This window comes from Euprymna scolopes, chromosome 24 (assembly GCF_053919585.1).
Source record: "Euprymna scolopes isolate OS-2025 chromosome 24, ASM5391958v1, whole genome shotgun sequence".
NCBI lineage: Eukaryota > Metazoa > Mollusca > Cephalopoda > Sepiida > Sepiolidae > Euprymna > Euprymna scolopes.
Window position 1 is genome coordinate 29,718,933 of NC_136505.1, and position 72,089 is coordinate 29,791,021.

Below are 72,089 nucleotides of genomic sequence, written 5' to 3' on the forward strand. Positions count from 1 at the left end.
CCTGATGTTTTTCTAGTCAGAAGTTTTTTTCTAGAAAGTAATAAGGTACTTACGGGAACCTATGAAAATGAGAATGAAAAATAAATTAAAAAATGTTACCTACTTTTAATATTTCCTAATTTCTAATGCATTCCAATTTCCAGTCTAAATGGTATTAAGCCAGTTTCTATCTATATTGAAATGTTGCGTTATTCTTCTTTTGATGACAAGCATGTAGATTCGGAATGTCATGTCCAGAAGAGGTTTCTTTTTTTCTTCTTTGTATGATTTTTCTTTATTACTCTGATGTTATAATAAAGTTATATGTAACTTTTATTATGAATTATATTATATATATATATATACATATATATATATATTATTAACATATTACTAAAACACACACATATATATATAACATATATATATACTAAAACATATATATACATATATATATATATATATATATATATATATACTATTGTAAGACGCTGTTAGCATTCCCACTGCGATTCTAAAACAATATTTCTTGTTATCTTCAACCGCAATTTATTTATTCATTTACTTAATGCTTCGCTCCGCTAAGAACGCAGAATGCATGTTAAGTGTCGTCTACTATGAAAAGAGTGTTTGCTCAAGTGGAGTGGCTTCTTTCGAAGTGGCATCCATTCATTTTTTTTCTCTTCTTGCTTGTCTTTCTTGTTATGTTTTTACACTTCTTACGTGTTTTTTTTTATTTACGCAGACCAGAAGTTGATAATAATCCAACAAACTCCTGTAGTTTTAACGAAGACAAGACCTCCTTAATCTCGCCAACAAGCACAACCCACTTGAAGCCTCTTAGTCTCACTCGTATGAATGCCGAGTTCTTTTTATCTATGTCTTCTTATTTATTTAACGTTATCATTTTCATATTTCCTTATTATAAGAATAACGTAGGTACCTCCACGAATTTCGTTTACCGCCGGAAAGTGAGGCTTCATCGGACGGACTTATTCATAAAGTAAAACAGAAAAAAACTAATTGCGAAAACCCATTTCTAAAAATATGTAAAACACTAGCTGCAGCCCGGCGTTATCCGTCCACACAATACGCTTAAACATGATATTATAATTTATGCAGATTGTGTACGTATGTGTTATAGAATCAATCCGCTACTGATTATTATATATTACGAGGAATATGGCCGGTTGCCTACTTCGCAAAAAATAAAATAAAATAAAATAAAATAAATAAATAAAAAATAAATAAATCTATATATATATATATATATATATAAAAGTGAAAGTGTCTGTGTGTGTGTCTGTGTACATTTCCCTACGCAATAACTCTGGCAATTTTAAGCCTAGATTCGAAATTTGATATACAGGGTACTGAGATTTGAGAAAATCGATGTGATTGGTTTTCGGACAGAAATTTGGTGATTAAGGGGTCAAAGTTCAACGATTTGACTTTTGAAAACCCTAGCAAACTCCTCCTACAATTTTGGGTCTAAACACGTGAAATTTTAGATATAGATTCCTTGGACATGGATCCAACTTAATAACTTTATATGGGCCCTAAACAATACATTTTAAGGGGTCATAATAAAGGTCAAAGTTTAAAAAAATTGACCTTTTTTTTTTGTTTTGCTAAGCATACACCTCCAAACACCCTGACAACGCCGAGTACCCATGCTAGTATCTATAAAAGTGAACGTATCTATCTGTTTGTGGATGTGCGTCTGTGTGTCTGTGTACATTTCCCTACGAAATAATTCTGTCAATTTTAAGTCTACAGACTCGAAATTTGATGTACAGGGTACTGAGATTTGGGAAAATCTTTGTAACCCGTTTTCAGTCAGAAATTTGGCTGTTAAGGGGTCAAAGTTCAACGATTTGATCTTTGTGAACTCTACCAAACTCCTCCGACAATTTTGGGTCTAAAAAATTGAAATTTTAGATGTTTTCCTTGGACATGGATCTAACTTAATAACTTATTTGAGCCCAAAACAATAAATGTTAAGGGGTCATAATAGGAGTCAAAGTAAAAAAAAATTGACCTCTGCGGTCTCTACCAAATTTCTCAGACAATTTCTGGTTTAAATCTTTGAAATTTTACATAAAGAGTATTCAGAGATAGGGCAAGTATTTTTAATCGGTTTGGATCGAAAAGTTTTTGTTACGAATATATAAATGTATGTATGTATGTATGTATGTTTGCATGCCTGCCTAAAACTTTCTACAGAGGTGACGGATTTTTACAATATCAGTATCGTTTAAGTTCGACCTTTCTGACGACAAATATCGAAACAGTAGCTAAAAACATTAATATCTTCACCTTCAACTGGGCACTTTTCTAGAGAGAGGGTCGCTTTTTTCACATATATTTTCGAACGTTATCCTTTCCTTTTGATTGTCTAGCCTTAATTTAAACCTGCGTCACTTCCGGTATGTCGGTGGTCGTAACAGCAAAGAAGTCGGGGTTTTCCCGCTCTTTTCCTCCTTTGCGGTACAGGTTCGAGCCTGCCTACCTACTACTACTTTTTTTTTTTTTTTTTGCTCAACACACACCTCAAAACACCCGGGCAACGCCGGGCTCAAATGCTAGTAAATAAATAAAATGAAAAAATAATAATGATTATGTTAATTCATTTTATTGCGGACTATTATCGCCATCTTTTTAATTTTTTTTTTAATTGTTGTTTCACGACGTTTCGGCCAACTATTCCTCTGGATTTCGTCAGGTGGTAATCGCGACGGGATAGGAACTCCGAATGTCCAAACTGCACCATCAGTGATTACTGCATAAGAAAAAATTAGATTAGGATAATAATCCACAATAAAATGAATAAAATAAATAATACTCATCTCAATAATGAATTCCAATTAAATAATATAAATTATGTCGTTTTTCAAATTCCATCTCTGTTTGTTTAAAGTATCAGGTCAGCTGATATTTCGACTTGACGTTGAATGCCCTGTTTAGTTCTTAAATATGCAAACGAAGAAATGATTTGCAGCAATTTTAATGGTTACACTTCTTTCATCGTGAATTGAACTCATTAATAAGAATGTAAAAACAAAAAAAAAACACCAGGGCTTCAACAGGGATTATTCGATTAGTAATCGAATGTTCTACTACCATGCTATATCTCTAGATTATAATAAATCTGTTTGTTTTTTTAAGAAGAAATGATTTGCTAAAATTTTATTATTTCTCCTGCCGGTGTAAGGTAAAATATTCCCCGATAAAAATTATCCCTTTTTATCTATAAAAATAGAAAAAAGCTATTTTTAAGATATGATTCTTTCGATTTTCGACATTTATTGGATGAATGCCTGTTCAGAACATTTCTAAGAACACTACCAGACATATGAATTAGCTTTTTGTGAAATTTGCAAAGGATAGATTCATACGTTTCGGAACCTATGAGGAATGAACTTACCCGCACGAAGTGACTTTTATATAATAGTAAAGATAGAGATAGAACATAACAACAAAGCATAAATGTTGGTAACATGGTTTATGTTTAGTTTAATTTTGTGTCATACAAAGCGAAGCGAAATGGAGTGAAAGTCTTTGTGTAATATCGGAAATTGTCCATTCTTGTGACGTCATTTCGTGCTGGTGACTTGGTCATTTGCATATGCTTCTGTTGCTTCCAGTGTCAGCGGCTCTGTTGCAATTTCTCTATGTGTTACATTCTATGTTGACACTATCATCTTCCATGAAAATGGTGTTAACAGTATCGGGGTTTGTATTACTGTACACATAGATTCGAAAAAGTTGTCAAAAAACAAATATATAACAAATAAATGTTATAAAAGGTAAGATAAGTTACTTTTCTTCCAAATTGGATATATGTTTTGTGTTTTTATTCAATGTAACACGTTTATTTAGCTCAGTGTTTACCGATGTATTGGAAAATTTAAAATGGCGCCCGACTCTCTTTTTAACACGGTAAGTTTGAGAAAACGTGTTATAAATAATGAACTAGACAAAATACTATTTAAATAACACCGAATATATGTCAACTTATGTCACGGTAACATATATTGAGCGAATTTCTAACAGATTTTTTTCTAGTTTATTATTTATAATACCTTTTCCCGAACTTACTGTGTTAAAGAGAGAGTCGAGCGCCATTTTGAATTTTTCAATACATAGGTAAACACTGTATGCTTTTCGAGATGAATAAACATGTTACATTGAATGAAAACACAAAAAATATATCCAGTTAGGTAGAAAAGTAACTTATCTTGCCTTTGATAACATTTATTTGTTATATATTTGTTTTTTGGCAACTTTTTCGAATCTATGTGTACAGTAATACAAACCCCAGTTTCGTCTTCGGTGCGAATCATTAAAACCATGGATTACATTAAAACCAATACATGACCTTGTGTTTAACCCCTTGAAGGGGAAGAAAACAGAATCTACATTAACATATGATTTGTATTATTTGTATTGTTTGGACTACTGTTCTCATTTCGAATGGTAGGTTCACAATGTTTCGATCGGTGTAACCTACCAGTTTTTCCAGTTATATTTCTACCCGGACATGGCTGAACGAAACGGAAGCTTTCTACCCCCGTAGATCAAATAAAGAATTCCGTTCAAGATCCCGTGTGAGTTCCAGAGTTCGACAGAGATATCCGCATGTTCGACAATATATACCTGAAAAGGGTCGGAGATTACATCGAAACTCTGTGAAAATTACACTCAAGATATGAACAGTAGTTCGAATAATACAGATATTATCAGCCCAAATATGAAGATATTCAGAAACATTAACACATGAACACATTTTTGAAATTCCGTAACAGATATACTGCATCTGTATATCTAGCTCCACTATTATATAAAACAGAAATTGCCTGCGAGTGTGCGTGTGTCTGTGTGTTCGTCTATCTGTTTCTGAGTTCGTTCCCTATGGACTAGAAAATTGTTGGGCTAATTTTTATAAAATTTCACGCGAAGGTACGTTTTAAGCCTGGAATTGTTCATAGAAAGGTTTTGTATGGAATGTCTCCGATGAGTATCGATAATTAATAATCGAAATAATCCGATGAAAGATGGAAGAGGCGATTTTGACTAAAGCTTACACTTTACAATGTCTAATATCACAAATGCGTCTAAGAAGTTTTATTACCACTCAAGTCGAGAGGCTCGACATGTGACATTAACAGTAGGTTCTTTGATCTAACAGGAGCGCGCTCGAAATAAATGTTTCTGTTTGAAACACAATTGCGCCATGATAATTGACTTTTTCGTTATACTTAAATCAAGCCATCATCATCGCACAAGAGTAAGAGGAGTTATAGAAAATCAATAGTAGGTTCTTTGATATAAAAAGAGCGTGTTCGAAATGAATGTTTCTTTTTAGAGCACAATTAAACAATAATACTTGACTTGGTCCTGGATATGACCGAAAACTATATCCAGTGGTGAGGCTGCAACTTGCGGGCCTTGTGGGAGTGTGGAGCCACCCTTTAATTGTCATTGCTCCCAGGTCCACTCTGACCCGGAGTGGTAGTACCTGTTACGGTCCCAACTATGGGTTAAATAGAATCCGACTTAAAAAACAAATATACTCCATTAAAAAATCGTTCCTTAAAATCACTAAATTCAGCATTAAATAACCTGAAAAAAGGTTGATATGCCGTAAAACAAAAACAACCAACAAACCAATACTTGATTTGTGTATTTTAAACATTAGTTCAAACCATTTTATATTAAAAAAGCATAAAATACACAGCATGTTTTGTACAGTGCCATGTAGATTTCAATGTATTTTAGACTAAGTCACTGCGCATGTGAAGCTTCTTCCTGGTACACCGCGATCTTAATTTCTAACTAAAATACATACAATTATTTTTAAAAAGAGTATTGTGTTAAATATCATTGGTCATTATATAGATGCGTATGTATAGTTTAATATAATTATCAGTTTTATGTAATACCATTCACTTTTTAAAGTAAACAGTTTTAATTTGAAGCATACAGCCACGAAATTCCTGTTGGAGCAATACTTATGCTTTGTAATTTTTCACAGCAGTGGAGGTAGTTCGCAGGATATATATAAGAATTCAGTTACACTTACCGTTTTGTGTGTATTACTGTGTTATCCACATATTGTCCACTTTTTAAAACAGTTTCTCTTGGTTCGCTTTTTTTATCGCTTATCTATAATATAAAATAGCAATAATCTGTTTAAATGTATGTATGGATGTATGGATGTATGTGTGTATGTATGTGTGTGTGTCTCGCAAATCTTTCGACATAAGCGACGGATTATTACAGAATCGGTATCATTTTGAAGCACAACCCTTCCGACGACAAATATTGAAAAATTAGCCAAAAACGTTTATTCTTTACCCTCAAGTGTGCACTTTCCTAGAGGGAGGGATAGCAAGAAATCGCTCCTTTATGACAGTTTAGCCAAACACGCATGCGCAAAAAAACGTTCTTTTTTTAATTAGTTTAAATATTAAAAAAACGGCCTAATTTCGCTCTCGCGGTCATAGATCAGTCGGTATTGTAGCAGCGACATTATCTTAAGATTGAACGTCGGGTTAGCCGACATATCAAATATATATATTTTTCGATTTTTAAAGTTTTAATATTGAAACAGAATTATTTATGTCTTTTTTTGTTCGTTCGTTTTTTTCCATCACGTTCGCTGTTTTATTTTGTTTGTGTTTTTTTTTTTCGATTTTTTAAAGAACGTTTAACATCGTTCGTTTATTCTTTATTTTGCATTTTGTTTTTATCCCCCCCCCACACACACCTCAAAACACCCAGGAAACGCCGGGTATCCCCGCTAGTTACATATATAATTTCTTAGTCTATCTGTCTTTGGGTCTGTCTATGCGTTCCAGTTTTCCTCGGTTGGCCGGTCTGGTTGAATTTCGTATTAATATTTGTTATGATAAGGTGCAACGAAATAAGTATTATGGCATCCGTTAGATGATTAATGGCGATTAATAGTCATTAAGCATCACAGTGTTACATTTGCTTTCACTTTTTCATAGAAACTACTTGACAAATCTAGCTAAAATTTTGTATCTTTTAGTTTTATTTTACTTCAGTCGAAGTTCTCAGAAATCAAGGAGCCCACAGCCTGGGGCTAACACTTGAAGTCTATATGAGATACATAGATATTCGAATGTTCCATTTAAGTTCTTTATTTCTCAAACACTAAGTTAATAAAGAAGTGGAGAACATAATTTTCCTTTCCCCGATTAACTATTTTCATATATTGTATTATATCATTTATTTTGGTCTCTTGGTCTTACTGGATTCCAGGACAAGAATTTATCTAGTCTGGTGGAGTATCCAGTTTTGTGCTGTTACTTGAGGCAACATCACTTGGAGAAGGTGAACCATTCCTCGGAAAAGCTGTGGGTTAGTCATAGCGAGGAGATCTTATTTGGGCAGCGAATACTATGTGATTTTGAATATTTGGTCAGGGTTTATTTCTATGGAAAAAGTATCCTCATGACAGATTGTTCTGACAAACCCCTGTACAGAGAGACTTTAGACACTTGAGAACAGTGTCTAGTAGGTATTCAAGTTCTCCCCTTTAGGCATTCAAGTTTTAGGTGTGTGTGGGTGTGTGTGTGTGTGTGTGGGTGTGTGTTATGGCAAAGTGCAGTGAAATAAAAATTATTAGTTTTTACGATAGACGTTCCAAATTAAAATCTATTTTTATTTCGCCCGAATATATCAGAGGGGATTGTAAATTGTATTGTACATATGACTGAATTTATGAATTTATTACCTGAAAGTTTTATCTCTCCGTTGCATATATTGACAGTGTGAGGCGCTAAAAATGAATCCCTGCCACTGACTGCATCAGAAACAGAGATACAGAATATATAAGATAGAGAATTACTCCATACAGAAATAAATACACCGATCAGCATTGAATAGTTCTTTACAATACCGATACAGTTGGTTTCAGAATGACAAAAGAAATGTGAGTGATAAAATTTACGACCGAGACATAAGAAAAAGGCAAAAGTGAATTGAGAATAGCGGTGACTAGGTAGAAAAATAAATTCTGGAGCACAAAAGTTCGCCTGTTTTAATGGTACTACTCCCATTTCTATCTGTTTTAAACGTTTTATTTAAATTAATATGAGGACTTACTTTTGGAACGGTTCTCGTAAATTCCACTCATCAATGGTCTATAAATTTTCTCGTTTTTTATCAAACTAAAATCTCTATTATTATTATTATTATTATTATTATTATTATTATTATTATTATTATTATTATTATCATCATCATCATCTACACTGAGTATATACAGAATGACAATATCAATATATTACATATGAAAGAGTCCGCTGTGGAATTTCCACAGGTCCGCTAGTTGTTGTTGTTGTTGTTGTTTTTTGTTGTTGTTGTTGTTTTGTTGTTATTATTATTATTATTATTATTATCATTATTATTATTATTATTATTATTATTATTATTATTATTAATGTTTTTGTTATTGTTCTAGTCGCAATGCAAACAGATGGAATCTATGGTATCTAGCAGAGCATGAATCATAAGAAGTTTTATCACGCCTTAGCAAACACTCCTTCAGACAAATGCATGCGTGTGAGTGCGTGAATTGGAGTCATTTCAGCATCTTAAGGTGTCTTATTTTACAGGGTTTCCCACTAACATAGAACTGTCTAATAGCACATACCAGAACGCAATAAACTTTTAGCAAACCCACAAAACACTTATGCATATATGAGTATTTCCCTATGAGAGTTCTGCCTTTGTCGTTTCTTTTTTAGATCGTTCTTATATCTGAATTATTATTATTATTATTATTATTATTATTATTATTATTATTATTATTATTATTATTATTGGCTCACATGAAGCTTTCACACAAGTCAACAAATGATCTGATTGGAAACCTGTGGTGTTCTCTGGAAGCTGAGTGACAACAAATCTCCCAAGACGTCCAGCTCTCTCTACCTCCTTCGATTATTATTAGTATTATTTTTATTATGACTATGATTATTATTATTATTATTGTTATTATTATTACTGTTATTATTATTATTATTGTTATTATTATTATTGCTATTGTTATTATTATTAATGCATTTTTATTATTATTGTTATCATTATTAGTGTTATTATTGTTGTTATTATTATTGCTGTTGTTATTATTGTTATTGTTATTGTTATTGCTATTATTATTATTATTATTACTATTGTTATTATTATTATTTTAATGTTATTTTTATTGTTATTTTTATCATTATTATTATTATTTTATTATTATTAGTATTGTAATTATTATTATTGTTGTTGTTATTATTGTTATTGTTGTTATTCCTCTTATTATTATTGTTATTGTTATTATTGTTGTTGTTGTTATTATTATTGTTATTATTATTATTGTTGTTAGTATTGTTGCTGTTGTTATTATTGTTGTTATTATTATTGTTATTATTATTATTGTTGTTGCTTTTATTATTATTTATATTATTATTATTATTATTATTATTGTTTTTATTATTATTATTATTATTATTATTATTATTATTATTATTATTATTATTATTGTGTGCTGGAAAATGATCTGAGGATCCTGATGAAGTGAGAACAAGTGAGGATGGAAATGTAAAGGTATGGTGGGACAAAAGTGTCATAACGACCAAGCAATTGGAACATAATCGTCCGGATTTGGTCGTCATTGACAAGGTCTCAAAAAAAACTGGCAGATTGTAGACTGCTCAGTACCCTGGGAGAGGAATGTGAGAGAGAAGGCGAATGAGAAGTGGAGCAATTATGATCCATTGGCCTTGGAGATAATGCGTATACACGGGGTTAAAACAAATAATCCCGGTCGTAGTTGGTACACTAGGAGTAGTATCAAGTCGCCTGGAAGGACAATTGAAAAAACTACAAATCCCCGATGTTTTAGGCGGCCTTCAACCCTCTCCAATTATAGGTACCACCAACATCCTTAGGAAAACACTTGATCTTTGAAGCTCCTGCTTTGAAGCCGGGATTAAGGGAACTCCTCTGGAAATTAATCCCATCCCTTCCCAGAGAGACGTTCATAAGCGAAATCAGAATTATTGTTGTTATTATTATTTTGTTATTATTATTGTAATTATTATTATTATTATTATTGTTATTATTGTTATTATTGTTGTTTTTGTTGTTATTATTATTGTTGTTGTTATTATTATTACTATTGTTGCTGTTATTATTATTATTGTTATTATTATTGTTATTGTTTTGTTGTTATTATTATTGTTGGTGTTGTTATTATTATTGTTGTTATTATTGTTGTTATTATAATTATTATTATTGTTGTTATTATGATTATTGTTATTATTGTTGTTATTATTATTGTTATTGTTGTTGTTGTTATTATTATTGTTATTATTATTGTTGTTATTATAATTATTATTATGATTGTTATTATTATTGTTGTTATTAGTATTGTTATTATTGTTGTTGTTGTTATTATTATTGTTATTATTATTGTTATTATTGTTGTTATTGTTATTATCATTGTTGTTGCTGTTATTATTAATATTGTAATTATTATTGTTATTTTTAATATTATTGTTATTATTATTGTTGTTGTTTTATTATTGTTATTGTTGTTATTATTAATATTGTTGTTATTATTATTGTTATTTTTAATATTATTGTTATTACTATTGTTGTTATTATTTTTGTTATTGTTATTATTATTATTGTTATTTTTATTTTTATTATTATTATTATTATTATTATTATTATTACTACTACTATTATCATTATTATTATTATAGCCTGCATTGACTGCATTTTTTGTCCGTACGTTACGCTTTGGAAAAGGCAAAATAAACTTTTGAGGTGAAAACTGCTTAAAGATGTACGATTTCACAAAATTCGGCTTAAAAAGCCCAATTCGACAACCTTCAACAAAATTACGAAAGGTGCCTCTGTTTGATTCGTCTTTTATTTTTATTTCTAATAATTGTTGTAATGATGTGAGAAAAGAACTTGTGTTACTTTCTACGAGCAGCACTTCTTTAGCGAAGGAAAGTGTCAGCGAAATCTTACGTAAACGAAGAGTCATTTTAAAGAAACAGGACAAAAAAACGAACATTGTCTGCCGAGAATTGCTAGACTAAAAAACTAAATGAAATCTTAAGGCTGGGCCGATATTTTTTTTGATTTTACGAAGGTACTTCATGTGTCTAGAAGTGTTCTTACGTTGGGTTTGTATCGCAATGAGTTTGATAAATATCAATCATCAAAAAAACCCGATAAAAATATTTGACCAAAGTCAGAACCTTTATACAACTGAACATCACAAACGAATTTGAGAATTTTTTTACCGCACAAACAGAAAGGGCAAGCCTATAAAATCAACTTTAAATATTTTTATAAGACAGGGGCACATTCGAAATACATATTTCTTGTTAGAGTACAGATGCTGTATCATACTTGACGTTTGCAATTTAAAGTTTAAGTTAAGCCATTATTTATATATAAGTTTTATAAAATATACGGTAGATTCTCTATAATGTATACTGCAATGTATTGTGGATTAAGTCACTGCGGGAAAGCATGTAAGGCTGTCACCTGGTGCTCTGCAGAGGGGGCCCCTAATTAGAGCAGACAATTACGAGATTTGATTTAAAAATGGGCGATTTCACCGATTTAAATAACAAATTAGGTATATATATATATATATATATATATATATTTATTTATTTATTTATATACATATAAATATGCGTGTGTGTGTGTGTATTAGGTATTATATCTGGCTTCATTAAAATTGCTGAAACAGTTGTGATCTTCTAGTTTCAAAGGTTACGCAACACAACCCGCCGTGTTTTCTCTAAAATCATACGAATCTTCTCTCGATTATGAAACAATATTAATCTGATTTGTCTATTTTAATATATATATATATATATATATGTGTGTTTATGGGATGCAAATATATAACAATTTATTTTGTAACCGACTGCTTGTAGTTGTATACGAATAATTGTACACAATTTGTTATTGGACAGGCAGCCTGTTGAAATGCTCGTTATAACTTTAATCCCTATTAAACCCTAACTGTGCATCACACGGATACCATAATACTTAATTTGCTGCACTGTATCAGAACAATGGTCAATACAAGAATGTAGCGAAATCGGTTTTGTAATTTCGGTAAAAAAAAATTTTAATTTACAAACCAATCCGTGTTAATCCCTATTAATCTCTAATTGTGTTTTGAACAAATACTATAATCATTAGTTCTCTGCACCTTATCATAGAAAAGTCCATACAAAATTTCATCCAGTTTCTGTAGTGGTTTCCGAGAAAACATCTAGTGTAAATGTGGTATTATGGTAACTTATTCCTATTAATTCCTAATTTTGTATCAAACAAATACTATAATACGCAGTTCGCTGCACTGTATCACTACGAAGGTTCAAACATAATTTCAGCTAGATATGTGTCGTCTTTTCTGGGGAAAGTAGACATTTGCTAATTGGTTCCGATTCACCTTTATTTTGCATCTTAGTGATTCTATAATACCTAGATCGCTGCACCTTATCATTATTATTATTATTATTATTATTATTATTATTATTATCATTATTATTATTGTGTGCTGGAAAATGGTCTGAGGGTCCTGATGAAGTGAGAACAATGAGGATTGAAATGTAAAGGTATGGTGGGACAAAAGTGTCATAACGACCAAGCAATTGGAACATAATCGTCCGGATTTGGTCGTCATTGACAAGGTCTCAAAAAAACTGGCGGATTGTAGACTTCTCAGTACCCTGGGAGAGGAATGTGAGAGAGAAGGCGAATGAGAAGTGGAGCAATTATGATCCATTGGCCTTGGAGATAAGGCGTATACACGGGGTTAAAACACAAATAATCCCGGTCGTAGTTGGTACACTAGGAGTAGTATCAAGTCGCCTGGAAGCACAATTGAAAAAACTACAAATCCCCGATGTTTTAGGCGGCCTTCAACCCTATCCAATTATAGGTACCACCAACATCCTTAGGAAAACACTTGGTCTTTGAAGCTCCTGGTTTGAAGCCGGGATTAAGGGAAATCCTCTGGAAATTAATCCCATCCCTTCCCAGAGAGACGTTCATAAGCGAAATCAGAATTATTGTTGTTATTATTATTTTGTTATTATTATTGTAATTATTATTATTATTATTATTATTATTATTATTATTATTATTATTGTTGTTTTTGTTGTTATTATTATTGTTGTTGTTATTATTATTACTATTGTTGCTGTTATTATTATTGTTAATGTTATTGTTATTATTATTTTGTTGTTATCATTATTATTATTGTTGTTACTATTATTGTTATTGTTGTTTTATTATTATTATAGTTGTTGTTGTTATTATTATTATTATGGTTGTTGTTATTATTATTATTGTTATTATTATTGTTATTGTTTTGTTGTTATTATTATTATTGTTGGTGTTGTTATTATTATTGTTGTTATTATTGTTGTTATTATAATTATTATTGTTGTTATTATGATTATTGTTATTATTGTTGTTATTATTATTGTTGTTGTTGTTATTATTATTGTTATTATTATTGTTGTTATTATAATTATTATTATTATTATTATTATGATTGTTATTATTATTGTTGTTATTATTATTGTTATTATTGTTGTTGTTATTATTATTGTTATTATTATTGTTATTATTGTTGTTATTATTATAGTCATTGTTGTTGCTGTTATTATTAATATTGTTATTATTATTGTTTTTTTAATATTATTGTTATTATTATTATTGTTGTTATTATTATTGTTATTGTTGTTATTATTAATATTGTTGTTATTATTATTGTTATTTTTAATATTATTGTTATTATTATTGTTGTTATTATTATTGTTATTGTTATTATTATTATTGTTATTGTTATTTTTATTATTATTATTATTATTACTACTACTACTATTATCATTATTATTATAGCCTGCTGTTGACTGCCTTTTTTGTCCCTACGTTACCCTTGTGAAAAGGCAAAATAAACTTTTGAGGTGAAAACTGCTTAAAAATGTACGATTTCACAAAATTCGGCTTAAAAAGCCCAATTCGACAACCTGAACAAAATTACGAAAGTTGCCTCTCTTTGATTCGTCTTTTATTTTTATTTCTAACAATTGTTGTAATGATGTGAGAAAAGAACTTGTGTTACTTTCTACGAGCAGCACTTCTTTAGCGAAGGAAAGTGTCAGCGAAATCTTACGTAAACGAAGAGTCATTTTAAAGAAACAGGACAAAAAAACGAACATTGTCTGCCGAGAATTGCTAGACTAAAAAACTAAATGAAATCTTAAGGCTGGGCCGATATTTTTTTTGATTTTACGAAGGTACTTCATGTGTCTAGAAGTGTTCTTACGTTGGGTTTGTATCGCAATGAGTTTGATAAATATCAATAATCAAAAAAATCCGATAAAAATATTTGACCAAAGTCAGAACCTTTATACAACTGAACATCACAAACGAATTTGAGAATTTTTTTTACCGCACAAACAGAAAGGGCAAGCCTATAAAATCAACTTTAAATATTTTTATAAGACAGGGGCGCATTCGAAATACATATTTCTTGTTAGAGTACAGATGCTGTATCATACTTGACGTTTGCAATTTAAAGTTTAAGTTAAGCCATTATTTATATATAAGTTTTATAAAATATACGGTAGATTCTCTATAATGTATACTGCAATGTATTGTGGATTAAGTCACTGCGGGAAAGCATGTAAGGCTGTCACCTGGTGCTCTGCAGAGGGGGCCCCTAATTAGAGCAGACAATTACGAGATTTGATTTAAAAATGGGCGATTTCACCGATTTAAATAACAAATTAGGTATATATATTTATTTATTTATTTATTTATATACATATAAATATGTGTGTGTGTGTGTGTGTATTAGGTATTATATTGCTTCATTAAAATTGCTGAAACAGTTGTGATCTTCTAGTTTCAAAGGTTACGCAACACAACCCGCCGTGTTTTCTCTAAAATCATACGAATCTTCTCTCGATTATGAAACAATATTAATCTGATTTGTCTATTTTAATATATATATATATATATATATATATATATATATATATATATATATATATATATATGTGTGTGTTTACGGGATGCAAATATATAACAATTTATTTTGTAACCGACTGCTTGTAGTTGTATACGAATAATTGTACACAATTTGTTATTGGACAGGCAGCCTGTTGAAATGCTCGTTATAACTTTAATCCCTATTAAACCCTAACCGTGCATCACACGGATACCATAATACTTAACTTGCTGCACTGTATCAGAACAATGGTCAATACAAGAATGTAGCGAAATCGGTTTTGTAATTTCGGTAAAAAAAATTTTAATTTACAAACCAATCCGTGTTAATCCCTATTAATCTCTAATTGTGTTTTGAACAAATACTATAATTATTAGTTCTCTGCACCTTATCATAGAAAAGTCCATACAAAATTTCATCCAGTTTCTCTAGTGGTTTCCGAGAAAACATCTAGTGTAAATGTGGTAGTATGGTAACTTATTCCTATTAATTCCTAATTTTGTATCAAACAAATACTATAATACGCAGTTCGCTGCACTGTATCACTACGAAGGTTCAAACATAATTTCAGCTAGATATGTGTCGTCTTTTCTGGGGAAAGTAGACATTTGCTAATTGGTTCCGATTCACCTTTACTTTGCATCTTAGTGATTCTATAATACCTAGTTCGCTGCACCTTATCATTAGAAAGATCAATATCAAATTTGTGCGTGATCAAGACACAAAAGAAAAAAGTCAAACGGACAGACAGACTAATAGAAATATGATATAGATTCATAAGTCGTTACAATCTAGCCTTCACATCGAATTGCTACATTCCTAAAACCAGAGGATTCAGATAAAGTTAGACGTCACGAGGGTAAACTGTCAAATAAAAGAAATAATATGTGACGCCATTCATGAGAGATGGACATTTTTTTTGTAAAACATTCTTCGTTTCTTTAGCCATTTTTTTTTTTTTTTTGTATTATCGGATGCACTTTTTTCTTTTTTAGTATTTCTGTTTTTATGCACCATTTTTCTTGCACTTTTACCTTCTTGGGAGAATTTTTTAAAAATAAATTAACACAATGTCCGTGCCATCGAATAAGTTAATTCATGAATGACATAATCAATTTCATTTAGTGAAAAAACAAAACAAAAAAAAAACAATAATAATAATAATAACAATAATAATAATAGTAATAAAATATTCTTTGCATTCTGGGAACCATTGATGGAAACAATGCCTGGACTTGACATTTAACTTAATTTGCCTTTTGACAAGATCAACTAGCATTAATACCATCGATTCTCTATCCAAATTGTGTATTTTTTGGTGAAAATGGCGTCGATTTCACAAGACCGAAACACGTCAAGTATACACATGCGCATAAAAACACAGTGTAACTATTTTTTTTTATTTCGTGTTTTTCACATAAAATCTACAAAGAAAGCTTTTGCTATTAAGTATGGAAAACAATAGAAAAATCACACCACAAAGTACCTGACACCTGAACCAATCTCCTACCTATATTGGTCCTGGATATGACCTTAAACTATATCCAGTGGTAAGGCCCCAGCTTGCGGGATTTGGGGAGTGTGGAGCCACCCTTTAATTGCCATTGCTCCCAGGTTCGCTCTGACCTAGAGTGGTAGTACCTGTTAGGGTCCCAATTATGGGTTAAATAGATACCGACTTGAAAACACCAAATATATTCTATTAAAAAAAATTTCTTCAGAATCTTTGGATTCGGCATTAAATAACCTGAAAGGGTCGATATGCCGTAAAACAAAAACAACCAACCAACCTACCTATATTATTACATAATGGTGGGGTAGTTATTATATCTGCTAGTGTTTATCTTGAAAAAGGTCAAACTAAGTACAAATCGAATGAAGCTGTGAGAATCAACTAGTTCACACGAAAAGTAAAATGGAAAGAGACGACCTGAATATTAGATGAAAGGTAATAGGTCAAAGTATAGCCAAAAAACCAAAGGGCGTCCGTCGACATCTAGCATGACGTTACAGATATCTAGTTAAACACAGAAACAAAGCTTGCAGAGAAGTCAATCTATATTCGCTACGCGAGGCAAATTGTCAGTAATGCTAAAGTTACTGAATAGAAAACTTTGATAATCGCCAAAGGCGAATTACCCCAAACATCTCCGCTTGCTGTACCCATCATGTAACCTTAATAAGATAGTTAACTAATTGGTTAAACAAATAGTATTCAGCATTTGCACCCCCATTTAGCCCAAAAAGTCACCAGGGGATGTCAAACCCTTGTGAAAATTAACAAACAGTGCAGTTTTAAACCTTAACGTATGTAAATTTGAGTTCTGCATTATGCAAAAAAAAAAAAAAGAAATTACTAAGTCAATCATTTGGTCCCCCAATTTGCCCCCAAAGTCACAAAGCCTTATCATATAGAATTTGAGTTCAGCACCATACAAAACTGCTAAATAAGCATACACAGAAAATTTTGGACAAATATGGTAAAATAGTCCCAAAAATGGAGTGATTTTTACCCCTAAAAGAGCCCCTGGTGTACACCTAAGAGTTATCGCGAAGTATAGACAAACAAAATTATATAGAAATAATTGTTACAACTGTTAAGAAAGTTTTATAAAAATCCAAGGCATCAATTTATTTAAGAAGTACAAAAGTGTCAATTTTAACCATTTTATCTTGGAAGGCATCACTAGGGGTCGGGGCAACCGGCGTATTCCCGGAAAATCTGTTCTGCTATATATTTACTCATATCATGTTTAATGTTTGTGAAAAATTTCCAAAAATTCCAAGGCGTAGTTATTGAGAAAAGTACGGACAGACGAAAGGACGAACAGACGAACGGACAAGGGTGAATTTACGGGTCCAACCTCCTTTTGTCGAGGGACCAAAAACATTAACTTAATATACAAATAAATCTCCTACTATTCTTTACTGTATACGTAAAAAGAATTTTAAGAAATAAAGACGTTTCGATACACGAGTCAGATATGCTCACAGATTTTATATGGCTGCCAAATCTGAATGAGTCTCGCCCAGAGAAGTTTTTCATGCTATGACAGACTAGTAAATCCACTTCAAAACCATCTTGTAAAATAAATAAGAAAAGTAACTGGCACCCGTTGATGATTTCGTATTCTTGGTGTTGTTTTTGATTTTATCGCCCTGGTTTCGTATGTGTAATATTTTTGGCTTATAAAAAAGAGGTGACTCTAATAAAATTTAACAGAAGATTATCTCGCTTTTTTCCGCTGAAATATTAAAGTTTAATAGTTACCTCTCCTTTATTAACCAATTTTTTCATGCATACGAAACCACAGCAAAAAAAAAAAAAAATAATAATAATAACAAAGCCATCTACGGAGCCAGTAAGTTCTTTCTTTTTTTTTTTTTTCAAGATAGCGACCAACATGCCTGACGAAGGTCAGAGTATACACCGACCGAAATATTGTACAAATAACACTCAATATAAGACCAATAGTCCGATCAAATCAAGTAATATAAACGATCAATTCTCATATAAATAATTCAGAACTGTAAAATCAACTCAGTTTCAACAATATACGGCTTTATCAGATATTCAATCAGTTTATGTCATTTATATTTTCACTAGAAAACCAAAGTCTGTGTTGTCAGTATCGCGTGTGGATCACATGAAATGAATTAGAATTTCCTCGGTTTCCTTTGAATTTGAATTAAAATGTGTAAGTTTAAACGACAATAGAACGCCAATTTTTAAATACAAATCATTAATTTAAAACTTAAAACAGCTCAGTTTTGACTCTTTACGTCTTCATTAGGCATTAAAGCGTTTATTTTTCTCAGCACCATATCACAAGGAAAAGAAAGAACGAAAAATCACGAACTGATGTCTGATATCTGATGATGGCGTTTATCGTTGAACTAAGTTGCTTTTATTTTTTTAATACGTTAATTTTGATTTTTGAGAAACAAAAATCTGTGTTGTATTGGTTTCATAATTCAAATTTACTCTTAGACGCTTACAACAAAGGAATACATTTTTTAAAGTAGTGTTTTATTTCTTTCATTTAGTAGAAGTACTTGAAAGATTTTTAGCGAAAATATTGAATTCTAATAAGTTTAATGTCATGGAATCGAGTAGTCTCCATCCGTATTAAGGACTGCCGAAAAAAGTGTAATTATTTTTGGAACTGGCGCTTTATATATTTTCTGTTATATATCGGAGGTCGTATATAAACGTGTGATATATGTAGTGTATAAATGTGTAGTGTTTAACATTTTCTACTAGTTGTATGTTTGTATGGGTCTTTCGCATATAATCTGTTCACATCGTAACAATCAAATGTATGGCGGGCAGTTTTTACAACAGCGAATAACTATCTTTGTCCGCTTGGTCCAGAAAAAGCAGAATATATGCCTTTTTCATAGGGACAAATAAGTCTCTATCGTTTCTGGCCAGTTTCTTGCAGTCCTGAAACAAATACGTCACTAAGAATAAACGCCAAATATAAAGTTCACTTTATATAAAATTTATTTTAAACATCCCATCGGAGATGCAAAGCATTGTAAGATCTACATCATGCTAAACTCACGTTTCCCTCAGCTTCCACACGCAGAGACGGTATCTTCCGTGCCAACTTATCCAACTCTTCTAATTAAACATCACTCGAAAATATTAGGTGCATTCCTATAATATCCCATTACATCGACTCACGAAACAAATCTGTGGATCCATGTCACTAATTCTTTTTTATTTCGCTAACATTCGTGTTTGTTATAGCATTCCACGTTAGCATACCTGATATATTTCTATCATAAATATTTTATCTGTAAAACACCTCATTCGTCCAGATACATATTTTCTAACATTCTATTTTCAAAACACCAACAATGACGACAAAAACAACAACAACAACAATAATAATAATAATAATAATAATAATAATAATAATAATAATAATAATAATAATAATCATTCAGGTTACTTAGCATTACTCCCGCAGTTCTCTATATAACATTCCCTTATTAAATCCCTCTTTGTACCTTACGTTTTCATCAGATAAATCTATATATACTATTAACAGGTTTGCTTCGCCGGTAAGCTGTCGCTTCGCAATTTAATTCTAATTCACTATGTGAAATCATTGAAACGAGACTTATTGTTAAGAAAAAAAAACACTCAACAAAGAAAAAAGTCCCGACTAATCAACAAGAAAAAGATAACGGAACTATTTACTAAGAAGTAGAAGGTAAAACTAATCGATGAGAGAAATACAAACCCTCTGGAATATAATACAAAACTAATCGATGAGAAAAAAGGACAAACTAAATGCATAAGAAGTTAAATTATCGACAAAGGACTAAAGACAAAACTAATCGATCAGAAGAAATCGATGAGAAGACAAAACTAATCGATAAGCAAAATATATCAATACTTTTCAAAAAAAAACAAATACGCAAGGCTAAACAATAGGAAAAGGAATATGAAATTTAATCGATGAATTGACAGGGATTATTGATAAGAGAATCAACAGAACTAATCGATCAAAAGACAAAAGAAATCAATGCTAAGAAGAAGCACATCTAATCGACAAGGAACATAAGACAACACTAATCGATAGGAACAGAACTAATCAATGAGAAAAGAAAAAAAATCGTAATGAAGCGAAACTCATCGATAAGAAGGCAAAACTAATCATTAAAAAGACAAAACAAATAGATCAGAGAAAACTAATCGATAACAAACAGAAAATGAACTGACAAAGAAAACAAAGAAAATAGATTGGATAAAAGGAACTAAAGTAAACTTTCTTGTAAAAAGGTGTTTACTTATTTTTTTTTCGTCTTTTATTATCATCAGATGTTTTGTGAGGTGACGATGGGCAAGTGGTTAACAACACGGACTAGGGTCCTGGCGCCCCAGTTCGAACCCGGTCCTTTCCCTATAAATCACTTTTAATTTGCATGTTGCCAACTTTCACATGGTTCCTCCCGTAATTCCCGATGTCTTTTAAAAAAATAATCCTTACTTACATGTTTGGATGCATACGATCTGATCATGATCCAATATTTCTTTTTACGGCTAAGCTCCCCCTTCATAACTCATAATCTAAATTTTCATACGTGATCCTTCATACCGTGTATAGTCGGCGTGAGAGAAGACTGGTGCATAGCCAGTTATACTCACATGGATTCATTTTGACACATAGATCCCGAATTTTACGTCTTGAGCTTGCCTATTTTTTTTTTCAAAGAAAAAAAGTATAGTTGTTCAAAAAGTAATACACCCTACTTTTGAACCGGAAAAAAAGGTGGAGAGTTGCGAAGACGGAATAGTATTATTACAACGACCAATCTTTTGTGCTCCAGCATTTAGTTTTTTTCCACATTGGCACTACTATTCTCAATGTACTTTTCTGGGGGGGAAAAGGTGAAAAGCTAAGAAGACAGGATTAGTACCATTTAAACGAGGGACCTTTTGTGTTGCAGATTTTTTTGTTTTTACATAGTCACCACTTTTCTCAATGCGCGTTTGCCAGCGTCATGATGATGGCTAAGGATGAACGTTCGGAATTCACTTTGTCACTCACGTGTCTGCCGCTACACTAAGACCAACGTGCCGATTTCCTAACTGAGATGATATTAAAAGCATCGGCTTTGTAGACGTTCAACATCTGCCGATTTTTTTTTCACATACGCATCGCCACTTTTCAAGGCCCAGAGGCCACTTTAGGATAAGGGTCAACGAGTGTACAATAGTCAAGTGGACAATATAGTAATCGTTAGTTATCGAAATTCCGTAAATTTGTTAACTGAAGTGGAACGGCTCATCAAGAACTTGATTACGTTGGACTTCCTAGAGTCTCACACCGCCACTTACACCAAAAAGAAGAATCCTTCAGTTCATGAATGCGTAAAGTCTGTCATAATACCAATAGAATTTGCGATCCTTTCTGATATGTTCGAATGAAATGGAAAATAGGAGGCATTACTTTGAAACGCTCCTCGTACATACCCAAGGAAAGATAAAACTAAGTTCCCGAACATGAAAGTTTTGCAAGAGTTTTATGTCTAATTACAAAGATTAAAACCAAGATATCATGGTACTATACCTTATGTTTAGAATCCTTATTGCTTCAAATCTATTGCATAATATTGATTCTAAAAAATGTCTAAAATTTATGGCGTTAATTTAAATGATCATGACAAGCAATTGATATCAAAAGAATTGTGGATCAAAGTTAATGCAAATCTGAAATATTTGAATGCTAAGAAGGTAGTTTGTGCTCATATCATTCCCCCTTAAATTCATTTTAAATATTTTAAGTGGACTTGAATATTAGAATATTTTATTATTGATGTCGAATAACTTGAGGTATGGGAATATTCAAGAAGGGATTCAACCACTTCTTTGCATAACACAAAATTAAACTGAATACACGGATCACTGCTAAAGTTTATGGCTAATAGCTTTATTTAAAAAACAAAAACATTAATCCAGTCAAATAATTTAGGACAAAATACGTGTAATATAAAAGGAACTTGGTTTAATTGATGGGCAATTACTCTGGATCAAAGTGAATGTAAATCTGAAATATTTGAATGCTAAAACAGTAGGTTTTGCTCATATTATTCCCTCTTAAAATATATAGGGCTATGTAAGTGTCCTTGTCTTTTTTTCTTCTGTTTGTCCGTCTGTCTGTGAGAGGAACGCTTTCCACCAAACTAGTTTGGGAATATTAAGTCTACAGACTTGGAACTTTATACAGAGGACATTTTGATTTGTGGAATAAATTATTTTTTGTTTTTAGCTCGTAAAAATAGCTTCTAATTAATTTCGTACATATAACTATATAGACATGATCTAATAACTATACTTGCATATGAATATATATATATATATATAAACACACACACACACACACACATATATATATATATATACATACATACATAACTAGCTATATATATAAACCAGCAGGACCCCTATAGCGGCGTTGCCTGTAGGACGTGTCCCCCCCCCCCAATCCACCTGTAAAAAAAACAATTAAACTACGGTTGTTAGTGGGAGTCACTTAGGCCCATTAAAATAGCAAACACTGGCGTCCATGACCCAAATGAATATACTGTAGCGAAGTACCGACGCATTTCATATATATTTATATATTGAAGTGTTTAGTTTGAAAATTACTGCGTCTTTATATAATGATTTGTTCCGAAAAAAAAAAAGCACGGAATGTTATAAAAATAAATATTTTGCGGAAATAAAATTTTTGGCAAAAAAATAAGTTCGTTTTACTTTGTCCAACAAACTTCAGTATTTGTTTGTTTTTCAACATAATAAAAAACGCAAATATTTGGGAGCTAATCTTTTCGATTTAGTAACTAGTTAACACCCTCAATATATACATACTCTTCATAGCATTGATGAAGGTAATGTTAAAAGTTTCCAAAAAAAGTAAAATTGGTTGTTTCTCACCGCCTTTCACATTCATCCTTATTTGGCAATATTTATAGGTTTTCTGGTGATCTGGAAACGAACAACACATGTGAGATTGTCGCTGATAAATAGTCTTGCAATAAGCTAAACAACGCCGCGTGTGCGTTGTTTGGCTGGCCTTAGGGAAGCCTCACGTTTTTTAGCGACAACTGCAGTATTCAGAATTATACTACCAGAAAACAAATAAAACGGCGTCAAATCGTATGGAAAAGAGAAAATAATGAACAAATCCACTTCGCTATTAAGTTAATTGTTATTTGTTTTTGTTTTTGTTTATTTGTTTTTTTTTTATTTTTAGGGGAAATCTTAATATCAAAGCCGCAAATGTTTGAAAGCTTAACTCTTCAATATATAAATATATATATAAATTGCGACGGGTTTAAACAGCACCAATCTATACGTAGTGTGTTTAATGGTGAAAATACTCGAGAAGCTGTGTAATTTTGTTGACGTTTTACGAGGGCGTCGTCGTAGCCGCTGTCATGATAAAATAATTAACAAATACACATCCGTATTTTGTTATTGTTTTTTGTTTTTGTTTGTTTTTTATCGGATAAATCTTAATATAAAAGACGCAAATATTTGGCAGCTAAACTCTTCAATATATAACTATATATATGAAATGCGATGATTTGAAACATCAATATACACGAGAACCGTATTTTGTTGATGTTTTGACGAAGACCACGACGGAAGAGATTCTTATAGTGGGGAGCGTATTTTAAATTTTGTATAAAAAAACAAGTAAACGGGCTATTTAACGTTCGTTTTATGACTTTCTCTCCTTTGCATATTTCGATTTTATATGCCTATAATGAGCTATGCACTTAATAAACTTGACATTCGGCGTAATAATACGTCTGTTAGTGACGCAATATTTTAATGTTAGTAAGCGTCGTTTATAAAGCGAAGAACTGCATTCCGGAATATAAGAATTTTTAAAAGATCAGCCAATCAGAATAGACGGACTTTGATCAAGGAGCCTTTATTATTCATGAATCAGAAATGGGAAAGATTATGTTTGGTCTAGGTATCTATTAGCCAGTTACGGTCAGTGTTATCACAGTATGTGTAAAACGTAGAATTCGCATATAATGACAACTAGTAGCAGTGGTAAATATTTATATCGATACTCTATTGCTGACTGGGATAGCTTCCGTACATTCATATCTGACCTACCTCTGCATTCCATGTTTAAAAAGGATGTGTCCTGTATAGTATCAGACCTGACCGAATGGTTAATTATAGGCATAGACCGATTCATACCATCGAAAAAAAATCCAACAAAAACTTAACAGCCAACCATGGTACTCCCTGTATGTGCTGCTGCCATTGCACACAGAAATCACTTTTTCCATAGCTACCAACATAATAGATGTACTGAGACTAAAGCTGCTTTCAGGACTGCCAGCAACCACTGTAAAAGAGTAATAAAACGTGCAACAGAGCTATATTCTCAGTCTGTTAAATCCAAAGTAGCTGAGCAGCGGCTTGGTTCCCACCAGTTCTGGCAAATAGCGAACAGGATCTTGAACAGAAGTGTGAGTTCTATCCCAAATATCATCAATGGACCTGAGGTCATTTCATCAGCATCAGACAAGGCCAGACTATTTTCCAAGAACTTTGCAGCTAATTCTACCCTATGCGACAATGACCATCAACTCCCGGTATTTCCTCCTATAACAGACAACACGCTATGCAACATACAAATATCTGTGCGTGAGTTCGCCAAGCTAATCAAGAACCTTGATTCCAGTAAAGCTACTGGCCCTGATGGCATTCCAGTTATAGAGCTGAAAAAGTTCCAACCAGAACTTGCCCCTATACTTACAAAACTGTTTAAAAGTTGCCCTAAGGAGAAGTGCTTTCCAACACCCAGGAAAACCTCATCAGTATGTCCTGTATTTAAGAATTCAGGTGAAAAGTCATCTCCCTCTCAGTACAGACCAATAAGTCTCCTGTGTGTCATGAGTAAGTTGTTGGAATCCATATTAAATAAAGAAGTAATCAACCACCTCAACAAAAACAACCTTCTTAGTGACACACAATATGGTTTCCGCTCTGCAAGATCTACAGCAGATGTGCTAACGGTTACATCACACAGGATTAGTGAATCTCTTGACAAAGGCTTCCTTTCAAGGGCAATTGCTCTTGACATATCGAAGGCCTTCGATAAGGTATGCCATAAGAGCCTACTTCACAAGATTTCCAGCTACGATATTACTGAAAATGTTTTCTCAATCATTAAATCATTTCTCTCCAAAAGGCTCATAAGAGTAGTGGTTGATGGGCAGAAATCAGAGGCCCACAGTATTAATGCTGGAGTCCCTCAGGGGTCCATCCTTGGTCCAACTCTCTTCCTGATCTACATCAATTATCTCCTAAAACACATACTTAAATCATTCGTTGACATCTATGCTGATGTCACGACCATCTATGGCAACACATCAAAGACCGTAAACGACAAAGTTCTCCCTGATTCTCTCTCCTCTGATCTTGAGCACGTGGTAAAACGGGGGAAGAGATGGCTGGTCACTTTTAATGCATCCAAAACTAAGCTTCTATCTTTACATCATCAACGCTCTGATCCCCATCTAGCATCAATTGAAATGGATGGCTCTCGTCTTGGGGAGGCTCCATGTTTTGACAAGCTTCTGGGTTTGACCTTTACTCCTGATCTAAAATGGAACACGTACATCAAATCTGTTGCCAGGGACGCTGGGAAAATGGTGGGATCCTTCTACCGATCCAGAAGATATCTCACTACTGATGCAATTCTCTATCTTTATAAAAGCCAAGTACGCCCAAGGATGGAGTACTGCTACCACATCTTGGCAGGAGCTGCTAAAAACAGCCTATCCTGCCTTGACAGCGTACAAAATAGGATTCGTGGTTTAGTGGGGGATGCCCTTTTCTCTTCCCTGCAACCTCTCTCCCACAGAAGAGACGTTGCAAGCTTGTCTTTGTTTTATAGCTATTTCCATGGCAGGTGCTCGTCTGAGCTCCAATCCCTCGTCTTCCCTCGCCAATCTTTCAGGAAAAACACCCGTCTGGCTGAAACTACTGTCAATAATTTTCCCCACTCTTTATCTGTGCCTAAATCCAAACGTAGATTCCATGAGCAAAGCTTCTTTCTAAGAACTACACGCCAGTGGAACACTCTGCCGCTTGCCTGTTTCCCATCTGACTGCAACTTGGACTTCTTCAAGTCCAACATAAACAAACTCCTGACTAACCGCCCCCTTAAGTAACACCCTCTATCAAAACCCCCAATACTAATGATTACTACAATACTATCTCATTGATTACTGTACACGCAACAACCCTTATCCCTGAGTGGCCTTCGGGCCTTGATAAGTGGTAACCCCCATGTAAAAAAAAAATAGAGATTTCTTCCTCTAGAGATGTGACGATTGTGATGATGTTGCTCGTAGGATGCAATGTGGAATTTTATTATCACGTCTCAATGTTTCTAAAATGTTCGAATGCTACATAAAATAGTGGCTATTATAGGCACCGCCAAAAATGGCCGCAAAATCAAGTTGTTGTTGTTTTTTAAAACGAAATTACGTTTATTAAAATCCATTATTTCTGAGTAACTTTTTTTTTCCAGAAAGATAAAACCCTGAATTTTATCATATAGAAAACAGAATAATTTAAAACTTTTTCTACTATTTTTAATTCAATTTTAAATGTTAAATTTTCCCAAAAAGTTAACAATTGACATTTTTTGTCTTGCACAAAAAACGTACTTAAATATTTAAAAAAAAGGGTTTTTGAAATAATTAATTAATTTATTTATTGTCTAACTAAGATTTAGGATGATTTTCTAAGAGAATATGCAAAAATATTATAATATAAGTACCTGAATTTCAAATAATTCCACTTATTTATATAGGTAACCAGATATTCGCATTGACGTAGAGTTCAGATCGACTCTGTTTACGTTTTCGTCTGATAAAAAGCAAACTATGGAAGACCAAACAGGCCAAAAAAAACTTATTTTTCAGTGACGAAAATTTCAATGTATTATTAAGCTGAGGCTGGCCAGTACCAGATGGGTGACCATTTGTATGCGTTTGGTTTTTAATGTGTATGTGTGTGGGGGCCAGACTCCCCAAAATGGGGGGGGGCAATTTAAAGCAGAATAAAAAAAAATTATTTCAGCGCGTTTGGTCCACCATAGTCAAAGGCGGCAAACGTTTTCAAACGGGATCGAAAAAAAAGATGCTATTTTTAACACAAAGGGCACAATATTTATCGAATTTTTTTTTTTGGTATCGATTATTCAAAGCATGCCCTGTTTAATAATGGTCATGCATTATTCGGCTCGCTAAAAAAAAATTGTTAATTTATTTATCAAAAATTTTAAAATAGCTTTTTTCGTATAAATATTAAAAATTTTTTTTTTTTGTTTTGCTTAACTTAAATTAATTATTTTACTTAACATATTCACCGAATTTCACACTTCAAAACTCAAAAGCGGGATAATTAAACACAATCGAAGTTCTGATATTCAGACGTCAAAATAAGGTATGCAAACAATTTTTTTTTTTTTTTTTTTTTTAATCTATAATTCTGTCCCTTACAACACAATATGTTGATTTCAGTCTCAGATAATTATTTTAAGCATATTTGTTCCCACTTCAAAACAAGGGGGGGGTTGTAAGCAAAAAAAAATATATATATAAATATCGTTTATGAAAAATAAGTACACTGTTATAAAGTTCATTCTTCTCCTAATAATCGCTGAAAATTTCGTATTGATCGGATAATTACCTGATTTTTGGTAGATTTTTAAAAAGACGGTCCGTCAAAAAGTACTGACCTGCCCCCCCCCCCAGTTTTGGCGGTGCCTAGGCTATTAGCCTAGATGTATTGAATTTGTATGTGGCATCTGTTGTTGCACACCTACGGTACTTTGGAATTGCTTCAGTCATTATATAATATAGAAGATAATGATTAAAGCAGCCCGTAAATAGGAGAGTCGCTGACTTCAGCTACCATATTGATTGGCTGAGCGGACTTGCTGTTCTTTAAAGATGCATGCCATGTGGCACTAAAATGTTAATGTTTTTTTTTAGAAGTTCGAACTCCAGACTCATACATCTTTAGATATATGTAACATAGAAAAAAGAAAAAAAAGTGTTGTCTTCCTTCTGACTTAACTGTAAGGCGTGTTCTTAAAGGCTCGAGGAATCTCCTTAGAATATAACACTTGTGGAGGCTGGCCTTATTTAGATATTAGAGCTCAATTGAAAAGGTTCAATTAAGCCGGTTATTTTGCCCATAAACGCTATAAAGGATTCAATGCAATAAAACTGTCATACCCATTAAGAGGGTTTAGTTATCACAAGAAAATGAGCGCGCTCGTTAAAAAAAGGGCGGGCTATCAATAAAAACTCGCTAGAAACACGACAAGAATTTATTGTATCCTCCTTCTTGACAAATATCGGAGGAAATTAATAATTATCATAGTTTATATGCCGTAGCTTAGCTTTTTAAAACATAAGTTGTCAGAACAGTAAAGTCTAGCAGAGGTAAACCAGCGGAATTCACCCTTGGTGCGGTGAACAAGGTTCTTTCAAAGGAGGAAGTGTCAAGGAATATTAAATTTATAAGCCATCCCCAGTTGCCAGTGTGTCCCGGTCAGCGGAGATGAGGACTATAGGATTTTGCAGTTCTTATTGTGATGTGTCGGCGTTCTCCGACATAGAGCACCGGATATGCCTAAATTGTTACTAATCAAGTAATGATCAGGTTCCACGTTGCTTAACTTCAATGGTCTAACAAAAAACAATGAGTCAACGTGATTATGCTAAACACACACGCACCCCCCCCACACACACACCGGAATGCTTTTCCCTTCTTCCCCTTTTCACTTCCTATTTCTCTCTTTCCCACATCTCCTCTCGCTAACGCACCTACCCATCCTCGAGAACTATAACCCTCATTTTCTAGGGTTGAAATAAAATCTAGAATATTTTTTTTTTATATACAAAAAGGATAAATCTTGATTTTGGCTTTAATAATATATATAATGCTTTTTTTGTTGTTCTAATGAGTTTATCCCTCTGAACTGAGGTTACACTGAAACATGTATGCACACATGTAATCAATAATGTTTGCATTATAAACATACCACACACACACACACACACACACACACACACACACACACACATATATATATATATATAAATGTAAGAATTAATGTTAAATTCTTGAGATAAAAATATACATAGAAAATATATTTAAGTTAAGAATTTATTTCTTGAAAGAAGGAATATATATGGAGAAAAAAATTATTTTCTTAATCCATGGATTTTCAATAATGGCCTACATCATCAGAGGAAATGAATTGCAATTAGCAAAATTATTAGTTATGAATAAACATAGATGTTTCTAATCAGCCGATATATTGAAAAGGTTAGCTTAAACGGTAACAAATAAAACTTCCGAGCTACATGTTTTGCTTTCGATTCTAGCTGATGGCACCTAAATTCTTTTTTTTTCAATTTTGAAAACGCTACAATATATTGGGTGAAATAAAATAATCAATTACTGTCTTTGCTGTATAATAATACATATGAAATCCCATAAATGTAAATAGAATATTATCCGCATTCGACGACCAGGCCGCGTCGGATGACCACTACTATATATTCGGTACAATAGAATAATCAACAGAGAATTGACTTTGTTATAATAAATACAAAATGTGCATTAATTATTAAAGTATCATATTTAAGCGTAATTTCCAACTTGGCAACGTTGGGCGGCCTATTTGTGTATATTAGTGATGGGACAATTCCAATATTTTTCCGATGAAGATACAATTACCGATTCTGTACTAAATTTCTGATTCTGATGCGTTTACCGATTCCAGTTCTGATGTTTTATAAGTCTCTAATTATTTAACTATAAAATGGTTGTTTTGTCTCGATTACCGTAAAAACACATCTTACATGAGCATATAATTTTTCAAACGTAAAAAGCACGCCCGTGATGTGTAATCTATATATTTTTGTTTTACCGGTAATTTAAAATCGATAAATATCTATTCTTTTATTATTACTATTAGTAATGTTTTTTTAAAGTGAATATAAAAACAAAGTAATTAAAGGAATTGTTTTGGGCATCGGAAAACAGACACATGTTTGCCAACTTCCGATACCAATTATAATACAGCATGATGTTCCGATTTTCCCGATTCCGATTAATTGTGCCAACATCTCCTAGTAAATTCCCCCTATTGATTTCATGATTATATATATATATATATATATATATATATACATATATATATATATGTATATGTATATATATATAAATATATATATTGTGTATATTTAGGCAGCATTTTCTCATTTAGACAAATATTATTGAATAACACGGAGTTATTCTGTTTTACAATTTTCCTTTTTATCTTCTCCACTCTCTCTGTCGAAAGCGCTCGCGATTATTGATCCAACTTATACAATTTCGAGAAGAACACAAGAAGGACTATTCGGAGATTGGAGAAAATAAAAAGGAAAATTGTAAAACAGAATAACTCCGTGCTATTCAATAATATTTGTCTATATATATATATATATATATATATATATATATATATATATATATATATATAGGGTGTTCCAAAAGTCTTGGGCACATTAAGTAGATATGAGGACTTGAAATGTGCCCAAGACTTTTGGAACACCCTGTATATAAAATCATGAAATTAATAGGACAAATCTACTAGGAAATGTGATAAAGTATGGATGGGTGTAAGGAGCTAACAAAAACATAGATTATTATTGAAAAAAAACAACAGATGCTTTCTGGCTTTAGTCTTGAAAATGGTCAGCGCTATAAGCAAGAAGAGGACAGTCAGCGGGAAGTCAGTTGTACACGCCTACAGTTCTTGAAACGAAGCTACCGGAATAGGAAGCTATTACAATGAGATAGCTAAAGAGCGAATTGATATAGATTATTGGATCAAAAAGTCAAACAAGGTGGAACAAAGAAAGCAAGGTATAAATCAGACAGCACATGCTACGATCGTATTTATAGAAATTACTGAGACTATCAATATGACGTCTGTGAGAAAAGGGCTGCAGACAAGAAGAAACGGTGGGAGAAATGAAATTACGACACATTATTCATGTACCCTTCCACACACACACACACACACACACACACACACACACACACACACACACATAACTCGGCTTTAGGTAAAAATGCACTTTTGTAAATAATTGAATTCATTCAAAACGTATCGCAAAAACAAAAACAAATAACATCTAAATAAATCGCGATGTATTCGGACAGTCGGTGAAATGGACCAGCCGGTAAAGAGTTCAGGCTCATGACAGTGGGGTCCAGATTTCTAATCTCACTAGATTCAGCCACTCTGATGAGTTGCGGACGGCGGGCGTGTGTTGGTGGGCAGTTATATTTTAAAAACAATATATATACGGCTCCCCATGTGGGGTTACCAAATTGGTTTAAGGGAAAATTACTCCCAACTGGCATTTAGGTAAAATGCACTTTCGTAAATAATTGAATTCATTCAAAATGTATTGCCAGAACAAATAATCTCTCTCTCTCTCTCTCTCTATATATATATATATATATATATATATATATATATATATATATATATATGCTGTTTGTTTTGCGATACTTTGTTTTTAAATGAATTCAATTATTTATACAAAAGTGCATTTTTACCTAAATGCGAGTTGGGAATAATTTTCTCTTTGACCACTTTGGTACCCGCAAATGGGAAACGGCATCTGTATTATTTTTAAAATAATAATTATTTCACCAACACGTGTTTCGTCGTCTACGACTGATCAGAGTGGCTGAAGCCACTCTCTCAACAATAGAATAATCGGATTCATACGATATGAAGATGTTGAACTTGGTCGTATGTTAAACGAATGCGTGTTTTCTTTAATAATAGGTGTTAGTAGCAGTTTATGTTTCGTAGCACTGATAAACCGATGTGCTCTAAGTAATAAATCTTCACGTTCACCTCAGGATGGAACGTCGTTTCATTCTCTGATGAGAACTCGAAAGAGAAAATTTTAAAAAAAGCAGAAAGAATTTGCGCTTTCCCAGCGTGTACGTGTTTTTTACAATAACCCAATTCTGTAGTATATACACATACTCTTATAATTCATTTGTGTGTGTGTGTATTGACATACATATAAAAAGAAAAATAACTTAGTTATATATGGGTCGTGGAATTACATTCATCTGCAAAAAAGGTAGCTAATTTTCATATTTTTTAAACATTCGTTTAAATTAATTCTCTGTAAATTTTTTTCTGTGTTCTTATGAGATGATCATCTTTAGTTAACTTTTACGTGTAATTATATTTATGCAGATATTCTACATGATTTATACTTGCGTAAGATTTACGTAAGAAGTTTATTGTAAACACAAACTTCTTTCTATATATATTTATATATGCGTATATATATACACATTTTGCTTACCAAACTTCTCTGTCAGTCTTTAGAATACAGACGTGAAACTTAATACATAGTATATTCAGAACCCATGCAAAAATTCATAATTAGCCAGGGAAAATCGGTGCAAAAGCGTGGATTTTTTTTTAAGAAACGGAATTTGCCAGGTGAAGGTCTCACAACATAATTACGAATATGCATGCGTAACGTAATATCTATTGGCCCATGTTTTAATTTTTAACCTTGCATCAAACATGTCTTAATAGCTCATGCATTGACGTCAAAGGAAAAAGTAAACTGTAAGCTAAACCTAGTGGCAAGCCATTGCAATATGACTGGTAATTGCTTTGACCGCAGATTTCTCGTAAGAGTTATCCTTTCCTAGAAGATTGCTTCCACCACGGCTTGCAGGAGCTCCTTCTACCCCGCTAAAGTCATTTGTCCATGATTGGGACATAGGTAGCTGGGCACCAAAGCATGGTCCACCCGCCGGTGGGTCATAAATGCCGTAGTTAACAGGGCCTAAGCTACCCTGGAAGTTTCTGTCAGGGTTATCTCACTCTTAACATTTGGTTCAAAAACCTTATCCCACAAGGCAATGGGGATTCAGTTTTCTGGCGCTGAACACTCGCCATTCACCAGAGCTATGTTAGCGTGGCAGAACTCACGACGTGCACCGGCCACCGTGAGATCTATTGAACATCCCATAAAAGCGGCTACAATGTTGAACACGCGTAATTCATTCCAAGCACAAGACCCCTCCCATAATAACAGTAATGTTAGAGAAATCTCGCAATGACAAAATCAAATCAAACTACCGTGCTAAAAAAAACTGAAGACAATGTCATTGCTGACGCCTGTCTTAGGATGAGGGAGAGGGACCGAGAGAGAGAGAGAGAGAGAGAGAGAAAAGGAGAGAGAGATCTATAGACACATGGGTACGCATAAACACAGGAAGAACGATTACTACTACTGTTGCAATATGTGGTAGTACGAATAGCTATGTGAAAACATAACCACGCGTATATATCAGATTGTAAATGTCAGTGATGAAGTTACTGTTTCATTAATTAATAAAGAACAGGTTTTGAATGAGAGTGAATTTGTTTGTTTTTGATTTTTTATTGATGAATGTTTTTTCGTGAATTTTGAATCATAGAAATCTACGAAAAATACGGGTTTTAAGTCATTTTGTATTAATACTAATGAAAACCCCGTTAAACCAATGTACCTTCGTAGAATTCCGTAGTGGTACGTAAATACTTTTGTATTTTTTTTTTTTTTTATAAAGGTCCTGTATGTAACTTTATTTTGCTGCATCCATCATTTCATATCTATTTAAACCCAACTTTATTCATCAATATTACCTTTTATGGGAAAATTTAATCGCCGTTTTTGGAGAACATTGTTTCAGTTGCCGAAAATATTTCAATCGCTTCAGTACATTCAATTTTACCACGGATTTATTTACGAATTCTTTGTAATCTTAGAATTTTTAGATAAAATAAAGATTTTCAATGTTCTCAATGTTTCCACGGATAACTTCAACTGGTCAAGATATCATATGCTTCAAGATTCTTCAGATGGAATTTACATTTTGGAAGTTCCCTGTATTTTGCGCCACTTGGGCTAATTTTTCTGTTCCGGGTAAGTAGATTATTCTCTAAAACATTTTTAAAAAAGCTGTACTGCATTTGCTATTAATGATCTGGATTTAGAATTAGATATAATGGAGTTGGATATTGTGTTAAACCTGAAACATAGATCATTTGGCCAGAGAAATGTAGCCGAGAACCGAGAAATTATCAAAGTTGGACACCAAACTCCTTTATTAGAGTGCTAAGGTTAAAACTCGTTCGTTCCAATCAAAATGGTTTAATGACATTGATTGCTTATGTGTGAGAAAATCTGAGGAAAAATTCTATTGTTGGCCTTGCTTGATTTTCATGCCTAAATCAGGACAACTATGGACTGATACTGGCAAGGTACGTTAGTCAATATGTGGTTTACATTGGAGAGTCACGCAATAGCAACTATGATGACTTACTTTGGGTCCACGGACCACGGGTTGGGAACTGAAGTTGGCAGAGGTCAGGGGGGCACGAGTAGCAATAATAGGCTAGAGTCGCCACTGAAATATATATATATATATATATATATATATATATATATATATATATATGTGTGTGTGTGTGTGTGTGTGTGTATGATAAAGTGGAAGATATATGTATCATATAAACAAATATATACCAGCAGGGAGATTTCACAATGCACGGGATTGAATGAGGATAAAACTACTTGTCGAATATACCCAGTGGACCAAGTGCAAGATAGATTCAAACACTTTTACCTAAAGAGACGGTTAGAAACTTTAAAAGATCTGTCGCTTGGAATGTATTAGATAACAGGTGAATATCTGACATCCGGTAGAATGCACCATCCCCAGCTTGAAAAAATAAGAAAATTTAATATATATATATATATATATATATATATATATATATATATATATATATATATATATAGTTATATATTTATAGATTCGTTTCCGTATAAAATAGCGTCGCTATGTCTCGTACACTCTTTTTCTCTCTCTACATCAATCTATTTATCTCTCTCTCTCTTTCTTATATATATATATATATATATATATATATATATATATATATATATATATATATATATGCAGAGAAATAGAAAGTGAGAGGTGGCGGAGAAGAGAGTGCAGAGAAAGATATTGGCATCGGGGAGATGTGTGCTTATATGTGTGTTTCATACTATACTTTTTAAACCAGGTGCTAACTTTGTATTTTTAAATAATACGTGTTATTTAACCTTTTCTGTTCCCCACGCCGACGCGTTTCAAGAAGTTATTAAATAAATAAATAAATAATCGAACAAAGAAAAAGTGACATCTAAATAATTGAAATGCCACACCTACCTACACACCACACACACCCTACTTCCTCGATATGTTTTCACTTTATCTCGTTCCGTCCAAAACTTCTTATTTCAAAATTTCTCAAAGACTTCATCGCACGATGAATGCCATTTTCTGCGAGTCTCTTATTGACAGGAAGGAATGGCGGGCAATCAGCGATAGTGCAGCAGATGGAATCGTTCTATTTCGGCAACACTCTTAGAAACATTCTACAGAGGACCAAAATTGCATTTTAAGACGCGGGAGTGTAGCGCTAAGATACATAAACTGAATAGATAAAGATAAATAAAAATATTTAAAAATAAATAAAATATTTCATAAACGACCCAGATGTCGCGAGAAACATCCTCAGTAAAAGACGCCTTACCGTTCGTGACGTTAAGTAGAAATCTCGAATAATCAAAGATGTCGTCCTCACACAAATCCAGCGTGCGGCTTTTTATGGAAGTGCAATAGCGGTTTACTGATGTTGTGTTTAAAAGCCGACTCGGCTGTTTCGTTTCGTTTCGATTCATTGAAGTTTTCGCTAACTCCACCCGGTGTTTATTTCTATTAAGTTTATATATTTTCGGGTTCTCTTTTACCGTTTAAATATTACTGAAACGCACGGCTTCTTGGATCTGAAACGATGTTAAAATGTCAGTACAATTGACGAAGGATCGAGTACAATGACGAAAACTGCAAAAGATATTAGATGAATAATATCAAAAGAAACTGCTAGAAATTTTTTTATACAAAATAAAAAAAGAGAAACAACCCTCTAAAAACTGTCATGATATTAATTTTTACATACGTAAATCGATTTTCAATTCTTCTTTAGAAGAGAGCGTATAATATACATGATACCTATATATACTGGATTATAACACACACACACACACATATATATATATATATATATATATATATATATATATATATATATATATATATACAAGTTAGAAAAGCATTTCATCCAAGGCATGAAAATTGTTAAACAAAATGTTTTTACTATAGGCTTTAAAAATAAAGGTACAAAATTCAATTGAAATTTATTTATCTTCAAAGTGCACTTTTATAAATTTTACAAAGTAAGGTATAAAAATTTAATTTAAATTGAATGAAAAAATACCTTGGATTTATTTTATGTAATTTACATTCTGTTGAACTTTAATAAAAAAAAACATTGAAAATTTTATATCTATATCATTAATTTCTAGATGAAAGATAATGTTTTTAAATTCCAACAAAATGTGCATTACATAAAATAAATCCAAGGTAATTTTTTTTATTCAATTCAAATTAAATTCTTGTATCTTACTTTGTAAAATTTATAAAAGTGCTCTTTGAAGATAAATAAATTTCAAATTGAATCTTGTACCTTTATTTTTAAAGCCTATAGTAAAAACATTTTGTTTAACAATTTTCATGCCTCGGATGAAATGCTTTTCTAACTTGTATCTTATTTTTTTTAAGAATATATTTTAAAACTCTCATTCTCTATATTTCAGTTTGTATTTCTCCTCACACCACAACTCATTTTTTGCAACCCCCTCTTTGTATTATGGCAGGACTGAATATTCTCTCCGTTTCAGTTTGTATTTCTCCTCACACCAGAACACATTTACCCCCTCTTTGTATTATTATAGGAGTGAATATTCTATCTGTTTCAGTTTGTATTTCTCCTCAAACCACAACCCATTTTTTGCAACCCCCTTTTTGTAATACAGGTCTGAATAATGAGAAAATCTGATATTTTTTTAAATAAAAACTTTAAAATAACTTTTTTAGATTACATTTTTTAAACCTCCTTCAGAAAAGAAAATCTTTAAAATTTAATAAGGAACATATTTCATATAGGTTTCATTAACAAATATTCAGTACATAACGAGAAAAATAGAGATGAACATTTCAAAAGGCTGTATAACTGGTTACGCTCAATAGTAGTCATCGCCAGCGAAAGTCTTTATTATTGTTATTCTATTATTATTATTATTATTATTATTATTATTATTAAAAAAATTGTCCTGCTCGCGCGAAGACTAATTTCCCATCCAAAAGTTTTACGATGGAACCAGAATCTAATTGGTTCAAAGCGTATTACCAAAGCACTATATTATAAAGCATGCAATATACCTTAAGTATATATATATATATATATATATATATATATATATATATATATAGATAGATAGATAGATATGTATATATATATATATATATATATGTATACATATATATACTTAAGGTATATATATATATATATATATATATATATATATATACTGCCAAACCTCTTAATAGCGATGATTTTGTTCAAACGAATGAAGCTTAGGCGTTAAGAAAATGTTTGCTCATTATTAATTCTCATATCCATCTTTGCAGCGGCTAAATAGCGTAACGGTTATGATCGTCGACCGTCGCCTACGCGGTCAAGTTTGAGGTAGTTTCTAACAATAATGTATGTAGATGACTATGCACACACAAACACACACACACACACACACACACACACACATATATATATATATATATATATATATATATATATAGATAGATAGATATATTTATAAAAAATGGGTTAAGAAATTCCAACGAAAGAAAGGAACCGATCCTGGGTCTGTCCCTACCCACATGGGGAGACAAATAAATAGAAACATTAAAAAATCCCCTATACATATTTTAAATACACCCCTCTATCTAAACAAGCATAATATAAAGAATACCCGAAAAGACTGAAACGAAAAATCACAATACTAAAATCCCAGAATCCAAAAAATAAATATCAAAATAGAATGAAAGCACCCCTACCCTTATTTTAGAAAAGCCCCTCCTCCTCACACGTACACATTAGTAACGACCTTGCATCACAGTCACATTCCTAGAGAAGCAAATAACCTCATAATACTATAAAACAGTACACACATTCTCAAACCAATAACAGAAAACACACACACACTACCCTAAAGGAAAAGAAAAAAACACAAGCAGAAAGAATGAGTGAGAGAGAAACACAACACAGGAGTGACCACAGCCGAGGTCGGCGGCCTCGACAAGCCCAATAAAAGAGTAATAAAACTTGAACATTCCAATGAGTAGTAGACATTTACACGCTTTCACCCCTTGGAAACACTTCAAATGAACTACGAAAATGCTATTTTTACATCTCCAACACATTTGAAAATAATTTCTGACGAGGACGCTTCACAGAACGTCTAAAACGCGTTAAAAACGATTTCAATAATTTAAAAACATTATTACAATGATCTAAACATAATTCTCAATGAAAAACCAAGACTCGGAATAAAAAAATAATGTTAAAAAATACACATTGTTGGTGACTACCCCCTTATTTAAATATATATATATATATATATATATATATATATATATATATATATATATATATATATATATATATTACTGTTTATTCATCACAAACAGGGCCCAGTGCTACTAAGTAGATAGGGATTAGTATTTAGGATCAGATTTTGCAGTGTAGCGAGATTCTAATGATTAGAGTACTTATAAAACCGGATTATAAAAAAGGGATTCCACAGGAAATATTCGAACGAAACCTTTTAAGATCGAAGTAGATAGAGTTTCGGGTCAACGGGTTAGTCGGTCCTAAGACGCCGGCGACAGTCTTCCTGAAAGGAGTCGGGTTCTTTTTGTCTACGAAAAACGCAAACGAAACTATATGTGTATTCAGTTTCCTTGAAACGACATCAATATACAAACTCTGGCCAAAAGTTTGGCAACACAATAAAAAACTGTTTATCGATAACGAGCTACATTTTTATACCATATAAAAATTATGTTTAATACTATTTTCAAGCAATATATTTGTACATTTTATGAAATTAATACATAATGGGCCTAGCTTCATTTCTAATCATAGGGTTGGTGCAAAATTATATCGTTTTCAGACGTTCAACTTAAAGAAGGCCGTTGTCGAGATGCTTGAGAGGTGGCCGAGATGTCCGGTGAATATGGCGGATGGGGCAGAGCCTCGTAGCTCAATTTGTTCAGTTTCTGCAGGGTCAGTTGAGCAACATGCGGGCGAGCATTTTCATGGAGGAGAATTGTTCCCTTAATATTTCCCAATTTTGGGCACGTACGTTGGAACTTCTGCTGCATTTTGTCAATTTGCCCGCAGTACATCTCCGTTGTAATTGTTTCGCCCGGATTCAAGAAACTGTGATGGATGAGACCGGCCGGAGACAATCAAACAGTCACCATAACCTTTTTTTGATGCACTTTTGGCTTTGGGATGTGTTGTGAAGCTTCTTCGGCATGCAACCATTGTGTTAACGTGGCCGGTTGTCGTAAAGCATCCCCCCCTCATCACATGTCAGAATCCGCCCGAGAAATGGATCGCTTTTGTTGCGCAGAAGGGTAGAAGACACCTCAAAACAAAGATTTGTTTTTATTATCGTTTAATTCATGTGGCAACCATGTATCCAACATTTTTTACTTCCCTATTTGATTTAAATGGCGTACGACTGTTGAGTCGTCGACCTCGAGTTCAACTGTAACTTCTAGTATGGTTTTGATAGGATCGACTTCAAGTAAGGCTTTCAAATGTTTATTATCAACTGCAGTCGATCGACCGCGACCGTTTTCATCTTCGAGGTTCTCGTCACCATTGCACAATTTCTTGAACCACAATTGTGCCATACGTTCATAAATTCTTCCTGGGCCAAACACATTATTGGTATCACGAGCTGTCTCGACAGCTTTTCGGCCTAGTTTGAACTAGAACGAGAAAATAGTGTAGATTTTAATTTTATCCATGCTGTCGAAGAAGCTGCAATAAAGAAAAATGAATGAAGATATTGAGAACGATCATGAATAACACATTTCAATGGAGCGAAATAACGCGCTTCGAAATGATATATAAGATGACTATATATATCAATAAATAAATTCAGAAATCATATATAAAAGTAACATATGTGAGAAAACAATACTGTTTTTCTCCAATCATATATATATATATATATATATATATATATATATATATATATATATATATATATATATATATATATACATGCATATATGCATATATATATATATATATATATATATATATATATATATATATATGTATGTATGTGTGTGTGTATTTGTTATTGATACTCGTTTTTTTATAGAGTTATAAAACTTTTGACCAGAGTTATAAGGATTGGAACATTTCCGGCGACACCACGTGTAATTCGTCCACCATGTTGTCAAATGCCACTCATATCTCCGTTGGATAGCCAATATGCATGCCTATCTAAGGAAGACAAACGGTGAACATCACCATTTATATATTTAGTTCAAATAAGTAAAAACTCATCCTTGCATTATTTATTTATATTTTAGAACTAAGTATCATACATCAATTAGTTTGAAAACATTGCGAAAAAAAAAATGTTAAAAAAAATAAATAATAAAAACCCAAGGATTCCAAAGTTTCATTGTGCTTCTTGTGAATGCTGTTTTTTTTTTTTAATTTTATTTCTTTATTTTATTTAGTTCATTTACTTTTCTGATTGAGTTATATTTTATGTTATATTTATTCCCTGTTTTATCCGTCATTGGCTTGACTTTAGATAAGCGTTTGCATTATTTATTTGAGTTCTCTCGCGTTAGAAGACAGGGATGATTGAGAAATTAGCCGGTAGAAACAAAAAGGGTGAAATCTTTCTTTTCCTGTCAGCAAACTCGATTCTAATTGATGAAATAGGCTTGGACTTGGAAACAAAACTCATCTACATGGCGAGAAAATGGATAAAACATCGTTGATAAATTCATTCGTACTAGACCATATCAATCTACTCTACGAAATATTGCGTTGTAAATGATTGTTTGCAGATGGTTAAAATACGATGTATCTTTGCTCTTAACTCAGGGTTATCATAACTTTAGCGACATTTTTAGCAGTCGTAAGTTTCTGTGCTGACGCTCTTTTGCTGATTCTTTTCTCGGCGATGGGGAAGCATTTACACACATAAAAAATAGAGACGACGTCAATTGTAACTTAAGATGTATTGCATACTTTTACAATAAGGAGTTTGGTTATTTTGTTTGGCGGCATGTCAACAATTTTGGACGATTTTTGTTTTTACATAGGCATCAGCACTTATCAAGGCCCAGATGTCACACAAGGATAAGGGTTAAAGAGTGAACAGTAGTAGAATTGAACAACATAATAATCGTTAGTAATGGAATTTCGGTAAATTTATTAACTTAAATGGAACGGCTCATCAAGAAGTTGTTTACGTTGGAGTTGAAGACAACCATATTGTAGTCAATTGGAAAGCAGGCAAACGGAAGAAAGTTCCACAGGCGTACAGTTCTAAAAAGGAAATTTGTTCATGGAATCTAGGTTTAGGTCTAGGCACAGATAAAGAGTGGGAGAAATTATTGATATTGTTTTCAGATTAACGAGTGTTTCTCGTGAAGGTTTGGTGAGGAGGGAACTATAGATTGGAGATCAGACGATTTCCTGTTGAATTCGATAACTTTATTTTGTATTACAGCATATCAACTCTTTTCGGGTTCGTTGGTTGGTTGTTGGTTGTTTTTGTTTTACGGCATATCAACCCTTTTCGGGTTATTTAATGCCGAATCCAAAGATTTTGAAGAAAAACTCTTTTATAGAATATTTTGTTTTCAAGTCGGTTTCTATTCAACCCATAGTTGGAACACTAACAGGTACTACTACTCCGGGTCAGAGTGGACCTGGGAGCAATGGTAATTAAAGGGTGGCTCCACACTCCCCAAAGCTCACAATCTGGGGCCTCACCACTGGATATCCAGGACCCCCATTGAGGGACTTTTACCCTCTGCAGGGGGGCAGTCGGTGTATTCTAATGCCCCACCGACAGGGCCTTCTTTTCGGGTTCGATCATTTTCACAAAATTGTTATGTTTAAAGTTATTTATATTATACATTATTTATACATGGCGTTTTTTTAATTGTTTTTTTATGGTATGTCGACACTTTTGGATTATTTATTAGTGAATTCAGTAGTTTCTTTTATCTAACGGCATATCAACACTTTTCAGCTTCGATCATTTTAACACACATTTTTAGGCTTCAAGTTATTTATACTATCAAATATTTATTTATGGAGTTTCGTTTAATTGTTTTGTCTTACAGCATGCCAATTGTTCTGTGTTATTTAATGCCAAATCCAATAATCTTGGTTTCTTTGACGACATTTAAACCGTTTTCAAGTTCGATCGTTTCGACAAAAAAATTGTTATCCTCTAAGTTCTTTATACATTCATTTCATTTTTGTTTACTTGTTTCGTTTTACGCCATATTTTCGAGATATTTATTATCGAATCCAGTAATTTTATTTTGTTTTACGGCATATCAACCCTTTTGGGGTTCGATCATTTTGGCAAAAGTTATCATGCATCACGTTCTTTATATTATCAAATACATATTCATCGTGTTTGGGTCGTTTGTTTTGGTTTACAGCATATCGGTCCTTTTAGGGTTCGATTTTTTGGCAAATGTTTTAATGCTTCAAACTATCTATATCTACACATATCTGTTCATTGTTATTCTTGTAGAGAAATTTCGTTTTTGTTGGCAGAACACAATAACGCCTTGCAAAGGGGGAAAAACAATAACGTGAACATTTGATGCATTTATGTTAGGGAGCTGATACAGTCCAACAGCGATATCATGTAAAACCAGAATACGATTAGAATGGTAATCTAGAAAATTATACACCTTTAATTCTGTTACTCGTATTATTCTTATTATTGTGCACCAGCGTCTATACAAACAAGTACCTAGATAAGGTTCTAACAGTAATTTTGGAAATAGATTGGCACAAAATTAGAGGAGAAAAAATATATAAAAATCTATTAACATATTTGTATAATCTTATTTATCTTCCTTTTTAAGTAATAACACCAGAATGATCCCCGTTTGCTGGCTAAAACCGATAACTGTCAATTTTCGAATTTCTAATTTGTCCATGCATCTTAGCTGGCGCAACCACCACTAGCCTTTCCATCTCGGACAGGCTCTCAAATAGAGTTTCTAATTTAATAGGTCTTGCACTATCAACGATGATCCAACCCCTGTCTCATCGCCGCAATTTTGCATCCTTGTGCCTGTCTTACACGTATTTTAAGAGAATGCGCCTGATGAAATTATCGCACTTGTACCCCCTTCACATACATACCCACATCAAACCTTGTTAGCAACGAAACTTCGCTCTTTTACTGTAGAGGTTCGTAGGTGCCGGAAAGCCTTCTATTGTAATAGTTCCTTTTCTCAAACTGCAAGATAATGGAATTCACTTCTTAATTGTTGTTTTCACTGACTGTATTGCCATCCAAAATCTTACACGTCACTCATCTCTTTGCACTGTCCCTTAGAAAACATGGCCACAAATAGAAGTCCCTTGCGTCTAAGTTGCCCCCAAAAAGAAAAAGATATTTAAAAAGTTTTATTTTTAATTAAATGCTTGTAGTTATTACTATTAAACTGGAAAGGTGTTCAGGAGATACGGAGAAAAAATGATAAGTTATATGTAAGATCGATATGTGTAAACTTCCCTGTTTATTTGATTAACCAATTGAGGTAAGGTATGACGCAAGGCAGTTTTCTAATGTGGGGCAAAGTTCACCTCCTCAGAAGGAGTATTCTAGATTGAACTAAATTACGAATTCCTTCAGTCTAAAATTGTTTTCCCCATTCACGGACTAAGCATAGAATAGAGCAAGTGTAGTACAGTATAACCCTGATATAAGAGACTTATTTTCGTATCCCAGCCACTCTCTTATACCCGGGTTAAACTTATATCTGGGTTTCTTATATCCGGATTACACTATACACTAACACAAGCTCTAATTTGGGATCAGAGAAAATCTCTCTTATATCCGTGTTCTTATATTCGGGAGTTTCCTATATCCGTGTTACACTATTATAATTTTGGAGATAAGGATTTATACTGTACATAATGAGGATTATTCGTATTACTTTTATAATCTTATATGTTATTTTCACAACGTTTCGGCCGATATCATACGTGGAATCTTATCGCAACGGATAAAGTGTTACGTGATAATCAGTTGTAATTAAAAGTTCCCGGGGGGGCGGTTCAGTCTTTAATACGGGTGAATACTAAGAATATAATCTAGAATTACATAAGACTTTCACCTTGTCATGCCTGACGGAACGCGATCAATCTACCTCTATATATATAAAAACAGGATTCGGTTCCAAATTGGGTTCAGACTCCAGAGTGTCGAGAAGATGCAGCTGGAGATAGTCGGATGTTACATCGGCCAATTCAAGACAAGAAAAGTAAAGTAAATAAGCAAAATAATACAGATACTACACTTTTCCAATTTGGTGTGAACGTGAGTAAAAAAAAAAAAAAAAAAAAAAAAAGAAGAAACCTGCAGAGCCCATGTAATTAAAACCCTCACAGCCAACAATGGTTGATTATTCATCTTGGAGTAGTTACATGCAAGATATGACACACGACTATGAAAATAATGGCTCATTTGAGAAATGATACATGGTTTGTGAAAGGGAAGAATCAGGAATTAAAATTTAACATCTTTTGGAAATAATTCAATTCATTCAATCCGGCAACGTCTTTTTAATGTTTTAGTAATTCCCGTTCGTTTCGTCCGTACGCGAGAGTGATTAGACGAGGTCATATTGAAAGAGGAGGGAAAGCGGTGGTTTCCTTTTCAGAAAGGTTTTCTATTTTGAGTCGTCTCTCCTTGATGTGTGCTTCGTTAACAATTCAACACTCGGTTCATAGACCCGTAAAACTAGCGAAAGAATCGTATCCCCCCGTACTCTTTAATTTCTACTGGCGCCCCGACCCGGCACTAATTTAAAGAAAAATGGAAAAGGAGAAAATACACTTAACTTTTAACGAATTTTTAAATTATGAAACATTTCCGACATTCCAATTCTTTTCACACCAACCGTTTTTATTATTCATTTATTTGTTTTATTTTTCTAGTTATTTCGTTTGTAATATCTTTCTTGTGCTTCCTTTTTTTCTAATTTTCTTTTCTTTTTTAATTTTCTTTTCTTTTTTAATATTCTGTTCTTTTTTAATTTTGTTTCTTTTTTAATTTTCTTTTCTTTTTTAATTGCTTTTTTGTTAATAATTGTTTCTTTTTATGTCCTGGATGTACTTGTTTCTCCTTTATTTTTTTCCGCCGTTATTTCATCTCTTTTTTTAATTTCATTCATTCTAACTTAAATATTATATAGTTTTTTTAGCATTTATTCAATTTTTAAAAATGTAATTCTTTCTTTCTTTCTTTTTTGACACCCCTTCCTTACTTTTCCACAAAATCGCCATACCTCTTTCCCGTGTTATTCATTTATAAATATATTTTTCTCCGTATAAATAATAGTGGGTACTACTATAGCCTGATTCCCACCCTTATTTTCTGTTCCTACTTCAATATGGATGATTCCAAATAAAAAAAATAAACGAGAAATGCATCCAAATAATGTTACTGAGGGTGAAGAAATTAATGTTTTTGGTCATTTTTTTATATTTATCGTCCGAAGGGCTGAGGTTCAAAACTATACAAATCTTGTGAGAATCTGTTGTCTCTGTCGAATGTTTTATGCAAATATATATATATATATATATATATATATATATATATATAAATATATATATATATATATATATATATATATATATATTTGCCTAAAACATTCGATAGATACAACAGATTTTCACGAGATTTGTATATTTTTGAAGCTCAGACCTTCGGACGATAAATATCAAAAAATGACCAAAAGCATTAATTCCTTCACCCTCAATTAAGCACTTTTCTCACGGAGGGGTCGATTTTTTCACCGATATTTTCGAAAGTCATTCCCTCTTTTAGATCGACTAGCCTTAATTTAAACATTCAGCACTGGCGATGAGCGCAACAGCAAAGACGTCACGTTTTTTTTTGTTTTGTTTCTTTTCACGTTCTTTTCCTCCCCCGCGGCACGGGTCCGAACCCGTCTGTTTACTACTACTACTTATTTTATTTTATTTATTTATTTATTTTTATTTTGCTCAACACATACCTCCCAACACCTGGGCAATTCCGGGCACCCATGCTATTCACTTATAAAACATTTACCTTTTAAACGTAGAGAAACATAACTAAATTCGCACATCCTCCTGATGTATTGTTATGAGAGTGTTATTTTCGTGTGATGATAGCAAGATCGAGACTTTGAAGAAAAAGCAAGGCGTTCCACGGTATCTACCCCAGTCGCATATGGTAGAACTTTGCTGACGTGTTTTGAAACGAGATCAAGATTACTTTGCAGCAATCTTAAGCGACAGTAAACAAGTTTTTGTTAATCAATATTTATTTTATAAATTAATGCTTTAAGTTTCTAATATGGAAGATTATTATGATTGTTTAAAGTTCGTTTTATGGATGCTCAGCATGATTTATGGAATAGAACAGAATAAAAAAGTTTCAAGAAGTATGATTTTCTATTCTCCTTCCATAAGAAAAAATGTTCCCCACTCTTTATCTGAGCCAAAACCAAAACGTAGATTCCATGAACAAAGCTTCTTTCTTAGAAGTGCACGCCTGTGAAACTCTCTTCCGTTTGCCTGTTTCTCACCTAACTACAACTTGGATGTTTTCAAGTCCAACATAAACAAATTCCTGATGAACCGCCCCCTTAAGTAAGACACTTTATCAAATCTCCAATACTAACGAGTACTACGATACTACCCCATTGATTACTGTACACGCAGTAACCCTTATCCCCGAGTTGTTTCCGGGCCTTGATAAGTGGTGACTACCATATACAAAAAAGAAGAATCACCTTAAACTCGAAAAATAGCGTAGTACTATCACTAGAGTAGAATTTCGAGGATAAGGATCACGCTATATTAACACCAAATACTGTGTATTAGGGGAAAAAGGTTTAATGTCAAAAATGTCTTATATTTTCTTTATTTTTAATTTACGATCTTTCTTTGTGCTGTCTTTACTTCTCTTTCCTTGTAGTTTATGTTTATGCTTTCTACCTATTTATGCACGCCTTTGGAACTCTGTTCCGTATGCCTGCTTCCCACCTGACTACAACTTTGATGTCTTCAAGTCCAATGTTAACCAATTCCTAATGAACCGCCCCCTTAAGTAAACACTTCATCAAATCTCCACACTAACGTAATGGGCTTGCAATAACCCTCATCCCTGAGTGGCTTCCGGGCCTTGATAAGTGGTGACCACCGTGTAAAAAAATGCATTTTATTTGAATCAATATTTAATTTCAAATTCCTTATCATCCTTCATCGTATTTGTTTAGCCTTTATCTTCTCTCCCTTTCCTTCTTAATACCGTTTGTTTAGTAACGTCTTTATCATATTTCTATATGGTGTTTCTTTCCTTCCCCCTTTCTTTCCCTTTGCGTTCTTCCTCTTCTTTGCTTCTTCTGATTCTGATAGATCACGCTGTCCTAAGAAACTGGCTTTCTGACCAGATATTCCTGGTATTGTCTGTTTCGTTTTCCCTTTGCAAAACTAAATCATGTTCTACAAAGGCAATAACAAAAACATCTGTGGTCTACAAAATAATCTTGTTTTATTGTTTTATCGTTATTTCCATGGCAGGTGCTCGTCTGAACTCCAATCTCTGGTTCCCACTCGCCAATCTTTCACGAAAAACACCCGTCTAGCTGAATCCACTGTGAAAAATTTCCCCCACTCTTTATCTGTGCCTAAATCAAAACGTGGATTCCATGAACAAAGCTTCTTTCTTAGAACTGCACGCCTGTGGAACTCTGTTCCGTCTGCCTGCTTCCCACCTGACTACAACTTGGATGTATTCAAGTCCAACGTTAACAAATTCCTTATGAACCGCCCCCTTAAGTAAACACTTCATCAAATTTCCACACTAACTTACTGTACTTGCAATAACCCTTATCCCTGAGTGGCTTCCGGGCCTTGATAAGTGGTGACCACCGTGTAAAAAAAAAATCAAATCAAACACCATGCATAAATATTCGCAGATATAAACAACTTGAAGCATAACATAAAAAAACAGGATTGATATTCTGCAACATAAAACATTTAAATAAAACACTATGTATAAATATTTGTAGATATAAACAACTGTAAGCATAAAACCTTTTGCAAAATGACGCTATTCAGACTTAAATGATCCGAAAAGTGTTGATATGCTGTAAGCAAAAACAAAAAACATCAGGAATAGATATTGAAACATATAAAGTAGTTGCGGTATAAAAACATAAAATTGCTCAGTTTGCTTAAATTGCTTTAAGTAATCCGAAAAGGGTTGATATAGTTTAGATAGAAGAGAAAATGGCATCGTCTTCTATATCACAAAGTCTGTTTTGAACTCTATCAAGGCAGGATAGACTATTTTGAGCAGGCAACAGTAATCTATCCTAGGACTTTTTAAAATATAAAGAATTTTAAGCATAAAAACATTTCTTGATTTGATTGCATTAAATAAACTGCAAAGTGTGGACATGCTGTTAAAATAAAACGACCAAACCAAACACCACGAATACATATATTTTTATAAAGGGGTAACCACATATCAAGGCTCGTAGGCCCACTCGAGGATACGGGTTTATGTGTGTATTGTAGTCATTGGGACAGTCGCGTAATAATCGTTTGTAGAAGTAATTTGATATAATTAGATTATTTACGAGAATGGTTGAATAAGAACTTGTTTACGTTGGACTTGAAGACAATAATATTGTAGTCAGCTGGAAAGCAAACAAGCGGAACAGAGCTCCACAGGTGGGCACTTCTAGGAAAGAAGCTTTCTTCATAAAATCCATGTTAATGTTTAGGCAACGATAGAGGGTGGAAGAATTTATTGATAGTTACATTCGCTAGACAAGTGTTTTATTTTTATTTTTGAAAGATTGGCGAGCGACGAGGATAGATTGGAGCTCAGTCGAACGCTTGCCATGGAAATAGTGAAAGGGCGGGGACAGGCCCACAACGTGTTTTCTGTGGGGAAAAGGGTGCAGAGAAGAGAAAAGGGCATCGCCTACTATATCACAAAGTCTGTTTTGAATTCTGTCAAGGCAGGATAAACTATTTTGAGCAGGCAACAGTAGTCTATCCTAGGACTTTTTTTAAAATGTAAAGAATTTTAAGCATAAAAACATTTCTTGATTTAATTGCGTTAATAAACTGCAAAAGTTTTGACAAGCTGTTAAATAAAACAACCAACACCACCATTTTTTTCTTTTCTTTTTTTCCTTTCTTTTTTTTCTTTTCTTTTTGTTTTCAGCTTTTCCATTTTTCTCTCCGTTGCTGTTTTAAGTGATCATTGTTTCTGGCCCGAAATCTTAATTCTCAATCAGTATGAATGTTTATTATTTACATCTTTTGTTTTTTTCTTTCTGTTTTTGTTTCTTTCTTCTTTCCTCTCGCTCTCTATCTCTCTCTTTTTCTATTTCTTTTAACCATTCTTATACGTCACCAGTTTTTTTTTTCTTCTTCGTGTCGTTTAATTTCGTTTCGTTTCTTTCTTTAAAACGACTTTTCTATAAAAAAATTAAATAAAAAAAAATACACAGAAAATTAACATAAAAAATCGAATAACAAATGTGAACGAATCAACAGAGATAACACAAATAAGGTTTGAAATTTCCAACAGTCATTAAAACGCCAAGGAAATTATGGGCTCCTATAAAACGAAGCAATCGAACCGACCCCTCCACCCAAACTTTTATTAATCTTTTCCTTTTCGGAACACAAATACATTACTGTGACTATTATATTTCCTTACTTTTATTAATGAAAAGTGGGACAGCCATCTTTCTTCTTTTCAAAATGCTTCCTTGTTTTCAGAATGCGGAACCCTACCCATGACTCAGTTGACTCCTTTTCAACGGGACCTCCTTAATACAGAATTATAAAGAGAAAACGGGGATCTCTAAAGAGTCTTCTTTTCAACTATTTTCTTCCTTTTTGTATCGCTTTTTCCCTTGTTTGTTTACTTCTTAAAACGAAATTCCGATCCCACACAAAACAAAATAGTAAGCAGACGATACAATTACCGCCCAAATATCCATACTCGTATCAAGGCGGCCGCCATCTTGATTTTTGCTATTGTTCTTTTGTGATGCGCCTTCTCATATAAAATGAAGCTTAGTCCGTCATCGCGATTTCATGTGTTTTTACAAAAAAAGCGTCATCACTTAACATCTTCAGAATGCATAAGATTTAATGAGATGGAGAGATTCTCAGTTGGTGATGCGGAATAGTGTGAGTGCAATATAAATGATAATTGCAATTTGCGAAATTTAGAAAAAGACGATTTATGGCAAGCATTTGACGATATCGGATTTAGAGACGACAATATTGCAGTACGTAGGAGAGCAGTTCTGTGGTAACGTTTCACAGATTCAAAATATGCGAAAATAGAATAGAACAGATAGGTTTTACATGCCATGAGATCGTATATATATATGCATACATATATGTATGTATGTATGTATATATATGCATATATATATGTATATATGTGCATATGTATGTATATATATACATATATATATATGTATATATGTGCATATATATGTATGTATATATATGCATATATATATGTATATATGTGCATATATATGTATGTATATATATATGCATATATATGTATATATGTGCATATATATATATATGTATGTGTGTGTATATGCTTATATACGAGGTGCCTTCAATAAGTTTCCAGTCTCTTTTAGTAAGATCATTTAAAATTGTCGTAGATACTTGAAAATTCACTATATTACTTTATGAGGTGACTAGCCAGTTTTTATAATTTCAGATTCAAATAAAAACTACAGAAGGAATTGGAATACACTCTACTATAACCTGATTATCACCGTTAGCGAATTTCAAAAATGCAATCTAGACGTGAGCACAGTCTAGAAGAACGATATGCAATAAAATTATCTTTTTAAAAGATGTTACAGAAACGTATGGAATGCTTCAAACTGCTTTTGGACCATTTTGTATGAATCGAGCATCGGTTTGTCAGTAGCGGAAAAGATTCAAGGACGACAGGGAGTCTGTGAGGGATTGTGAGAAGTATGGGAGGAGTAAGGAAGTTAGAACACTAAAGTTGATTGGCCAAATAAAGAATCTCATGGATAAAGACCCTCGTGTATCTATAAAGATAATAAGTGTATAGTCCGATGTCAGCGTAGGAAATGTACACAAAATTATTCACGAGGAACTGGAGATGCGGGAGATTTGCGCAAAGTTTTCCCAAGGCTGCTTCATTCTTGTCACAGACTATTTAACTAAGATGGGCATCAAGACAGTTTCTTACCCTCCCTAAAGTCCAGACCTTGCCCCCTGTGATTTTTGTTTATTCCTTAACATCAAGGAAAACCTTAGAGGCTGTCGTTGTGAGACAATTGAGGATATGAAAGAGGCTGCAATGAAGGTCACGCTTACCCAGGACGACTTTGATGGAGCCTTCAGAAGTTGTTGAAATAGTACAACAATGGCATTGAAGCAGGAGGAGATTACTTCGAAACTGACTATAGTTGCCTACGTGTTCTATCAATTAAAGCGCCCATATGAAAAAGTATGGAACCTTATAGAAGGCACATCGTATATATATATATATATATATATATATATATATATATATATATAATTTAAAGAAGATTAGAACAATAGTCTAAAGAGCTGAGTGTATTTTAATGTAACAGTGAAATTACTAGTTTAATTAAAATACAGGAAATAGTAAGTGCTCGTTGTAATTTAGATATATAATAAGCTCGATAGTTAAATGTCCTAGCGCTAATTCAATATTAATCACATTACTTAATATATATATATATATATATATATAATTATATGTAATATACTGAGTTCGTGTAATATATATATATATATATATATATATATATATATATATATATATATATATATATATATATATATATATATATATACCAGCAGAGGGAACCGACGTTGCCAGGGATTGAATGATGATCAACGAATATTTCACATTCCTATATTTTTATTGCCATCGAAATCCGTGAAATCGCCTCGGGGGAAGCTTCACATGCTTCCATGCAGTAACCTAGTCTAAAATATATGTTATTCTACATTGCACTCTAGAGAACGTACTGGTTCTTTTATACAAGTATTTTACATGCATTTCTTTCCAGTCAGCCAAAAAAAAAAACATCAAGAATTTTACGTGCGGGGTTTAAATCTACACACCATATAATGCAAAAAAAAAAAAAAAACCCAAACAATGAATGAAAAAAAAACAATTTTTCAAGATTTATACAATTCTTGGCAGTTATTAAAAAAAAAAATAGGAAATTTACGCGCACAGTTTTAACGTACAGACCGCGTCATGCAAAATATTTTTTGAAACAATAAATGCTATCAACATAGCCACGATATGATTTTTACGACCCGTTGTTCTATCATTGTTGCTAAGCGACGACATGGTCGAAATGGTTTTACAGATAGAAAATACATTTACAAAAAACGGTTTCGATTTTCAGTAATTCTTGGAGGTATTGTGAGACAAATTCTAACGAATATAACCCCCCCCCCGAACGCACACATTAAAGTTCTGTAAATTTCAAGGAAAATCTGTTCAGCCTTTTCGGAGGCTATAAGTAATGAATTCATACACACAGACAAAGTTTCATTTATATATATATATATATATATATATTTATATATATATATATATATACATACGTATACGTATATATATATGTGTGTGTGTGTGTGTGTGTGTAAAGAACTTTGTGTGTGAGGGTGTGAGTTCGTTCTTAATTTCTAGGAAACGGCTGAGCTGATATACTTGAAATATAACACGAAGATACTATATGTGCCTGAGAGTGTTCTAACGTAGGGTTTTATCGGAATTATTCTAATAGGTATTAAAAATTTATAATGTAAAAACCCGATGAAAGAAAAAAGTCTAATTTTGACCAAAGTAAACACCTGTATACAAGCTAACATCACAAGTCCAGTTGAGAAGTGTTATCACCGCACAAACGGAAAGACCATGGAGATTCCTTTTGTAAGACAAGGGCGCATTCGTGATAGAATATTTTTTATTGCACAATTTGGCATGATACTTGACTTTTGTACGTTTAAATTATATGGAAGTTATTATGTAAAAATAATTTCTTAAAATCAACAGTTATTTTTTGGATAAGAAAGTGTTGCATTTGCAGTATTTTTGCGCGAACAGTTGGCAGAGTTGGTGGAAATTTTCTGTTTCTATGTCTATCCTTGTAGCCATGTCACTAGTAAGGGTGCTGGAGGTAAACGTTTTGTCTGGGCTGACGTTATCCGCCTGATAGTCAGGGACCCGAACCTTGGATTAACCACTAAGGAGGCTGTCCTATCAGCAGGTGCAAAGTACTGGGGCTGCTGTATTGCCATTTGGTGAATGGAATCTGGACCATGCAGTAGCTTCTGGTGGGGCCTCTCGATGCCATACTAGTGGGTAATTGTTACGGCTTTACCTTATCATGTGGTACAAAAAAAAAATTCTTCGTTTCTTTTTCTCTCTTAGTTTCCCCTCTCTGTCCTGCTCTAAGTAAATCTGTCGACCTAGTCCACAAATTCCAAAATTTCATCATGACAAGTTTCAAGAAAAAATACACGATTAAACCCGGTTCTCCAACTTCCAACGTAGACCCCTACTACCATGTCTCCTTCTCCAACATCAGGGGTCTACGTTCTAACCTTCCAGAGGTTGAAACCCAATTACAGGAGACTAAACCAGACCTTTTATTTTTAAGTGAAACTGGCATTGGACAGGCTATTTCCCTAGATGAGTTTGCAATTACAGGATACTCTAACTTAACTTCTAAATCTGACCCCCAAGATCGCCATGGGCATGGAATATGTGCCTATATTAAAGATAGCTTTCCATGTGGGAGGAACATCTCCAGGGAAGATCCTAACTTACCCTATATGTGCTTCCGGGTTGCTTTAGCTCACACTACTGCATTTATATTTACTCTCTATCGCCCCCACAACAGCGGAGTTACTATCTTTCAAAGCATATCTGAGAAAATTGACCAAGTCCTTTCTACTTATCCTTCAGCTAACATTCACGTATGTGGAGACTTCAATGTTCACAACGTCGAATGGTTGACCCACTCAAACAAGACCGATGATGAGGGGAGGTTCTGTCATGATTTCTCCATTGCCTATGACCTCACTCAGATTGTTCAGGAACCTACCCGTGTGCCCGATAATGACGGCCAGTATGCGAGCCTACTAGACCTTTTTCTCACAACTTGCCCTGAACTATGTTCAGTTTCTGTTCTGTCGCCTCTTGGATCTTCCGACCACTCTGTTGTATCAATTAAGATAAAAATGAAATGTAATAAGTCCCCAGACGTACCACTTCATCGTACAGTATATCGATACACAAAGGCTGACTGGGATAGCTTCCGTACATTTATATCTGATCTACCTCTGCATTCCATGTTTAAAAAGGATGTGTCCTCTATAGTATTAGACCTAACTGAATGGTTAATTGTAGGTATTGACCATTTCATACCCTCTAAAAAGTTTCAGCAAAAACCTAACAGCCAGCCATGGTTCTCTCCAAAATGTGCTGCTGCTATTGCGCACAGAAATCACTTTTTCCACTGCTTCAAACGTAATAGATGTATGGAAACTAAAGCCGTTTTCAGGACTGCCAGCAACCATTGTAAGAAAGTAATAAGGAACGCAAGAGAGTTGTATGCTCAATCTGTTAAGTCCAAAGTAGCTGAGCAGCGGCTTTGTTCCCACCAGTTTTGGCAAATAGCAAACAGAATCCTGAACAGAAGCGTGTGCTCCATCCCAACTATTATCAATGGACCTGAGGTAATCTCGTCAGCATCAGACAAAGCCAAACTCTTTGTCAAGAACTTTGCAGCTAATTCTACCCTTTGCGACCAAGACCGCCAACCCCCAATATTTCCTCCTGTATCAGAAAACACGCTATGTGATATACGTATATCTGTACGTGATGTTGCCAAGCTAATCAAAAACCTTGATTCCAGTAAAGCAACTGGCCCTGATGGTATTCCAATTATAGTACTCAAAAAACTTCAACCTGAACTAGCGTCCATACTTACAAAACTGTTTAAACGTTGTCTTAAGGAGAATAGTTTCCCATCTCCCTGGAAAATCTCATCAGTATGCCCTGTATTTAAGAATTCAGGTGATCGCTCATCCCCCTCTCAGTACAGGCCAATAAGTCTCCTGTGCGTCATGAGTAAGTTGCTAGAATCTGTGTTAAATACAGAAGTAATCAAACATCTCAACAAAAATAACCTTCTTAGTGACACTCAATATGGTTTCCGTTCTGCTAGATCTACAGCAGATGTCCTTACAGTTATATCGCATAGGATTAGCAAATCTCTCGACGGTGGCAATCTTTCTAGGGCAATTGCTCTTGACATATCTAAAGCCTTTGATAGGGTATGGCATAAAGGTTTACTTCATAAGATCGCTAGCTATGGTATAGCTGGAAAAGTCTTCTCAATTATTAAATCATTTCTTTCTGATAGGTTCATAAGAGTAGTAGTTGAGGGGCAAAAATCAGAAGCTCACAGTATTAATGCCGGTGTCCCTCAGGGATCCATCCTGGGCCCAACTCTTTTCCTGATCTACATTAATGATCTTCCAAATCATATCCTTACATCATTTGTAGATATTTATGCTGACGACACTACCATTTATGGTACCACATCTAAGACAGTAAACGAGCAAGTACTCTCCAATTCTTTCTCCTCTGATCTTGAGCATGTAGTACAATGGGGAAAGGAGTGGCTGGTTACTTTTAATGCATCTAAAACCAAGCTTCTCTCTTTACATCATCAACATTTTAATCCACATTTGTCATCAATTGAAATGAATGGCTCTCGTCTTCAGGAGGCCTCAAGTTTTGACAAGCTTCTGGGCTTGACCATTACTCCTGATCTTAAATGGAACACGTACATCAAATCTGTTGCCAAGGCCGCTGGAAAAATGGTGGGATCTTTCTATCGATCCAGTAGATATCTCACTGCTGATGCTATTCTCTATCTATATAAGTGCCAGGTACGTCCAAGGATGGAATACTGTTGCCACATCTGGGCAGGAGCTGCTAGAAAGGACTTGTCCTGCCTTGATAGAGTTCAAAATAGACTTCGTAGCCTCGTAGGAGATGTCCTTTTCTCCTCCTTACAACCTCTATCTCACAGAAGAGATGTTGCGAGTTTGTCTCTGATGTATCGTTATTTTCATGGAAAGTGTTCAACTGAGCTTCAATCTATGGTCCCCCCTCGCCAAACTTTCACAAGAAACACTCGTCTAGCTGTAAACACTATCAATAATTTCCCCCACTCTTTATCTGTGCCTAAACCTAAACATAAATTCCATGAACAAAGCTTCTTTCTTAGAACTGCACGCCTGTGAAATTGTCTTCCGTTTTCCTGCTTTCCGGCTGACTACAATATGGTTGTGTTCAAGTCTAAGGTAAATAAGTTCTTGATGAGCCGTTCCATATAAGTTATTAAATTTACCAAATTTTCATTACTAACGATTACTATATTGTCCAATTGTCTACTGTACACTCTTTAACCCTTATCCTTGAGTGGCCTCTGGGCCTTGATAATGTGGTGATGCCTTTGTAAAAAAAAAAAAAAAAAAAAAAAAAAAATGAACGTTTCTGTTTAGAGCACAATTGAACCGTGATACTTGACTGTTGCGTTTTAAACTTTAATGAAGCTATTATTTCGATATAATGTTATAAATCAATCGTAGGTTTTCTGCAGTTCAATGTAGACTAAAATGCATCGTCTAGTGTTGTCTATGTTTATCGATTTGATTGAAAAAAATGGGAGATTTTACCGATTTCGATAGCAATAAAGTATGAGAGAGTGAAACATTCATTAATCCTCATTTAATCCCAGGCAACGTCGTGTCTTCCTGCTAGTGATAAATAAAAGAAAGTGCTATAAAACCGGTACGATAAAAAAAAACTAGCAAAGAATACATGTGTCATAATGAAAAAGAGACACTACAAGGGGGAAAAAGGAAATGAACTAAATAAAAGGTGACGAAAAAAAACATATTAAGGTAGGAAATAAAAATAAGGAAAAGAAAAATCAAACTTTACACAATAAGAACAAAAAGGAACACTATACGCAAAGCTAAATAGAGAGACAGAAAGACAGAGGAAATGAATATAAAGAAAGCGAATGAACTAAAGAAAAATTACCACATCTATCTATATATCTATAAAAGTGAACGTGTCTGTGTGTCTGTGTGTGTACATTCACCTACGCAATAACCCTGTCAATTTTAAGTCTACAGACTCGAAATTTGATATACAGGGTACTAAAATTTGGGAAAATCTTTGTGATCGGTTTTCGGCCAAAAAAGTGGCTGTTAAAAAGTCAAAGTTAAACGATTTGACCTTTCAGGACCTTATCAAACTCCTCTGACAATTTTGGGTATAAAAAATTGAAATTTTAGATATAGGTTCCTTAGACATGGATCTAACTTAATTACTTTATTTGAGCCCAAAAGAATAAACGTTAAGGGGTCATAATAGGGGTCAGAGTTAAAAGAAAATTGACCGCTGCGGTTTCTACCAAATTACTCCAACAATTTCTGGTCTAAACATTTTAACCTTTATATAAAGGGTATTCAGAGATAGGGCAAACTTTTTAATCGGTTTGGGTAGGACATTTGAGCTACCGATATATAAATGTATGTAAGTATGCTTGCATGTCTGCCTAAAACTTTCGACAGAGGTGATGGATTTTCACAAGATCAGTATCGTTTTGAAGCTCGGCCTTTTGCACGACAAATATCGAAAAATTGGCTAAAAACATTAATTTCTTCATCTTCGACTGGAATTCTTTTCCTCCTTCGCGGTACGGGTTCGAGCCTGCCTTCCTACAATATATATATTTTTTTTGCTCAATAGACACATACAATAACCCGGGCAACACGGGGCTGAAATGCTAGTATATCTATATATCTATAAAGTAAACGTGTCTGCCTGGCTGTCTGTGTGTCTGTCTGGCTGCGTACATTTCCCTACATAATAACTCTGTCCATTTTCAGTCTACAGACTCGAAATTTGATATACAGAGTATGGACATCTAGGAAAATCTTTGTAATCGGTTTTCGGCCAGAAATTTGGCTGTAATGGGGTATAAATTCAGCGATTTGATCTTTGAGACCTCTACCAAACTCCTCCGATAATTTTGGGTCTAAACACTTGAAATTTTAGATATTAGTTCCTTGGACATGGATCTAACTTAATAACTTGATTTGAGCCAAAAACAATACATGTTAAGGGGTCACAATAGGGGTTAAAGTGAACAAAATTGATCGCTTCGGTCCTTACCAAATTATGAGATAATTTCTTGTCTAAAAATTTGAAAATTGAAATAAAGGGTATTCAGAGATAGGGCAAGCGTTTTAATCGTTTTCTGTTGAAAATTTGAGTTACTAATATATAAATGTATGTATGTATGTATGTTTGCATGTCTGCCTTAAACTTTCGACGGACGCGACGGATTTTTACCAGATTAGTATCGTTTTGAAGGTCGGCCCTTCAGATGACAAAATCGAAAAATTGGCTAAAAACATTAATATCTTCACCTTCAACTGGGCACTTTTTTCGCCGATATTTTCGAAAGTCATCCACTCTTTTTCGATTGTCTAGCCTTAATTAAAACCTTACGTCACTTCCGGTTTGGCGGTGGTCGTAACAGCAATGATGTCAGGTTTTTCCCCGTTCTTTTCCTCTTTTGCGATACGGGTTTGAGCCTGTCTTCCTACTACCACTTTTTTTTTTTTTTTTTTTGCTCAACAAAACAGCCGGGCAACGCCGGGAACCCAGGCTAGTAAGAAATAAAGATTGAAGCGAAGAGTTCAAATAATAAAAAATGGACGGATGACAGAATTAAAAGAAAACACTCGAAAGTTGGCAGTAACAGATGCATATACGAAACAAACCAAGAAAAAAGAAAAAAGAAGCTACATTTCCGCTAGGCGTATAGCACTTCAATGTACGACAAGCGTTGACTCTTGAAACAGACAAAGTGGATCGTTTTAGTAAAACAATCTGCACGGGTGAATGAATTAAAGTACTGTTGTTTTTTTTTCTTACATATTTTTTCTTTGACTGAAACACCTTCGCACCTAACACTTTCTTTCGTTTACTCTTTGACCTACCTACTCAATCCTAAATTTAAAAAAATAATGCACGTTATACGCCAATTATTTACTATAAGCAAACTTCGCCAGCTCGCTTTCGTTTCGTAATTCCTATTCATTCTCTTTAAAAGAAAACATTCACCAGCACTTGGTGACTATTCACGAGGCCGATACAATTAATGTCAGCACAGCTAGAAGATAAACTGATCGATTTCAGAGCGACAACGTAGACATCAAAAATGCTAGCAAAAGCGAATTAAGAATGATAGTGACTATGTAGAAAAATAAATTCTGGCCCATAAAAGGTTGATCAGTTTCATAGTATCATTGCTCTCTTCGTAGTCCTTCAACATTTAAGTCTTTGAGTAAAACAAAAATGAAAGGCTTACTTTTGGAACGGCACTACTAATTTTGTTTACTCATAACTATTCTATTTCAAAGCGACTGTAAGTGTTCCAATAACTGGCTATATAGGCTGGTCTCTGCATTCGAGGCCTTTTATTAGTAATTGTCTCTAAAGACTTTATCGAATTTTTAATTCTCCATGTTGCCATACTTACCTATTCTTTTCCCGTTGTGCACTCTCCTAGCACCTTCACCAATAATGCTGCCAGCATGGATACACTTTTAGCATCGCTATGAGAACCACACGCCTATCACAAACAGCTGATCAATAGGTCTGTAAAAGCAAACCTAAGTGATTCACTTTGCACAGCTGGACGCCTGAGAAAGCCTTCATCGTTTCCCAGACGCCGACCGACACTAATATTCTCTACTAATGAGGTGACAAACCGGGAAGCAGTAAGAAATTACTTTCCCTTTATTATTTCGTTTTCTTTTTGTTTTGTTTTTCTGAACATCCCGACACGCGTCCCATCCTCCTGCCATCATTCAACTAAGTGAACAGACTTTATCAAAATCCGTAACAGACAATACTTTACATATTTTAAATACCGCAAGAGCACAAGAATAGAAATGACGAAGAAGCTTTTTATTTGTCTTCAAAAGAGAATTTAATATATATTTTTTTTAATTTACATCTGCCGTAGCGGCTTTTTTGTCGGATGATAGAGAGATTGTTTTATACTTTGCTACCTTTCCGTCTTCTAGTGAACATTGCATTGTATATTCCCTTCTCGCAGTTTATATATATATATATATATATATATATATATATATATATATATATATACACACATATATATATATTTATATATATATATGTATGTATACATATATATATATGTATACATATATATATATATGTATGTATACATACATATATATATATATATAATTATTTTTTTACTATAATAATTAAATACCTACAGACACTAGTGTTTCATCCTTTCGGGATTCTTCAGTGCAGGGTGTCACGATTACTACCAGTCGAACGATTCGAACCCCGCGACACGAGACATCTCTGGCTCGATTAGCGGAGGCCGTATAAGTATTCCGCTTTCGAAATAAGCGCTGTTGCCCGAAAAGGTCTCTACGTAATAAATACTAGAAGACCGAAACATGCCCATTACTGTGTAGCAACAAATTACTGCTTATGTAAAGATAAATTGAAAATGTAACTTGCTTTACTTCCGTATTAAATACTTTTGTATTAACCTCGTTATATTTCACTGGTTATCCTACTTCTGTAAAATAACAACCTCAAATTATATATATATATATATATATATATATATATTTATAAACTTAAGTTTTAAAAAAATCTATATAGAGAGAAATATTTTGTACAGCCTTCATGAATACATACTATACTCTTAAGAGACTGAGCACGTCGCTGGGATTCTTTCTCATTAACTATACATATACATATAAACACGCACACACATACAAACGTACATATATGTGTATGTGTGTGAATGCATATTATCCTACTACACACAATATATCGACAAGCCAGAACATGTGTGAGAGTTGCTATTTTGAACCAAAGGTAGAACACTCCAGAACTATTCGCATGAGAGAGAATGAATACTTCAAAAAACGAGAAAGATTTCAAAACAAAACCACAAAGGAATTCGTTTATGTTTTTGCTTACTATGCCATCAGTGTTATATTTTGAGGATTGGGTGTTTCAGTAAAATAATTTCCGTTCGAATGTTTCCATTAGCATTCAAAAGCCGACGAGCTAAATGGTTGTCTGGCGATGTTCGAAGGTCAAATATGTTAAAAACGTGCTAAAGGAAAAGAAGAAAGTGCGAAAAGTCTGGCCAAACTGATCGAAGTCATTCCACAAAATTAGAAACGACTTTGCAAGTCCAATAACGAAAAGAAGCTACTCGTACTAGACGTATTTAAATGCGGTCGTAACATTAAGTAATAAACCTCCACTGCAGATAAGTATCTCTTTTTTACCTAACATATTGATGTACATTTTGTTGGCCCAAATAAAGAACGGATCATTAACTTGAGAATTCTCAATCACAATATTAATGGTCGACGTATAAACGCAGACATACATGATTTAGTATTCTTTGCTGAAAGGTAAATAAAATTTGTATTTTACAATTACCTAATGTGCCACTATTTTTATTACGTTGATGTTTTCTCTCAAACACAGTTTAGTAAATATCTAACTATTGATTTCGGAGCAGAAAGTCTCCTGACAAGACACTTCGATAATGACTCATCGAACTAAATCATCGATATCGTTTGTCTCAGAGTTCGTCTCGCACCCAAATAAAATTAAGCTCAGTACAAATTTTAGGATTGATTGCAAAGTCATTTGGACGAGAAAAATTAGAACAAATAAGTAAAATGCATCGATTGAACGTGGATGATGCTTTTGACGAAAGTTGTTCTAACAACGTACCTATATCTCTACAATTATATAAATGTAACTTTGTCTTTGTGTGTGAGTTCGTTCCTCATAGACTCCAAAACGGTTGAAAAGATTTTCTTTAAAACTTAGTAAAATTTTGTCTCAGAAACCCCCTGATAATTACCGATAATCGATAATCGAAACCGTTATTTTAATTTATTTATCATCGGTAAAGCAATTTTTTCCATGTCGTCGCTTAGCAACAATGACAGAACAATGGGCCGTGAAAGTTCTAGTGTTAGTAAGTTGAAAGCGTGTTTTTTTTGGGTTTTTTTTTTTAATGTGCATGAGTGATCTGTAGATTGGAACCCGGCACGTAAATTTCTTAATGTTTTTATTTGTTTGTTAGCTGGAAAGAAGTTTAAATGAAATAATTTTATAAAAGAAAGAGTAGGTTCTTTAGAGTGTAATGTTGTATCACTGTGCCTGTTTAACAACTATCTTGCTGTGTTCTGATAAACTTGTTTGAATTTGCCCCCTCGACGTATATATATATATATATATATATATATATATATATATATATATATATATATATACCCGACAAACCCACTTGGCAATAAGATCTCACTCCTTCACTGTTGCTGTCACTAAATGCCAAACAGATGTCTATTCTAATAGTTTCTTGCCTAGAACAGGTAGACTTTGGAATTCCTTCCTTGCTTCCCTGTCTGTATTGATATGCGAAAGATTAAATGTAACATAAACAAATATCTTGTTAACTTTTCCTAGACATAGGCCCAAATAGTAACCCCTTACCTCAGAGTGGCGCTATGCATTGTAAGGGATGAATCATCAGTGCGACTAGACAGGCAACTACCTCAAGCCCGGATCGAAACCCGATTGCTCAAATGACAGTCAAGACTTGTTACCATTGCACTATACGGCTGATGCTGTGTGGGTAATTAATTAACAGTGTTTTGCCATCGTCCAAATGCCTCCTCTCGAGTTGTTTACGCAAAGACCGTCGCTTAATACGCTAATGAACGTTTGTATATCATTTCCCGATATATTGGACTAGGCACGTGAAGCTTCTTCCTGGGCGATTTCACAGGTATAGATGATAATATTCGTTGATCATCATTAAATCCCGGGCAACCTCGGATCTTCCTGCTAATCTATCTATATATTTATCTCTAGTTAAAAAAACACACGCTTTCACCTTACTAGCACTAGAATTTTCACGGCTTGGTTTTCTATCATTGTTGCTAAGCGACGACATGGAATAAATGGCTTTCCCGATGATAAATAAATTATTCTATTCTTGTTAAATTAATTGGTTTTGATGTTCATCTTTGCCTAGTTTTAATCTAAAAGTATATATATACATAAGCACATAGACACATACACACACATACCCACATATGTATATGTATATATCCATTTATTCACATATCTCTCTTTATAAATAGTCATCTATCTATGCATTAATATATATTTATATTTACCAATAAAACTCAATGGAAACAAGGATGGATTGTGAAATCATTTTATTTAAGACGAATTATAATAGTTTTTTTTTTACTTTGTAAATCACGACTATATATTAATATATAAGAAATCTGGACAATTTAAATATATATATATATATATATATATATATATATATATATATATATATACTAGCATTTCAGCCCGGCGTTGCCCGGATGTTCGGATGTGTATGGTGAGCAAAGAAAAAAGTGGTAGTAGGAAGGCAAGCTCGAACCCATACCGCAAAGAAGGAAAAGAACGGGGTAAAACCTAACGTTAACAACCACCGCCAAACCGGAAGCGACATTGTTTTTAAAATTAAGGCTGGAAAATCTAAAGGAGGGATAAATTTCAAAAATATCGGCGAAAAAAGTGACCCCCCTGTAGAAAAGTGCCTAGTTGAAGGGGAAGATATTAATGTTTTTAGCCAATTTTTCGATATTTGTCGTATGAAAGGTCGAACTTTAAAACGATACTGATCTTGGTAAAATCCGTCGCCTCTATTGAAAGTTTAAGGCAGACATGCAAAATACATACATACATACATACATACATTTATATATTGGTAACTAAAAATTTTCGAACAAAACTGATGAAAAAGCTTGCCCTATCTCTGAATGCCCTTTATGTAAAATGTCAGATGTTTAGACCAGAAATTGTCTGAGAAATTTGGTATAGACCGCAGACGTCAATTTTTTTTTAAATTTGACCCCTATTATGACCCCTTAAAATTTATAGTTTCGGGCTCAAATCACTTTATTAAGTTAGATCCAGGTTCAAGGAACCTATATCTAAAATTTCAAGTGTCTAGACCCAAAATTGTCGGAGGAGTTTGGTATAGTTCTTAAAGGTCAAATCGTTGAAATTTGACCCCTTAAAAGCCAAATTTCTGGCTGACACCCGTCACATCGATTTTTCCAAATCTCAGTACCCGGTATTTCAAATTTCGAGTCTATAGACTAAAAATTGACAGAGTTATTATGTAGGGAAATGTACACAGACAGACAGACACACAGACAGACGGACAGACAGACACGTTCACTTTTATAGATATATAGATATATATATATATATCATCGAGACGTTTCAATTCTTTTTATAGGATTAGAGGTAAGCAAAACATTTTAACGAGAGGGAAAAGTATATTCGATGAATATTCAAGAATGTAAACCAAAATATGTATGGCTGGCATTTAAAGACTTACATTGCTTCCATTTGCCCGTGAAAGTAGTATAATAAAAGGGGTAATTCGTAAAAATGAAATAAAACAAAATAAAATAAGAAAAAACACATACAATTTTTTTTTTGCCTTGTCTCTTTTCTTTTTATGTCAGTTATAACAAAATCAGTCTCCCGACTCCCCCTTTGTAGTCGCGTCATTCATTCATATTTTTTTTTTATCCTTCTTCCGTAATTACAATTCAAAACGAAGTTGGTAAAAAGGGCCTTTCTTGTTTCGGGAATTCGTTCCATCGGATTGAAATGAGTCGCTTTATGTCCCTTGTTCGCTTAAACAGTAAAGAGAATTAGTAAAAAGATTCTCTTGGTGCCGGTTTACGGGTTCAGTTTGAGTCAGACAAATATTTTTAAAGACGTTCCTCACAGACGCCAGCATAAAAGACAATTACATTTAAACGCTTTCTTTATCTGTCTTTAATATTCCTATTAGCAAACCAACCTAATCCCACTCCTTGCTCTCTCTCTCTCTCTCTCTCTCTCTCTCTGTCTCTCTCTGATCCCTTTGAAAAAAGGCTGGAATCAACCTCCCTCTCGTTTCCTTTGTATTTCCCGTTTAACATTAATTTCTATTCTTTTCCGTGATTGGAGAGTTCCCCGATCGTTTTACAAGCCTCTTGTAATTAGTGGAGGAGAGATCTTTAGTTATTGAAAAGGAAGCGGGTAGGGCTCTTGCTCTTGAACTCTGCTCTCGTATTGATATTAAATCGTCGTGTTTTAATCAGTAAATTTCCGACCATCATCAGGTGAATGAATAAGGTTCAGCGCCAGAATATCAACGTTTTCATAATCTTGAGATTTTTTGTTCTTCTTTTTGTTTAGCTCCGTTTCCGCTTATCAGCGGGAGTTGTTTGAACGTCCGTCGTTATATCGGTCGGTATATCTTGTCGATCCTCACTGGATCAGTGTTCTTTTTTTATTGCACCACTTTTGAAACTTTTATCGGTAAACGCGCATATTATATGGGCGCATCTTCTTCTTGAATTGATTTGGTTTTATTATTACTTGGTTTGACAGCATGTCGGTCTGTAACGTTGTACGCGAACCAACATGTTGTGATCTCAGTTTGCGTCGCAGAGGAGATGAGGAATAAGAAAAAAATCATTAAATCGCTTTTTCTTTGTACCAACAACATTTATTTTCTTCCGTGTTACGGCCGTGACGTCACCCACCCAATCTAGAACGTTCTCCGCGCGTTTCACGAGATCTTGAACGTTATCTCGTCCCTTGTTCAACATATCTCACGTGATCGTTCCTTTCTTTCCTTTTTTTTGTAAAGAGTAATAAAAAATTCCCTTTTAGCAAATAGTTTCGTTCTACTAGCACGATTGTGCTTTTGAAAGCAATGCCAATATATGTATATATATATATATATATATATATATATATATATATATGTCTGTGTGTCTGTGTGTGTGAAATTGTCTGTGTGTGTGTGTGAATTGTTTGTGTATGTATCTGTGTGAATAGAGTTCCCTACGAAACTACTCCGTCAATTTTTTCAGTCTACAGACTCGAGATTTGACACAAGGTATATTGAGATTTGGGGAAATCTTTTCAATGGGGTTTCGGCCAGAAATGTGGCCGTCAAGGGGTTAATGTTCAACGATTTGACTTTTAATAACTATACCAAACTCCTTCGCCAATTCTGGGTCTAAACACTTGACATTTTAGATATAGGTAATTTGAAGATTGCTCAAACTTTTTTAATTTGATTTGACTCCCAAACAATAAATATTAAGATGTCAGAATTGGGATCAAAGTTTATAAAAAGTAGACCTCTGCAGTCTCTCCCAAATTACTCAGCGAAGTTTTGGTCTAAAAATTTGACATTTTGCATGAAGTGTATTCAGACATAGAGCAAGCTTTTTAATTGGTGTTGGCTGAAAATCTGGCGGCCAAGAGGTCAAAGTTCAAAAGATTTTACCTTTGCAGTCTCTAACACAATATTCAGCCAATTTTAGGTCTGAACATTTGAAACTTTACATAAAGCGTATCCAGACATGCGCAAGATTTTTAATTAGTTCTTGGGCGAAAATGTGGCTGCCAAGATTTCAAATTTGAAAGAGTTGTCTTTTGCAGGATCTACCAAACTTCTCTCAATTTTTCATCTTAACACTTGAAATTTGAGATGTAGGTAACCTAGACATAAGGCAAACTTTTTAATGTATATATATATATATATATATATATATATATATATATATATATATATAGCACAGAAAGTTTTGAACAGTACATAGGGCCCAAACAAAACCGTGTTAAGATAGTTGATAGGAGAAAAGGGATGATATAATTAGACAAATATAGACAGTTAAAAAGATAGTGTGTGTGTGTGTGTGTGTGTGAGAGAGAGAGAGCGAGAGGGAGAGAGAGAGAAAGAGTGACAAAAGCGTAATGGGGAGAGAGAGAAAGAGAATATGAGATGGAGAAAAAGAGAAACAGAATAACGAGAGAAGAATTTATATTTATAATCATTATGATGTTGCGAAAGTGATTACGTCAGAATAATGTTTCGTTTCGTTTTTGGATTTTGGAGGGCATACAAATAAACAAACACACAGACGTTTTCCCTTTATATTATAGACTAGCCCGGGATCCCGGCGTTGACCGTGTGTTCGGAGGTGTGGTAGTAGGCAGGCAGGCTCGAACCCGTACCCCAAAGGAGGAAAACACCATGAAAAAATACGTGACGTCATTGCCGTTGCCTCCATCGTCAAATCTCAAGTGGCGAAGGTCTTAATTAAAGCTAGTCAATCGAAAAGATGGAATGGCTTTCGAAAATGTTGGCGAAAACAGTGACCCCTCCTTGTAGAAAAGTATCCAGTGTAGGGTGAAGGAATTAATGCTTTTAGCCAATATTTCGATATTTGTTGTCCAAAAAGTCGATCTTTTAAATGATATCCATCTCGTAAAAATCTGTCACCTCTGTCGAAAGTTTTAGGCATACATACATACGTACATACATACATACGTACATACATAAATGCATACATCCATACATAAATACATACATACATTTAAACAGACAGAGGATATTTACGTAATAGAAGATGTTGGGGTGATTCAAGCAGTAAAATACAATCTTAAACTCATCTATACGTTCTTGAAAACGAAAGGGTATCTCTTGTTCAATTGTTTCGTGTATTGTTTCCGGATCAATGGACACGGCGATATCGATCTTCGACCCAGTGGTCAGGACCAGAACAGTAGGAATGCAGAAAAAAAGACGTACGTATAATTGGATAAGATACACTACATAAACAAAGAATAATAGAAATAAATGCCAGAATCCATTCTCTGGTATATAGCTACACAATAAAAGCTGTAATCTCAAATCTAATTCCGCCAAGGATAGTCCAGAAAAAAAAAGTAAACGATTAATATTTGAAAAAAAAAATAAATGCAATGATAATAATTCGAAAATAGTGGTGGAGGGTGAAATTGGATAGAAAATTGTAGGAAGGAAACCATCATCTAGACCACCATCGAAAAAGGCAATGAGAGTACTGGGGGCTTATGGCAACTCAAATTTTAGAGAAAGAACTCGGTGCGTATCAACAAGAAAACAATGGTAAACAGCTGATGCATGAACACAAACATATTTGAATTGTTAAGTAAGAAACAGGAAATACTGGTAATGTGAGGAGAACTTGTTATCACAATAGGGAGGTGATACCTGTTCTTGGCAGTGAACAATAACTAATAATGATGATTGTGATTTTTTTTTACATAGGCGTCACCACTTATCAAGGCCGATAGGCCACTCAAGGATCAAGTTTAAAGAGTGTATATTAGTCAAAAGGACAATATAGTAATCGATAGTAATGGAAGTTCGGTAAATTTGTTAACTTAAGTGGAACGGCTCATCAGAAACTTGTTCACGTTGGACTTGAAGACAACCATATGATAGAAAGCTGGAAAGCAGGAAAACGGAAGACAATTCCACAGGCGTGCAGTTCTAAGAAAGAAGCTTTGATCATGGAATCTATGTTTAGGTTTAGGCACAGATAAAGAGTGGGGAGAATTATTGACATTGCTTTCAGCTAGTCGAGTGTTTCTTGCGAAAGTTTAGCGAGGGGAGACTACTACTACTACTACTAATAATAATAATAATAATGATTCATATCACATGTGTAAATACTACTTCTATAATAATAATTGATAACTAATAAAATCAAATACTACTAATGCTAACACTACTAATAATAATCGATAATTGAATGAATACTACTAATACTACTGTTACTACTAATAATACTTGATAATTCATAGTGAGAAAACATTACTAATACTAATAATAGTTTATAATTGATAGTGAGTAATTGGTACTAGCAGGAATAATAATAATTGGTGTCAGTAATAATGATAATTCATAGTGAGTAATTGCTAGAAATACTACTACTAATAATTGGTAACTCATAGTAAGTAAATACTATTATTACAGCTACTACTACTACTACTATTAGTGATAGAGGAATACAAAATCCGGCGTGCTAATAAATATGCCTAATAATGGATAACAGGGTGGATAAAAATTGTGCTGAAAAACTCCGTAAATTTACGAACTTTTCGAAGCACCCTCAAAAATGCAATAGAAACACTAAGTCTCGTAAGATGTGGGAATCGACGTCCCCGATCAGTCTCGAAAGACAAAGGATACCCCTAAAGTGGAAGCTGGGCATAGAATTGTGTGGCAAGGGTTGCGCAATAACCAACCACACCTCTCCTGAATCGGCAGTGTTTGAGTTCAGTGGCAAGCAGAAGCCCAGGATGACTGGAAACAATGCCGTTATAAGCGGAGACTACATACATCATCTAAGAGTCCCAAATGGTCACCTATCTAGTATTGAGCAGGCTCATCGTTGCTTAACTTCGGTGACCTGACGGGAACCGGTGTGTCAAACGTGATTATGCCGTATAGATTGGGGAATAGACAAGGTGAAATTGGAATCAAAGGGGATGATTGGTACCGTACAAAATGCGGCTAATTACAGATAACCTTATGAAAATGAAGCAAAATTACTCTACAGATACTCAACTAGAAACATTTAAGAGCATGATACGAAACAAAGAAAACTGAAACTACAATATCGGAAAAGAGAAATGACATGCTTTTACATTGTCCGATATCGAATATTATTATGAATAGTTATGAAGAGTGAAATAAACCGAAAGAACTATCCAGACCGTCACAGAAGAAAGTAGAATACTGTGGACGTTTATTATTGTCACTGAAATTCTAGAGCAAACTGAGGACCGTTACCTAAATTATTCAATTGCATACGGCTGTTGCGAGAACATAAATCGTTTTGCAACAGTTATTGATGAAAACGAGGTTTAGTAGAAATCTGGGGAGAATTGTTGTCACTCAGATTTCAGAAACCACCACTTGTTCTTTCCGATGAACGATCAATGATAATAACTTATAGGAGAACTCCAAGTGAATAGATAATAATGGATACGGAGTCAAGGGGACCGAGGCTGCCACGATAGATATTAAAGATGCGGTGGGACAGAAAATGATTATGAATGTTTTCAGAAGATGTAGAAACCAATTAGAAACAGCACCATCCAGGCTTCGGCGGTTACGGAAAATAGTAGAACATTGAGGAGAAATTTATTCACTGATATAACTGAGTGAACAATCGGTCGTCATCAGGAAGAACTGTAAACAGCAGTTGCGAGAACGAAATATGATTTGCCACTCGGATTAAAAGAAGCAGAGAGTGCTTAAAACCTGGCCTGGCTTGACTTTCAGACCTACAGGAACACTAATATCTATTTTAGTAAACGATTACGTTTTACTAGTGTGCGTGTGTGGGGAAGGTCATGTTCGAACATTTCTAGCATGTAAGAAATGACCTCATATATCAAATTGAGTGACTCACCTCTTCGTGCTTTCTTTCCTAACATAACATTTTTTAATAAAAGGCCCACAATTAAATCTCTCTATATATAAACATCGCGATATTTCATTTGGATTGTTAAACTAGCATATTAAATAGGACAGGCCTTACCATTACATTAGAAATTAGTCCCTATATGACGTATTAAAATCAGAGTTTATATTACAAGGTGCTTAACTTAACTTAAATGTCGCGAAAACCAGTGTGTCAATGTGATTATGTATAGGCTCATATGCATCTCTATATTCATAAACGTACGCATATATATATATATATATATATGTGTGTGTGTGTGTGTGTGTGTTTGTGTGTGTGTGTATAATATATATGTACGTATATATATATATATATCTAATATACATGTATATATATATATATATATATATATATATATATATATATATATATATATATATATATATATAATATGTATATACTAGCAAAAGTACCGTCGTTGACTGGGTTCAAAAACAGCCTACAGA